Source organism: Salmo salar, chromosome 18 (genome assembly GCF_965601325.2).
Source record: "Salmo salar chromosome 18, fSalSal1, whole genome shotgun sequence".
NCBI classification, from domain to species: domain Eukaryota; kingdom Metazoa; phylum Chordata; class Actinopteri; order Salmoniformes; family Salmonidae; genus Salmo; species Salmo salar.
The window spans coordinates 99579889-99651977 of record NC_138308.1 but is presented as its reverse complement, the minus strand read 5'-3'; the positions used below and the strand labels follow the sequence as shown (position 1 = coordinate 99651977).

At 43.2% G+C, this 72089-nt stretch overlaps 1 protein-coding gene and 1 long non-coding RNA gene across 2 annotated transcripts; both read right to left on the bottom strand.

The window, feature by feature from the left end:
- Positions 1–38758: 38758 nt before the first annotated feature.
- Positions 38759–44607, bottom strand: LOC145861818 (uncharacterized). The gene is made up of 3 exons (XR_014381521.1): positions 44549–44607; positions 38930–39010; positions 38759–38818 (listed from the first exon to the last, which is right to left on the bottom strand). It is a non-coding gene; the product is annotated as an uncharacterized LOC145861818 (long non-coding RNA).
- A 1884-nt stretch (positions 44608–46491) lies between these two features.
- On the bottom strand, positions 46492–70521 carry LOC145861710 (low affinity immunoglobulin gamma Fc region receptor III-A-like). The gene is made up of 4 exons (XM_082964610.1): positions 70512–70521; positions 66507–66782; positions 65663–65905; positions 46492–46517 (listed from the first exon to the last, which is right to left on the bottom strand). The coding sequence occupies exons 1-4, from the start codon at positions 70519–70521 to the stop codon at positions 46492–46494; spliced, it is 555 nt and encodes a 184-aa protein (XP_082820736.1).
- Between the last annotated feature and the right edge of the window lie 1568 nt (positions 70522–72089).

The following is a 72089-nucleotide window of genomic DNA, read 5'->3' as shown; positions in this document are numbered from 1 at the left end:
TTGAACCCTGTGGCACCCCCCTAGAGACTGCTAGAGGACCGGACAACAGGCCCTCCGATTTGACACACTGAACTCTATCTGAGAAGTATCTGAGAAGTAGTTGGTGAACCAGGCGAGGCAGTCATTTGAGAAGCCAAGGCTATTGAGTCTGCCGATAAGAATGCAGTGATTGACAGAGTCGAAAGCCAACCCATACAAAGTTGTATAGCAGCAGAATAAGATACCGGGCAGGGAGTGGGCTGTTGAATTACTTTTTTCACTGACAACATTTATTTAGAAACATGTCTGTCCTCATTCTGGTCGCCTACAAGCAATTCTTGTTCGTTGGTTTAGTTATTACTTCTGGTGTGTCTGCATTTGCCGGTGAACTCTATTGCTTTGGTTAAAATGTAACTAAATGACTGCTAGCTCCAATATTTTATTAGCTAGGTGGCTTGTACACAACAGCCTACTGGTACTACAGAAACATACAATGTATTTTGCCAAGTTCTCTCTGTGTTAATCCTGTTGCCCAAATATAGCAGGTAACTTGTGTCTGTGTTGAAGATGTTGTTGACCCATTTCAGGTAACCTCAATATACTTCACTCACTACAGCTGCTTTTGAAGAACTTTCCAGGCGTTTGTGCTTTACATTCCAACTTTTGAAATGTCTCCTTGATTGGACATATTTAGCTAATAAAAAAGAACAATGTATATAAAGCATGCATCTGTTTTAAGGTTATTGTGTTTGTGTGTGTGGTGTAGTTCCTCTTGGTGTCCACTAGGTGTCATTACAGTTTCAATATTGTCACACCAGGTTATCATGTGTAACAATGTTCCTTTTAAGTCCAGTGATGTAAATTACTTAACTAAAAATACTTTAAAGTACTACTTAAGTAGTTTTTTTGTGTATTTATAATTATTTGTATTTATACACTGCTCAAAAAAAATAAAAGGGAACACTTAAACAACTCAATGTAACTCCAAGTCAATCTCACTTCTGTGAAATCAAACTGTCCACTTAGGAAGCAACACTGATTGCCAATAAATTTCACATGCTGTTGTGCAAATGGAATAAACAACAGGTGGAAATTATAGGCAATTAGCAAGACACCCCCAATAAAGGAGTAGTTCTGCAGGTGGTGCCAGAATAACAACCTATCCCTCAACGTAACCAAGACTAAGGAAATGATTGTGGACTACAGGAAAAGGAGGACCGAGCATGGCCCCATTCTCATCGACGGGGCTGTAGTGGAGCAGGTTGAGAGCTTCAAGTTCCATGGTGTCCACATCAACAACAAACTAGAATTGTCCAAACACACCAAGACAGTCTTGAAGAGGGCACGACAAAGCCTATTCCCCCTCAGGAAACTAAAAAGATTTGACATGGGTCCTGAGATCCTCAAAAAGTTCTACAGCTGCAACATTGAGAGCATCCTGACTGGTTGCATTACTGCCTTGTACGGCAATTGCTCGGCCTCTGACCGCAAGGCACTACAAAGGTAGTGCGTACGGCCCAGTACATCACTGGGGCTAAGCTGCCTGCCATCCAGGACCTCTACACCAGGCGGTGTCAGAGGAAGGCCCTAAAACTTGTCAAAGACCCCAGCCACCCCAGTCATAGACTGTTCTCTCTATTACCGCATGGCAAGCAGTACCGGAGTGCCAAGTCTAGGACAAAAAGGCTTCTCAACAGTTTTTACCCCCAAGCTTTAAGACTCCTGAACATGTAATCAAATGGCTTCCCGGACTATTTGCATTGTGAGCGTAATGTCAAAGAAAGGAAATTCACGTGAGCACCACAATGCCTTCTACACCCATGCTCTACCAAGGTTTTTCAGCACACAGATTTCACCTACTACGGTAGCTATGTTGCTCTATTGTACTTCAAACATTGTGTTGGCAGGTTGCTTAGGATTCAAACCTTCTCTGTTGGTGCTAATACCCACCAGACATTTCTAAACCCAGAGGCACAATATCGCCAGACTTCGGGGAATGCTTATGAAACAGACCAATGAGTCCAGGCCGGGGTTTGGGGTTAGAGACGTCACAAAGAGAAGTGAAACATTCTTCCTTAGTTGTTCATTTTCTAGAAATATAAAGGCACAACCTAGATTAGAGACAATGTCTTCAGTAGTGGAACATGTTATTACTCCACTAGATTAGAGACAATGTCTTCAGTAGTGGAACATGTTACTACTCCACTAGATTAGAGCCAATGTCTTCAGTAGTGGAACATGTTATTACTCCACTAGATTAGAGACAATGTCTTCAGTAGTGGAACATGTTACTCCTCCAACCACACAACAGTGTTTCTCAGTTGGTAACCATACAACGGTGTTGCTCAAGGTAAACACACACAAACACATTATAGAAAAATACAATTTCCAATTTCACATGAACAAACAGAATTTAACAGAGCAGCTCAATATAAAAACACATTGAAGTGTTTGCATCATTCATCATGGACATAACACTACAACTTTCCTTCTGTTAGTACATTTTACATTTAGTCATTTAGCAGACGCTCTTATCCAGAGCGACTTACAAATTGGTGCATTCACCTTATAATATCCAGTAGTAATGAAGCCTTTACATCATTCATCATGGACATAACACTACAACTTTCCTTCTGTTAGTAGTAATGAAGCCTTTACAACTGATACTGTCAGCTGGTTCCAGTCAGTGGTGTCTGTATGTTCTCATGATAAACTGACTCTAACTCTGTTGATGGAGGTCAAGGCTGCAGCGTCTAAAGAGAAGTGCATGATAAACTGACTCTAAGTCTGTTGTGGAAACTTCACACCTCTCTGTTGCTGATACTGTTGAGAGGTCAAGGCTGCAGCGTCTAAAGAGAAGTGTGTTGGTGTGAAAAGGGAAGGAGGGAGAGAGAAAATAAGAGAAATGAGAAGTAAAGAGATGGACTGACAGGGTTTTGGTTATTCACCGCAGCTGAAGAGAGCATCTTTTTCCACCCACCATGACGTTCTGATGAACAGGGTCACGAGGTAAAGAGAGAGGAGAGAGAGATGAGTGAGGGACTGAGGAGCTGATCCAGTCTACTACAGTGAAGACCTCCAACACCACAGGAACAGTTATACACCCCAACAGGTCTCAGTGTTTAATGTGTAGTTAGAGACATTTATACACCCCAACAGATCTCAGTGTTTAATGTGTAGTTAGATACATTTATACACCCCAACAGATCTCAGTGTTTAATGTGTAGCTAGATACATTGATACACCCCCAACAGGTCTCAGTGTTTAATGTGTAGTTATATACATTTAGACACCCCAACATAGAGTCCAATTATAATGACTGATTCAACCAGGTGTTTGACTGGTGTTTTAAGTGTTTAGAACTCTGAATGTACATCATACAGAATACGTAGGTTCCCATGGAGACTAAAATAGACCCTGCTGCAGCACTCTCTAGACCCTACTCTCTAGACCCTACTCCCTAGACCCTACTCCCTAGACCCTACTCCCTACACCCTACTCCCTAGACCCTACTCCCTAGACCCTACTCTCTACACCCTACTCTCTAGACCCTACTCCCTAGACCCTACTCCCTAGACCCTACTCCCTAGACCCTACTCTCTAGACCCTACTCCCTAGACCCTACTCTCGAGCATTTAGCTCCTCCTCCCTATAGTAGTGGCTGATAGTAGGGGTTAGAGGTCAATCCTCTCAGAACTACAGTAGTGACTGATAGTAGAGGTTAGGGGTCAATCCTCTCAGATCTACAGTAGTAACTGATAATAGAGGTTAGGGGTCAATTCTCTCAGATCTACAGTAGTGACTGATAGTAGGGGTTAGAGGTCAACCCTCTCAGATCTACAGTAGTGACTGATAGTAGGGGTTAGAGGTCAATCCTCTCAGATCTACAGTAGTGACTGATAGTAGCGGTTAGAGGTCAATCCTCTCAGATCTACAGTAGTGGCTGATAGTAGGGGTTAGAGGTCAATCCTCTCAGATCTACAGTAGTGACTGATAGTAGGGGTTAGAGGTCAATCCTCTCAGATCTACAGTAGTGACTGATAGTAGGGGTTAGAGGTCAATCCTCTCAAATCTACAGTAGTGACTGATAGTAGGGGTTAGAGGTCAATCCTCTCAGATCTACAGTAGTGACTGATAGTAGCGGTTAGAGGTCAATCCTCTCAGATCTACAGTAGTGGCTGATAGTAGGGGTTAGAGGTCAATCCTCTCAGATCTACAGTAGTGACTGATAGTAGGGGTTAGAGGTCAATCCTCTCAGATCTACAGTAGTGACTGATAGTAGGGGTTAGAGGTCAATCCTCTCAAATCTACAGTAGTGACTGATAGTAGGGGTTAGAGGTCAATCCTCTCAGATCTACAGTAGTGACTGATAGTAGGGGTTAGGGGTCAGTGTTCTCAGAATAACATAGTTTAACGGACATGACCCAGGGGTTGGAGGGTTGTAATGAAGAAGTTTCTCTCTTCTTTCTTTTGTTTCATGACGTCGTCAGCAGGGCTTTGTGAACAGGAACGATCTATAAGTCTATAACTGGAGATCACAGAGTCTCACTCAGCAGCAAGACAGGATGGAACTCACACCACTCTACTGGCTACTCTGTAAGTTCTCTCTCTCTCTCTCTCTCTCTCTCTCTCTCTCTCTCTCTCCTCTCTCTCCTCTCTCTCTCTCTCTCTCTCTCTCTCTCTCTCTCTCTCTGAAAATATTAGGAACACGTTTCTTCTACAATATTGTTGTTTTTCCAGATGAGAACTGTAGCACGATACACATCAAAATACAACAAACACATTCACATACACAACAATACACAAAGGAAAACACATTCACATACACAACAATACACAAAGGGAAACACATTCATATACACAACAATACACAAAGGAAAACACATGAATAAAAAATAGTTACAATCTTCAGTAAAAATGTCTTCTAACAGCTTTCTGAAATACCCTATATGCACAAATTTATCTAAATGTAAACTTTAATGTAGATAATTTCACAGCAAGGCACAAGGAAGCCAAAGGCGTCTCCACCTAACTCTCTAGACACTAAAGGCATCTCCACCTAACTCTCTAGACACTAAAGGAGTCTCCACCTAACTCTCTAGACACTAAAGGCGTCTCCACCTAACTCTCTAGACACTAAAGGCGTCTCCACCTAACTCTCTAGACACTAAAGGCGTCTCCACCTAACTCTCTAGACACTAAAGGAGTCTCCACCTAACTCTCTAGACACTAAAGGCGTCTCCACCTAACTCTCTAGACACTAACGGAGTCTCCACCTAACTCTCTAGACACTAAAGGCATCTCCACCTAACTCTCTAGACACTAAAGGAGTCTCCACCTAACTCTCTAGACACTAAAGGCATCTCCACCTAACTCTCTAGACACTAAAGGAGTCTCCACCTAACTCTCTAGACACTAAAGGCATCTCCACCTAACTCTCTAGACACTAAAGGAGTCTCCACCTAACTCTCTAGACACTAAAGGAGTCTCCACCTAACTCTCTAGACACTAGAGAGACACGTCTCCATAGTTAACCTGTTAGGGCTAGGGGGCAGTATTTACACCGCCGGATAAAAAACGTACCCGATTTAATCTGGTTACCACTCCTACCCAGTAACTAGAATATGCATATACTTATTAGATATGGATAGAAAACACCCTAAAGTTTCTAAAACTGTTTGAATGGTGTCTGTGAGTATAACAGAACTCATATGGCAGGCAAAAACCTGAGAGAATCCTTTACAGGAAGTGGCCTGTCTGACCATTTCTTGGCCTTCTTTGTCATCTCTATCCATTACAAAGGAACTCTGCTGTTACGTGACACTTCCTACGGCTCCAATGGGCTCTCAGAGCCCGGGAAAAAGCTGAATGACGTAATTCAAAGCCCTGGCTGAAACACACGAGCGCTTTTGCTAAGTGGTCTATCAGAGGACAAAGGGCTTATGCTCGTGCACTGGCCGCCCCCGTCGTTCTGTTTTTCCCTCTATTTACCGAAACGCAGATTCCCGGTCGGAATATTATCGCTTTTTTACGAGATAAATTGCATAAAAATTGATTTTAAACAGCGGTTGACATGCTTCGAAGTACGGTAATGGAATATTTAGACATTTTTTGTCACGAAATGCGCCATGCGCACGACCCTGATTTACCATTTCGGATAGTGTCTAGAACGCACAAACAAAACGGCGCTGTTTGGATATAACGATGGATTATTTGGGACCAAACCAACATTTGTTATTGAAGTAGAAGTCCTGGGAGTGCATTCTGACGAAGAACAGGAAAGGTAATAACATTTTTCTTATAGTAAATCTGATTTTGGTGAAGGCTAAACTTGCCGGGTGTCTAAATAGCTAGCCCGTGATGGCTGGGCTATGTACTTAGAATATTGCAAAATGTCCTTTCACCAAAAAGCTATTTTAAAATAGGACATATCGAGTACATAGAGGAGTTCTGTATCTATAATTCTTAAAATAATTGTTATGCTTTTTGTGAACGTTTATCGTGAGTAATTTAGTAAATTGTTATGCTAGTTCTGAACGTCACATGCTAATGTAAAAAGCTGTTTTTTGATATAAATATGAACTTGATTGAACAAAACATGCATGTATTGTATAACATAATGTCCTAGGTGTGTCATCTGATGAAGATCATCAAAGGTTAGTGCTGCATTTAGCTGTCTTCTGGGTTTTTGTGACATTATATGCTAGCTTGAAAAATGGGTGTCTGATTATTTCTGGCTGGGTACTCTGCTGACATAATCTAATGTTTTGCTTTCGTTGTAAAGCCTTTTTGGAATCGGACAGTGTGGTTAGATTAACGAGAGTCTTGTCTTTAAAATGCAGTAAAATAGTCATATGTTTGAGAAATTGAAGTAATAGCATTTCTAAGGAATTTGAAAATCGCGCCACAGGATTCAACTCAATCAAATCAATCAAATTTATTTTTATATAGCCCTTCGTACATCAGCTGATATCTCAAAGTGCTGTACAGAAACCCAGCCTAAAACCCCAAACAGCAAGCAATGCATGTGAAAGAAGCACGGTGGCTAGGAAAAACTCCCTAGGTAAAACTCCCTAGAAAGGCCAAAAACCTAGGAAGAAACCTAGAGAGGAACCAGGCTATGAGGGGTGGCCAGTCCTCTTCTGGCTGTGCAGGGTGGATATTATAACAGAACATGGTCAAGATGTTAAAATGTTAAAATGTTCATAAATGACCAGCATGGTCAAATAATAATAATCATAGTAGTTGTCGAGGGTGCAACAAGCACGTCCGGTGAACAGGTCAGGGTTCCATAGCCGCAGGCAGAACAGTTGAAACTGGAGCAGCAGCACGGCCAGGTGGACTGGGGACAGCAAGGAGTCATCATGCCAGGTAGTCCTGAGGCATGGTCCTAGGGCTCAGGTCCTCCGAGAGAAAGACAGAAAGAGAGAATTAGAGAGAGCATATTTAAATTCACACAGGACACCGGATAAGACACGAGAAATACTCCAGATGTAACAGACTGACCCTAGCCCCCCGACACATAAACTACTGCAGCATAAATACTGGAGGCTGAGACAGGAGGGATCAGAAGACACTGTGGCCCCATCCGATGATACCCCCGGACAGGGCCAAACAGGCAGGATATAACCCCACCCACTTTGCCAAAGCACAGCCCCCACACCACTAGAGGAATGTCTCCAACCACCAACTTACCGTCCTAAGACAAGGCCGAGTATAGCCCACAACGATCTCCGCCATGGCACAACCCAAGGGGGGGCGCCAACCCAGACAGGAAGACCACGTCAGTGACTCAACCCACTCAAGTGACGCACCCCTCCCATGGACGGCATGGAAGAACACCAGTAAGCCAGTGACTCAGCCCCTGTAAAAGGGTTAGAGGCAGAGAATCCCAGTGGAAAGAGGGGAACCGGCAAGGCAGAGACAGCAAGGGCGGTTCGTTGCTCCAGCCTTTCCGTTCACCTTCACACTCCTGGGCCAGACTATACTTAATCATAGGACCTACTGAAGAGATAAGTCTTCAGTAAAGACTTAAAGGTTGAGACTGAGTCTGCGTCTCTCACATTGGTAGGCAGACCATTCCATAAAAATGGAGCTCTATAGGAGAAAGCCCTACCTCCAGCCGTTTGCTTAGAAATTCTAGGGACAATTAGGAGGCCTGCGTCTTGTGACCGTAGCGTACGTGTAGGTATGTACGGCAGGACCAAATCGGAAAGATAGGTAGGAGCAAGCCCATGTAATGCTTTGTAGGCTAGCAGTAAAACCTTGAAATCAGCCCTTGCCTTAACCAGCCCGTCTGGTGTTCAACCTTCCCAAGTTCTCTCACGTCACCCCGCTCCTCCGCTCTCTCCACTGGCTTCCAGTTGAAGCTCGCATCCGCTACAAGACCATGGTGATTGCCTACGGAGCTGTGAAGGGAACGGCACCTCCATACCTTCAGGCTCTGATCAGGCCCTACACCCAAACAAGGGCACTGCGTTCATCCACCACTGGCCTGCTGGCCCCCCTACCTCTGAGGAAGCACAGTTCCCGCTCAGCCCAGTCAAAACTGTTCGCTGCTCTGGCACCCCAATGGTGGAACAAGCTCCCTCACGACGCCAGGACAGCGGAGTCAATCACCACCTTCCGGAGACACCTGAAACCCCACCTCTTTAAGGAATACCTAGGATAGGATAAAGTAATCCTTCTAACCCCCCCCCCCCCTTAAAAGATTTAGATGCACTATTGTAAAGTGGTTGTTCCACTGGATATCATAAGGTGAATGCACCATTTTGTAAGTCGCTCTGGATAAGAGCGTCTGCTAAATGACTTAAATGTAAATGTAAATGTAAACCTCTTACATCTAGACGTTCCGCTAGCGGAACACCTGCTCCAATATCCAATGATAGGCGTGGCGCGAATTACAAATTCCTCAAAAATACAAAAACTTCAATTTTTCAAACATATGACTATTTCACAGCATTTTAAAGACAAGACTCTCCTTTATCTAACCACACTGTCCGATTTCAAAAAGGCTTTACAGCGAAAGCAAAACATTAGATTATGTCAGCAGAGTACCAAGCCAGAAATAATCAGACACCCATTTTTCAAGCTAGCATATAATGTCACAAAAACCCAGAAGACAGCTAAATGCAGCACTAACCTTTGATGATCTTCATCAGATGACACACCTAGGACATTATGTTATACAATACGTGCATGTTTTGTTCAATCAAGTTCATATTTATATCAAAAAACAGCTTTTAACATTAGCATGTGACGTTCAGAACTAGCATACCCCCGCAAACTTCCGTGGAATTTGCTAACAATTTACTAAATTACTCACGATAAACGTTCACAAAAAGCATAACAATTATTTTAAGAATTATAGATACAGAACTCCTCTATGCACTCGATATGTCCGATTTTAAAATAGCTTTTTGGTGAAAGCACATTTTGCAATATTCTAAGTACATAGCCCAGGCATCACAGGGCTAGCTATTTAGACACCCGGCAAGTTTAGCACTCACCAATATCAGATTTACTATTATAAAAGTTTGATTACCTTTTGTTGTCTTCGTCAGAATGCACTCCCAAGACTGCTACTTCAATAACAAATGTTGGTTTGGTCCAAAATAATCCATCGTTATATCCGAATAGCGGCGTTTTGTTCGTGCGTCCCAGACACTATCTGAAATGGTAAATTAGGGTCGTGCGCATGGCGCAATTCGTGACAAAAAAAATCTAAATATTCCATTACCGTACTTCGAAGCATGTCAACCGCTGTTTAAAATCCATTTTTATGCAATATATCTCGTAATAAAGCGACAATATTCCGACCGGGAATCTCCTTTTCGGCAAACAGAGGGAAAATCACAAAGACGGGGGCAGCCAGGGCACGCGCCTAAGCCCACAGTCCCTTGATCGGCCACTTGAGAAAGGCGATAATGTGTTTCAGCCTGGGGCTGGGATGACGACATTCTGTTTTTTCCCGGGCTTTGAGCGCCCATGGAAGACGTAGGAAGTGTCACGTTAGAGCAGAGATCCTTTGTAAAAGATAGAGATGGCAAAGAAGTTCAAGAAATGGTCAGACAGGCCACTTCCTGTAAAGGAATCTCTCAGGTTTTGACCTGCCATTTGAGTTCTGTTATACTCACAGACACCATTCAAACAGTTTTAGAAACTTTGGAGTGTTTTCTATCCAAAGCCAATAATTATATGCATATTCTAGTTACTGGGCAGGAGTAGTAACCAGATTAAATCGGGTACGTTTTTTATCCAGCCGTGAAAATACTGCCCCCTAGCCATAACAGGTTAACAGGAAGCCAGTGTAGGGAGGCTAGCACTGGAGTAATATGATCCAATTTTTTGGTTCTAGTCAGGATTCTAGCAGCCGTATTTAGCACTAACTGAAGTTTCTTTAGTGCTTTATCCGGGTAGCCGGAAAGTAGAGCATTGCAGTTGTCCAGCCTAGAAGTAACAAAAGCATGGATTAATTTTTCTGCGTCATTTCTGGACAGAAAGTTTTTGATTTTTGCAATGTTACGTAGATGGAAAAAAGCTGTCCTTGAAACAGTCTTGATATGTTCTTCAAAAGAGAGATCAGGGTCCAGAGTAACGCCGAGGTCCTTCACAGTTTTATTTGAGACGACTGTACAACCATCCAGATTAATTGTCAGATTCAACAGAAGATCTCTTTGTTTCTTGGGACCTATCAACATTCAATCTAACCTATCAAGTGTCTGTGGCGGATGAATCAGAATTAGTTGGGTAACATAGATAATTAAGATGTCTTATCTGTATAATGTGCAGATGTGATATACTTGTTATTAGAATGTATCCCTTCGGACTCTGGTGTTGGCAGTTGCACTTCTTCCCTCAGCTGGGGCTCAGTCACACTGGGGCTTAGTCACACTGGGGCTCAGTAACACTGGGGCTTAGTCACACTGGGGCTCAGTCACACTGGGGCTCAGTCTCACTGGGGCTCAGTCACCTGGGGCTCAGTCACACTGGGGCTCAGTCACACTGGGGCTCAGTCACACTGGGGCTCAGTCACACTGGGGCTCAGTCACACGGGGCCCAGTCACCTGGGGCTCAATCACCTGGGGCCCAGACAGAGGAGAAGTCAGGCTTGTCTTTCACATATCCCTGCTGCTATGCAGAATATCAGGAAGGGAAGAGGACAGGATGGAACATTGTCTTCATATGTGAATGTATCTGTTAAACCATGTGAAGGGATGGTGTGATTAATGGGGAACCAATTACTTGTCTCCACAATGTCTGTGAGCAAGTCACTCCCTCCTTTGGCATTGGGGGAGGTGTATGGCAGTGTCTGGACCATTGGATGTCCTCTGATGTTGCACTTATCCTGGGATAGTGTATGACCTAGAGGCTCACTCTCCTCAGTGAGCTTGTCCAGGAGAGGGGTCAAGAAGGGGTTTTACTTGAGATGGGAGTATCTAGAGTTGACAATTGAGTTATGCCATTGGATGAGTTGGTGTTTTTGTGCTATGAAGTACCAGGAATGAGATTAGAACCTCGTTTTAGGGACCAAACTGAACGATCATTTATAGTGAATGCTATCTGGCTACGGGATACTCCTTTCTCATTATAAAGTCTTCCTTTGTGAACTGTTCATTATATCTGTGGTTTGTTATGTCGACTAGGGGGGGGGTGGATCTTTGCTATAAAATATCTCAGTAGCCGTTGTGTTGTCACTCGAAATGGTGAATCGTTGAAAGTCATTGCTATTGCAAAGCTCTTATTATTAAAGATGTAGTTATAAGTATAACTCTGACTGTGTGAAGTTTGTTTCTCCTCATTTGGTAATGCAGAAATGAACCACCACATGTCTCAGAGTAGAAGTGTTCCTCTCGGATCAGTTTTGCAGTTTACAACAAGAATGAGATTATAGACACATCCTAGATCAGCAATTACTGTGAGATGATTTGTGGATGAAGTCCCAGGTCCCCCTCTGTCCATGTTCTGATGTTCATTTGGATCTTAACATGCCTTTTGGGGGCCCTAACTGAGATTTTGTTGGGGTGCCCCCCACCTCACTGGCAAAACATTTTACCTCCCCCTCCCTCCTGACGGTGGAGTGAAATAGACATTTATAATACATTTCATGCAATTAGACTCATTTTGCCATGGAGCAGTATTGCAGGGAATTTCCTGCGATTCTACACATTTTGCCAAGACTTATGTTTGTTAACCATATCTGAGAGTGACTTAACAAAATTGGTATTGGGGCATTATTACCAGAAGTTTAGACAACTGGCTAGACTAACTTACCAATCTAAATGTTTGTAGCTGACATGTGACTCAGTGACTTACACAACTTGTTCTGATATTTATTATATACATTTTTAAGATTGTGTTTTCTATTGTTAGGTATTACTGTGTATGTGGGAGCTACAAACAAACCTTTTGTTGGGTATTACTGTGTATGTGGGAGCTACAAGCCTTTTTGAAATCGGACAATGTGTTTAGATTAACGAGAGTCTTATCTTTCAAATGGTGTAAAATAGTCGTATGTTTGAAATATTGAAATTATAGCATTTTTGAGGTTTTGAATTTCGCGCCACGCTCTACCACTGGCTGTTGAATAGAGTGGGACGCTCACGTCCCACCTAGCCCAGAGAAGTTAAAATGTAACTAAATGACTGCCAGCTCCAATATTTTATTAGCTAGGAGGCTTGTACACAACAGCCTACTCGTACTACAGAAACATACAATGTATTTTGCCAAGTTCTCTCTGTGTTAATCCTGTTGCCCAAATATAGCAGGTAACTTATGTCTGTGTTGAAGATGTTGTTGAGTTGTATTTAATATATGCTTTGACCTATTTCAGGTAACCTCAAGATACTTCACTCACTACAGCTGCTTTTGAAGAACTTTCCAGGCGTTTGTGCTTTACATTCCGTCTTTTGAAATGTCTCCTTGATTGGACATATTTAGCTAATAAAAAAGAACAATATATAAAGCATGCATCTGTTTTAAGGTTATTGTGTTTGTGTGTGTGAGGTGTAGTTCCTCTTGGTGTCCACTAGGTGGCATTACAGTTTCAATATTGTCACACCAGGTTTTCATGTGTAACAATGTTCCTTTTATGTCCAGTGGTGTAAATTACTGAAGTAAAAATACTTTAAAGTACTACTTAAGTCGTTTTTTGGTGTATCTGTATTTATGATTTATAAAATGTATATTTTGACAACTTTTACTTTTGCAAAAATTCTAGATCACCTTTACTCCACACAGAGACGCGTACAAAGCTCTCCCTCGCCCTCCATTTGGTAAATCCGACCACAACTCTATCCTCCTGATTCCTGCTAACAAGCAAAAATTATAGCAGGAAGCACCAGTGACTCTGTCTATAAAAAAAGTGGTCAGATGAAGCAGATGCTAAACTACAGGACTGTTTTGCTATCACAGACTGGAACATGTTCTGGGTTTCTTCCGATGGCATTGAGGAGTACACCACATCAGTCACTGGCTTTATCAATAAGTGCATCGAGGACGTCGTCCCCACAGTGACTGTACCTACATACCCCAACCAGAAGCCATGGATTACAGGCAACATTCGCACTGAGCTAAAGGGTAGAGCTGCCGCTTTCAAGGTGCGGGACTCTAACCCGGAAGCTTACAAGAAATCCTGGTATGCTCTGCGACGGACCATCAAACTGGCAAAGCGTCAATACAGGGCTAAGATTGAATCATACTACACCTGCTCTGACGCTCGTCTTATGTGGCAGGGCTTGCAAACTATTACAGACTACAAAGGGAAGCCCAGCCGCGAGCTGCCCAGTGACACGAGACTACCAGACGAGCTAAACCACTTCTATGCTCGCTTCAAGGCAAGCAACACTGAGGCATGCATGAGAACATCAGCTGTTCCGGAAGACTGTGTTCACGCTCTCCGTAGCCGACGTGAGAAAGACCTTGAAACAGGCCAACATGCACAAGGCTGCGGTGCCAGACGGATTACCAGGACGTGTGCTCCGGGCATGTGCTGACCAACTGGCAGGTGTCTTCACTGACATTTTCAACATGTCCCTGATTGAGTCTGTTATACCAACATGTTTCAAGCAGACCACCTTAGTCCCTGTTCCCAAGAACACCAAGACAACCTGCCTAAATCACTACAGACCCGTAGCACTCAGGTCCATAGCCATGAAGTGCTTTGAAAGGTTGGTAATGGCTCACATCAACACCATTATCCCAGAAACCCTAGACCCACTCCAATTTGCATACCGCCACAGATCCACAGATGATGCAATCTCCATTGCACTCCACACTGCCCTTTCCCACCTGGACAAAAGGAACACTTATGTGAGAATAATATTCATTAACTACAGCTCAGCGTTCAATACCATAGTACCCTCAAAGCTCATCGCTAAGGATCCTGGGACTAAACACCTTCCTCTGCAACTGGATCCTGGACTTCCTGACGGGCCGCCCTCAGGTGGTGAGGGTAGGTAGCACATCTGCCACGCTGATCCTCAACACCGGAGCTCCCCAGGGGTGCGTGCTCAGTCCCCTCCTGTACTCCTTGTTCACTCACAACTGCATGGCCAGGCACGACTCCAAATCCATCATTAAGTTTGCAGACGACACAACAGTGGTAGGCCTGATCACCGACAACGACGAGGCAGCCTATAGGGAGGAGGTCAGAGACCTGGCCGGGTGGTGTCAGAATAACAACCTATCCCTCAACGTAACCAAGACTAAGAAGATGATTGTGGACTACAGGAAAAGGAGGACCGAGCACGCCCCCATTCTCATCGACGGGGCTGTAGTGGAGCAGGTTGAGAGCTTCAAGTTCTTTGGTGTCCACATCAACAACAAACTAGAATTGTCCAAACACACCGAGACAGTCGTGAAGAGGGCACGACAAAGCCTATTCCCCCTCAGGAAACTAAAAAGATTTGGCATGGGTCCTGAGATCCTCAAAGGGTTCTACAGTTGCAACATCAAGAGCATCCTGACTGGTTGCATCACTGCCTTGTACGGCAATTGCTCGGCCTCTGACCGCAAGGCACTACAAAGGGTAGTGCGTATGGCCCAGAACATCACTGGGGCTAAGCTGCCTGCCATCCAGGACCTCTACACCAAGCGGTGTCAGAGGAAGGCCCTAAAAATTGTCAAAGACCCCAGCCACCACAGTCATAGACTGTTCTCTCTATTACCGCAATGCAAGCAGTACCGGAGTGCCAAGTCTAGGACAAAAAGGCTTCTCAACAGTTTTTACCCCCAAGCTTTAAGACTCCTGAACATGTAATCAAATGGCTTCCTGGACTATTTGCATTGTGAGCATAATGTCAAAGAAAGTAAATTCACGTGAGCACCACAATGCCTTCTACACCCATGCTCTACCAAGGTTTTCCAACACACAGATTTCACCTACTACGGTAGCTATGTTGGTCTATTTTACTTCAAACAATGTGTTGGCAGGTTGCTTAGGATTCAAACCTTCTCAGATCATGCTAATACCCACCAGACATTTCTAAACCAAGAGGCACAATATCGCCAGACTTTGGGGAATGCTTGTGAAACAGACCAATGAGACCAGGTTGGGGTTTGGGGTTAGAGAAGTCACAAAGAGAAGTGAAACATTCTTCCTGAGTTGTTCATTTTCTCTAAATATAAAGGCACAACCTAGATTAGAGCCAATGTCTTCAGTAGTGGAACATGTTATTACTCCAACCTAGATTAGAAACAATGTCTTCAGTAGTGGAACATGTTATTACTCTAAACTCATGAAAGTGACAAACTGACTGTAACGGCTGTCGTAGAGAGGGGACCAAAGTGCAGCGTGTTGATTGCTCATGATGAATATTTATTTTAACTCAGAACACTAAAGAAAAAATAACGACGCGAAAACAAAAGCACACAGTTCTGTCAGGTACAGAAAACTAAGCAGAAGACAACTACCCAAAAACACAGGTGTAAAAAAAACATACTTAAGTATGATCTCCAATTAGAGACAACGAGGACCAGCTGCCTCTAATTGGAGATCATCCCAAATAAACAACATAGAAATACAAAACATAGAAAAACACAACACCCCCTGTCACACCCTGCTCTAAAAATAACATCTTACTATGGTCAGGACGTGACATTAGTATAGTTGTGACACTGACACATTTTCTAACAAATTTTAGGAAGCTTAATTTGACAAGTTAGCAACCATACAATGGTGTTGCTCAAGGTAAACACACACAATGACATTACATCATGGACATAACACTACAACTTTCCTTCTGTTAGTAGTAATGAAGCCTTTTCATCATGGACATAACACTACAACTTTCCTTCTGTTAGTAGTAATGAAGCCTTTACAACTGATACTGTCAGCTGGTTCCAGTCAGTGGTGTCTGTATGTTCTCATGATAAACTAACTCTAACTCTGTTGATGGAGGTCAAGGCTGCAGCATCTAAAGAGAAGTACTTGATAAACTGACTCTAACTCTGTTGTGGAAACTTCACACCTCTCTGTTGCTGATACTGTTGATGGAGGTCAAGGCTGCTGCATCTAAAGATAAGTGTGCTGGTGTGAAAAGGGAAGGGGGAGAGAGAAAATAAGAGAAATGAGAAGTAAAGAGATGGACTGACAGGGTTGTGGTTATTCACCGCTGCTGAAGAGAGCATCTTTTTCCACCCACCATGACGTTCTGATGAACAGGGTCACTAGGTAAAGAGAGAGGAGAGAGAGATGAGTGAGGGACAGAGGAGCTGATCCAGTCTACTACAGTGAAGACCTCCAACACCACAGGAACATTGATACACCCCTACAGGTCTCAGTGTTTAATGTGTAGTTAGATACATTTATACACCCCAACATACAGTCCAATTATAATGACTGATTCAATCAGATGTTTGACTGGTGTTTTAAGTGTTTAGAACTCTGAATGTACATCATACAGAATACGTACAGTTGAAGTTGGAAGTTGACATACACCTTAGCAAACTACATTTAAACTTAGTTTTTCACAATTCCTGACATTTAATCCCAGTAAAACGTTCCTGTCTTAGATCAGTTAGGATCACCACTTTATTTTAAGAATGTGAAATGTCAGAATAATAGTTGAGAGAATGATTTCTTTCAGCTTTTATTTCTTTCATCACATTCCCAGTGTGTCAGAAGTTTACATCCACTCAATTATTATTTGGTTGTTTAAATGGTTTAACTTGGGTCAAACGTTTCAGGTAGCTTCCGACAATAAGTTGGGTGAATTTTGGCACATTCTTCCTGACAGAAATGGTGTAACTGAGTCAGGTTTGTAGGCCTCCTTGCTCGCACACACTTTTTCAGTTCTGCCTACACATTTTCTATAGGATTGATGGCAGGGCTTTGTGATGGCCACTCCAATACCTTGACTTTGTTGTCCTTAAGCCATTTTGCCACAACTTTGGACGTATGCTTGGGGTCATTGTCCATTTGGAAGACCCATTTGCGACCAAGCTTTAACTTCCTGACTGATGTCTTGATATGTTTCTTCAATATATCCACATAATTTTCCCACCTCATGATGCCATCTATTTTGTGAAGTGCACCAGTCACTCCTGCAGCAAAGCACCCTCATAACATGATGCTGCCACCCCCGTGCTTCACGGTTGGGATGGTGTTCGTTGGCTTGCAAGCCTCCCCCTTTTCCTCCAGACAAAACAATGGTCATTATGACCAAACAGTTCTATATTTGTTTCATCAGACCAGAGGACATTTCTCCAAAAAGTACGATATTTTTCCCCATGTGCAGTTGCAAACCGTAGTCTGGCTTTTTTATGGCGGTTTTGGAGCAGTGGCTTTTTCCTTGCTGAGCGGCCTTTCAGGTTATATCGATATAGGTGTAACGCCCTGGCCATAGAGAGGGTTTTTTTGTTCTCTATTTTGGTTAGGCCAGGGTGTTACATGGGTGGGCGTTCTATGTTTATTTTTCTATGTTGGTTTGTTTCTTTGGTTAGGCCGTGTGTGGCTCTCAATCAGGAATAGCTGTAGATCGTTGTTGCTGATTGAGAGTCATACATAGGCAGCCTGTTTTTCCTTTGGGGTTTGTGGGTGATTATTTTCTGTCTAGGTTTGTGTTAATCCTGACAGGACTGTTTGGCTGTCGTTTCTTTTCGTGTTTTGTTTGTAGTGTTCATTCGTTTATTAAAATCCTTTATGATGAACACATCCTCCGCTGCACCTTAGTCTCATTGCGACGACGGTTGTTACAGAATCACCCACCAGAAAAGGACCAAGCAGCGGAGGAAGGAGCTGCACCAGGAGAAGAGCATGGTCTCCAGTGCGCCGTTTCGGTCCAGGTTATCCTGCGCCGGCTCTGCGCACTGTGTCTCCGGGGTGCTGGGAGGGCTCAATTCGCCCTATGCCTGCGCTCCGCCCGTGCCGGCCAAGAGTGGGCATTCAGCCTGGAGTATGGGTGGCAAGCCTACGCACTAGAACTCCAGTGCTCCCCCACAGCCCGGTTTATCCTGTGCCTCCTCACAGGACCAGGCCTCCAGTGGGTCTCTCTAGCCTGGTCTATCCTGTGCCTCCTCCCAGGACCAGGCCTCCAGGGGGTCTCACCAGCCTGGTCTATTGTGTGCCTCCTCCCAGGACCAGGCCTCCTGTGGGTCTCCCCAGCCTGGTGAGTCCTGTGCCTGCGCCCAGAGCCAGGCCTCCTGCATGTCTCCCCAGCCTGGTGAATCCTAGTCCGGAGCCGCCAGAGCCGCCCGCCAGTCTGGAGCTGCCAGAGCCGCCCGCCAGTCCGGAGCCGCCAGAACCGCCCGCCAGTCCGGAGCCGCCAGAGCCGCCCGCCTGTCCGGAGCCGCCAGAGCCTCCCGCCAGCCGGGCACAGCCAGAGTCGCCCGCCAGCCGGGCGCGGCCAGAGTCGCCCGCCAGCCGGGCGCGGCCAGAGTCGCCCGCCAGCCGGGCGCGGCCAGAGTCGCCCGCCAGCCCGGAGCTGCCAGAGCCGCCCGCCAGCCGGGCGCGGACGAATTTGTCCCACCTACGCATCAGCCAGTGTAATCCAGTGGCGCGATTTTCAAATACCTTAGAAATGCTATTACTTAAATTTCTGAAACATATGACTATTTTACAGCATTTTAAAGACAAGACTCTCGTTAATCTAACCACACTGTCCAATTTCAAAAAGGCTTTACAACGAAAGCAAAACATTAGATTATGTCAGCAGAGTATCCAGCCCAGCCAGAAATAATCAGACACCCATTTTTCAAGCTAGCATATAATGTCACAAAAACCCAGAAGACAGCTAAATGCAGCACTCACCTTTGATGATCTTCATCAGATGACACACCTAGGACATTATGTTATACAATACATGCATGTTTTGTTCAATCAAGTTCATATTTATAGCAAAAAACAGCTTTTTACATTAGCATGTGACGTTCAGAACTAGCATACCCCCCGCAAACCTCCGGTGAATTTACTAAATTACTCACGATAAACGTTCACAAAAAACATAACAATTATTTTAAGAATTATAGATACAGAACTCCTTTGTGCAATCGAGGTGTCCGATTTTAAAATAGCTTTTCGGTGAAAGCACATTTTGCAATATTCTCAGTAGATAGCCCAGCCATCACGGCTAGCCATTTAGACACCGACCAAGTTTAGCCCTGACCAAACTCCGATTTACTATTACAAAAGTTTGATTACCTTTGTTGTCTTCGTCAGAATGCACTCCCAGGACTGCTACTTCAATAACAAATGTTGGTTTGGTCCAAAATAATCCATCGGTATATCCAAATAGCGGCGTTTTGTTCGTGCGTTCCAAGACACTATCCGAAGTGTAAATAAGGGTTACGAGCATGGCGCAAATCGTGACAAAAAAAATTCTAAATATTCCATTACCGTACTTCGAAGCATGTCAACCGCTGTTTAAAATCCATTTTTATGCCATTTTTCTCGTCAAAAAGCGATAATATTCCGACCGGGAATCTGCGTTTAGGTAAACAGAGGAAAGAAAACAAAGCATTCGGTCGACGCGGGCACGCGCCTGAGTCTCACAGTACTGTAACCAGCTACTACCCAAACGTGCTACTTTTTTTCAGCCAGAGCCTGCAAAGCCACGATTCAGCTTTTTTCCTCCTTCTGAGAGGCAATTGGAGCCGTAGGAAGTGTCACGTAACAGCAGAGATCCTTTGTTTTGGATAGAGATGACAAAGAAGGCCAAGAAATGGTCAGACAGGGTACTTCCTGTACAGAATCTTCTCAGGTTTTGACCTGCCATTTGAGTTCTGTTATACTCACAGACACCATTCAAACAGTTTTAGAAACTTTGGAGTGTTTTCTATCCAAAGCCAATAATTATATGCATATTCTATTTACTGGGCAGGAGTAGTAACCAGATTAAATCGGGTACGTTTTTTATCCAGCCGTGTCAATACTGCCCCCTAGCCTTAACAGGTTAATCTCTAGGAAACAGAATGTGTCTCCATCCTGAGCGGTATGATGGCTTCGTGGTCCCATTGTGTTTATACTTGCGTACTATAGTTTGTAGAGATGAACGTGGTACGTTCAGGCATTTGGAAATTGCTCCCAAGGATGAACTAGACTTGTGGAGGTCTTAAATTTTGTTTCTGAGGTCTTGGCTGATTTATTTTTATTTTCTCATGATGTCAAGCAAGGAGGCACTGGGTTTGAAGGTAGGCCTTGAAATACATCCACAGGTAATCCTCCAATAGTGTATGTAAACTTCTGACCCACTGGAATTGTGATACAAGTAATTATAAGTGAAATAATCTGTCTGTAAACAATTGTTGGAAAAATTACTTGTGTCATGCACAAAGTAGATGTCCTAACGGACTTGCCAAAACTATAGTTTGTTAACAAGAAATGTGTGGCGTGGTTAAAAAATGAGTTTTAATGACTCCAACCTAAGTGTATGTAAACTTCCGACTTCAACTGTACGTTCCCATTCAGACTAAACTAGACCTGCTGCAACAGTCAGCAAAGGCAAGAAGAGGGAGGTACATGTCTGGGCCTGTGCGTGTGCGTGTGTGTGTGTGTGTGTGTGTTTTTGTTTCTCTGCATGTGTGTCCTGTGTGGCTCAGTTGGTAGAGACTGGTGCTTAGAAAAGTACAAAAATGTATCCGCTCACTTCTGTAAGTCTCTCTGGACAAGAGCGTCTGCTAAATGACTCACTACTGTAAGTCGCTAAATGACAAAAACATATAAAAATACATGTAAAATGTGTGACAGAGGGACAGAGGTGTTTAACAATGGGTGATGTTGTTCACATACAGCTATAACCTCAAACAGACACAGATCTCCTGCTCTGATAAGTATCTATATGTGGTGGGGTGGAGACAGCCTCTATTTTTACTAATGCTTTCAGTTGTTCGCCTAGTTTCCTGAAACAGGTCACATCTGTGTGTGACAAAGGGACATTGGTGTTTAACTATGGGTGATGTTGTTCACATAAAGCTACTACTAATGCTCTCAGCTGTAAGCATCATGTTATACTGTTTAAATGTCAGCCACCAGACCAGAGCATCATGTTATACTGTTTAAATGTCAGCCACCAGACCAGAGCATCATGTTATACTGTTTACATGTCAGCCACCAGACCAGAGCATCATGTTATACTGTTTAAATGTCAGTCACCAGACCAGAGCATCATGTTATACTGTTTAAATGTCAGCCACCAGACCAGAGCATCATGTTATACTGTTTAAATGTCAGCCACCAGACCAGAGCATCATGTTATACTGTTTACATGTCAGCCACCAGACCAGAGCATCATGTTATACTGTTTAAATGTCAGTCACCAGACCAGAGCATCATGTTATACTGTTTAAATGTCAGCCACCGGACCAGAGCATCATGTTATATTGTTTAAATGGAACCAGTTATTACCATTTGGCTCTACTGGCTTTCTACTGAACCCACCCATAACCACAGCCATACTCTGGACCTGGTTATTACCAAGGGGCTTTCTACTGGGCCCACCCATAACCACAGCCATACTCTGGACCTGGTTATTACCAAGGGGCTTTCTACTGGGCCCACCCATAACCACAGGCATAAAATAGACCTGGTTATTACCAAGGGGCTTTCTACTGGGCCCACCCATAACCACAGCCATAAAATAGACCTGTTTATTACCAAGGGGCTTTCTACTGGACCCACCCATAACCACAGCCATACTCTGGACCTGGTTATTACCAAGGGGCTTTCTACTGGGCCCACCCATAACCACAGCCATACTCTGGACCTGGTTATTACCAAGGGGCTTTCTACTGGGCCCACCCATAACCACAGCCATACTCTGGACCTGGTTATTACCAAGGGGCTTTCTACTGGGCCCACCCATAACCACAGCCATACTCTGGACCTGGTTATTACCAAGGGGCTTTCTACTGAACCCACCCATAACCACAGCCATACTCTGGACCTGGTTATAACCAAGGGGCTTTCTACTGGGCCCACCCATAACCACAGCCATACTCTGGACCTGGTTATTACCAAGGGGCTTTCTACTGGGCCCACCCATAACCACAGCCATACTCTGGACCTGGTTATTACCAAGGGGCTTTCTACTGGGCCCACCCATAACCACAGCCATACTCTGGACCTGGTTATTACCAAGGGGCTTTCTACTGGGCCCACCCATAACCACAGCCATACTCTGGACCTGGTTATTACCAAGGGGCTTTCTACTGGAACCACCCATAACCACAGCCATACTCTGGACCTGGTTATTACCAAGGGGCTTTCTACTGGGCCCACCCATAACCACAGCCATACTCTGGACCTGGTTATTACCAAGGGGCTTTCTACTGGGCCCACCCATAACCACAGCCATACTCTGGACCTGGTTATAACCAAGGGGCTTTCTACTGGGCCCACCCATAACCACAGCCATACTCTGGACCTGGTTATTACCAAGGGGCTTTCTACTGGGCCCACCCATAACCACAGCCATACTCTGGACCAGGTTATTACCAAGGGGCTTTCTACTGGGCCCACCCATAACCACAGCCATACTATAGACCTGGTTATTACCAAGGGGCTTTCTATTGACATATCCTCTATTGTTGATGTTGCTTTCTCTGATCACCACTGGGGATTTTTTCCTAGTTGCTTGCCAGTCCAAACGTTAATTAAATAAAAACATTGTAAATTTCGGGCAAACATTGGTGCCAGTAAAGGTGAGAAAGGACACATCCAAACAGATAATGAGTGAGGAAACTAATACATTAAAGAGAAATTGCAGAAAGGCAGAGCGGAAGTGGATGAAGTCAAAGTTGCAGGTCCATTATGATATTCTGAGAGAGCATCATATAACAAGGCCATTAGAAATGAGAGAGCATCATATATAACAAGGCCATTAGAAATGAGAGAGCATCATATATTACAAGGCCATTAGAAATGAGAGAGCATCATATATAACAAGGCCATTAGAAATGAGAGAGCATCATATATAACAAGGCCATTAGAAATGAGAGAGCATCATATATTACAAGGCCATTAGAAATGAGAGAGCATCATATATAACAAGGCCATTAGAAATGAGAGAGCATCATATATAACAAGGCCATTAGAAATGAGAGAGCATCATATATAACAAGGCCATTAGAAATGAGAGAGCATCATATATAACAAGGCCATTAGAAATGAGAGAGCATCATATATAACAAGGCCATTAGAAATGCCAGATGGGCTCATTTTACCAACTTGATCACTATTAATCAGAATAATTAGAGAGTGCTCTTCTCCACCATTGATGGCCTGATAAATCCCACCTCCGCAAACCTGTGTGGACTTTCCTTCATCTAAATGTGATGAGTTTACAGCATATTTCAGGTATTAAACTCAACATTGGACTGGACCTGTTTGGCAGGAGAGTGACATCACAACTTAACCTTCTACCTGCCTTCTCCATCCTATCCCCACCACCTTCTTCATAACAGTTTTTAGTTAAAATTTCATTTAAATTATCCAACATTACATTCTGATGCACAATTCTTGAGAAATGTAACAGCTACATGATTTTTTAAGTGACAACTAAAAGTGGTAAATTATCTTAGAGCCAACACAGAGACAGTCTTAGTTAAAGTGGTAAATTATCTTAGACACAGAGACAGTCTTAGTTAAAGTAGTACATTATCTTAGAGCCAACACAGAGACAGTCTTAGTTAAAGTGGTAAATTATCTTAGACACAGAGACAGTCTTAGTTAAAGTAGTACATTATCTTAGAGCCGACACAGAGACATTCTTAGTTAAAGTGGTAAATTATATTAGAGCCAACACAGATGCCAAACAGTTCTCTGTTCTTGTATTATTGGATTTAAGTGCTGCATTCTGCATAGTTAATATATGTCACCCCTTGGCAGGGTTATCAGTCCTGTCTAGTTAATATATGTTACCCCTTGGCAGGGTAATCAGTCCTGTACTGTCTAGTTAATATATGTTACCCCTTGGCAGGGTTATCAGTCCTGTCTAGTTAATATATGTTACCCTTGGCAGGGTTATCAGTCCTGTACTGTCCAGTTAATATATGTTACCCCTTGGCAGCGTTATCAGAAAGCACAGCATTGATTTTCACTGCTACGCAGACGATACACAACTTTACATTTCATTGGATTTTATCTCCACGGATAAATTATGTATTAGTGACTGTATTAGTGATTTAAATACTTGGATGGTTCACAACTTCCTCCAGCTAAAGCAAGACAAGACCAAGGTACTTATTGTTGGAGCCAAAGCACAGAGAGAATCTGGCCGCACATTTTAATTCACAGGCAATAAAGATGAAAGACCAGGTAAAAAACGAGGTGTTATTTAGATTCTCAACAAAATTTCCAAGTAATAATAATAGTAAGAATTTCGACCTTTGCAGGGTACTGACCAAGACCAAACAGAGAACACACATTACACTGGTTTTAAGGTCTCTGTACTGTAAAACATACAGAATGCTGCAGGGTACTGACCAAGACCAGACAGAGAACACATTACACTGGTTTTAAGGTCTCTGCACTGTAAAACATACAGAATGCTGCAGGGTACTGACCAAGACCAGACAGAGAACACATTACACTGGTTTTAAGGTCTCTGTACTGGCTGCCTGTGAGTTTTAGAATTCATTATAATATTCTTCTATTGGTTTTTAAATCAATCCATGATTGTGCAGCCCAATACATGTCAGACATGCTTTAACTTATGTCCCCAGTAGGTCCCTCAGGGCCTCTGGCCTTTTAACTATCCCAAAGCCTAGGACCAAGAGGCATGGAGAGGCAGTCTTTTCTTATTATGCCCCCAGCCTCTGGAATAACTTGCTAGAGAATCTGAGGGGAGCTGAAACTGTGGACATACTTAAAAGAGATCTTAAAACACATATTGTTAGCTTTGATTTTCCTTAGGGTGCTTTTTAGTCGTTCAGTTTTTGTTGTTATTCTTTTGAAGCACATTGTGTTGCATTCCATGTCTGAAATGTGCTGTATAAATATAAATGACACTTGATTTAAATTGATTTGATCTCTGTCTCTCTCTCTCTCACACAGACATGTAACACACAACACAACCTCACAATGCTAAATGCTACCAGCCTCTGGGTGTAGTGTGTTTGACTCATGCTACATCATTGTTAACAAACACAACATGCTACATCATTATTAACAAACACAACACTTCATTTTGAAGTTGGGGTTAGAGTTGAAGTTGGGGTTAGAGTTGAAGTTGGGGTTAGAGTTGAAGTTAGGGACCTACCTCAGTCTGTACATTAGGGTTAGTGATACAGTGATATGGACCTACCTCAGTCTGTACATTAGGGTTAGTGATACAGTGATATGGACCTACCTCAGTCTGTACATTAGGGTTAGTGATGCAGTGATAGGGACCTACCTCAGTCTGTACATTAGGGTTAGTGATACAGTGATATGGACCTACAGTTTTTATTGTTATTCTTTTGTTTTTTATCTTATGTAGTCAATATTTCAGCTTTTATTTGAATTGTTTTTATTCATTTTTTCATGTGAAGCACATTGTGTTGCATTCCATGTCTGAAATGTGCTGTATCAATGACACTTGATTTAAATTGATTTGATCTCTCTCTCTCACACACAGACATGTAACACACAACACAACCTCACAATACTAAATGCTACCAGCCTCTGGGTGTAGTGGCTTGTGTGTTTGACTCTCAGATACAAAGCCTCTGGGTGTGAAAGTGAGACAGACAGACTAGTTCAGAAGAGATGGTACAGCATGCTACATCATTAATAACAAACACAACATGCTACATCATTCATATCAAACACAACATGCTACATCATTCATAACAAACACAACATGCTACATCATTCATATCAAACACAACATGCTACATCATTCATATCAAACACAACATGCTACATCATTCATATCAAACACAACATGCTACATCATTATTAACAAACACAACATGCTACATCATTCATAACAAACACAACATGCTGCATCATTATTAACAAACACAAAATGCTACATCATTCATAACACAACATGCTACATCATTCATAACACAACATGCTACATCATTCATAACAAACACAACATGCTACATCATTCATAACACAACATGCTACATCATTCATATCAAACACAACATGCTACATCAATCATAACAAACACAACAAGCTACATCATTCATAACAAACACAACACACTAGATCATTATTAACAAACACAACATGCTACATCAATCATAACAAACACAACAAGCTACATCATTCATAACAAACACAACACACTAGATCATTATTAACAAACACAACATGCTACATCATTATTAACAAACACAACATGCTACATCATTCATAACACAACACACATCATTCATAACACAACACGCTACATCATTCATAACACAACACGCTACATCATTCATAACACCACATGCTACATCATTCATAACACCACATGCTACATCATTCATAACACCACATGCTACATCATTCATAACACCACATCCTACATCATTCATAACACAACATGCTACATCATTCATAACACAACATGCTACATCATTCATAACAAACACAACAAGCTACATCATTCATAGCAAACACAACATGCTACATCATTCATAACAAACACAACATGCTACATCATTCATAACACAACAAGCTACATCATTCATAGCAAACACAACATACTACATCATTCATAACAAACACAACATGCTACATCATTCATAACACAACATGCTACATCATTCATAACAAACACAACATGCTACATCATTCATAACAAACACAACACGCTACATCATTCATAACACAACATGCTACATCATTCATAACAAACACAACATTTTACATCATTCATAACACAACATGCTACATCATTCATAACAAACACAACATGCTACATCATTCATAACACAAAACGCTACATCATTCATAACACAACATGCTACATCATTCATAACAAACACAACATGCTACATCATTCATAACAAACACAACATGCTACAGCATTCATAACAAAGACAACATGCTACATCATTCATAACAAACACAACATGCTACATCATTCATAAAACAACATGCTACATCATTCATAACACAACATGCTACATCATTCATAACAAACACAACACACTAGAACATTATTAACAAACACAACATGCTACATCATTATTAACAAACACAACATGCTACATCATTCATAACACAACACACATCATTCATAACACAACATGCTACATCATTCATAACACAACACGCTACATCATTCATAACATCACATGCTACATCATTCATAACACAACACGCTACATCATTCATAACACCACATGCTACATCATTCATAACACCACATGCTACATCATTCATAACACCACATGCTACATCATTCATAACACCACATGCTACATCATTCATAACACAACATGCTACATCATTCATAACACAACATGCTACATCATTCATAACAAACACAACAAGCTACATCATTCATAGCAAACACAACATGCTACATCATTCATAACAAACACAACATGCTACATCATTCATAACACAACATGCTACATCATTCATAACAAACACAACATGCTACATCATTCATAACAAACACAACACGCTACATCATTCATAACACAACATGCTACATCATTCATAACAAACACAACATTTTACATCATTCATAACACAACATGCTACATCATTCATAACAAACACAACATGCTACATCATTCATAACACAAAACGCTACATCATTCATAACACAACATGCTACATCATTCATAACACAACATGCTACATCATTCATAACAAACACAACATGCTACATCATTCATAACAAACACAACATGCTACATCATTCAAAACAAACACAACATGCTACATCATTCATAACAAACACAACATGCTACATCATTCATAAAACAACATGCTACATCATTCATAACACAACATGCTTCATCATTCATAACAAACACAACATGCTACATCATTCATAACAAAATGCTACATCATTCATAACACAACATGCTACATCATTCATAACACAACATGCTACATCATTCATAACACAACATGCTACATCATTCATAACACAACACGCTACATCATTCATAACACCACATGCTACATCATTCATAACACCACATGCTACATCATTCATAACACCACATGCTACATCATTCATAACACCACATGCTACATCATTCATAACACCACATGCTACATCATTCATAACACAACATGCTACATCATTCATAACACAACATGCTACATCATTCATAACAAACACAACAAGCTACATCATTCATAGCAAACACAACATGCTACATCATTCATAACAAACACAACATGCTACATCATTCATAACACAACATGCTACATCATTCATAACAAACACAACATGCTACATCATTCATAACAAACACAACACGCTACATCATTCATAACACAACATGCTACATCATTCATAACAAACACAACATTTTACATCATTCGTAACACAACATGCTACATCATTCATAACAAACACAACATGCTACATCATTCATAACACAAAACGCTACATCATTCATAACACAACATGCTACATCATTCATAACACAACATGCTACATCATTCATAACAAACACAACATGCTACATCATTCATAACAAACACAACATGCTACATCATTCAAAACAAACACAACATGCTACATCATTCATAACAAACACAACATGCTACATCATTCATAAAACAACATGCTACATCATTCATAACACAACATGCTTCATCATTCATAACAAACACAACATGCTACATCATTCATAACAAAACGCTACATCATTCATAACACAACATGCTACATCATTCATAACACAACATGCTACATCATTCATAACACAACATGCTACATCATTCATAAGAAACACAACATGCTACATCATTCATAACAAACATGCTACATCATTCATAACACAACATGCTACATCATTCAAAACACAACATGCTACATCATACATAACACAACATGCTACATCATTCATAACACAACATGTTACATCATTCATAACACAGCACGTTACATCATTCATAACACAACATGCTACATCATTCATAACAAACACAACATGTTACATCATTCATAACAAACAGAACATGCTACATCATTCATAAAACAACATGCTACATCATTCATAACACAACATGCTACATCATTCATAACACAACATGTTACATCATTCATAACACAACATGCTACATCATTCATAACACAACATGCTACATCATTCATAACTTAGTAGGCTAATAATAATAATAATAATAGGCTTTTGAAAAATAACTATTTTTCATAAAATTGTAGTTATCTTAGCAAGCTGAATTGTTTACCAGTTGCTAAGCAGTTGCTAGGGACTCTTTTGGAAGAAGCTAGCTAGCTAACGAAGAACAACAAAGAATATCTAGTTAACAGAAGAAAAGAAAGAGAAAATCAGGACAGAAGAAAAAGGATATCAAAGTGAAACAGTTCTCTAAAGACACAGGAGACAATAATACAAGAAACAACACTTCTGTAGCTTGTCAACTATGTGTCTGTCTATCCCTGTTCTCTCCTCTCTGCACAGGCCATACAAACGCTTCACACCGCGTGGCCGCTGCCACTCTAACCTGGTGGTCCCAGCGCGCACGACCCACGTGGAGTTCCAGGTCTCTGGCAGCCTCTGGAACTGCCGGTCTGCAGCCAACAAGGCTGAGTTCATCTCAGCCTATGCTACCCTCCAGTCCCTAGACTTCCTGGCGCTGACGGAAACATGGATTACCACAGATAACACTCCTACTGCTCTCTCTTCGTCTGCCCACGTGTTCTCGCATACCCCTAGAGCATCGAGCCAGCGGGGTGGTGGCACTGGAATCCTCATCTCTCCCAAGTGGACATTCTCTCTTTCTCCCCTGACCCATCTGTCTATCTCCTCATTTGAATTCCATGCTGTCACAGTTACCAGCCCTTTCAAGCTTAACATCCTTATCATTTATCGCCCTCCAGGTTCCCTTGGAGAGTTCATCAATGAGCTTGACGCCTTGATAAGTTCCTTTCCTGAGGATGGCTCACCTCTCACAGTTCTGGGTGACTTTAACCTCCCCACGTCTACCTTTGACTCATTCCTCTCTGCCTCCTTCTTTCCACTCCTCTCCTCTTTTGACCTCACCCTCTCACCTTCCCCCCCTACTCACAAGGCAGGCAATACGCTTGACCTCATCTTTACTAGATGCTGTTTTTCCACTAATCTCATTGCAACTCCCCTCCAAATCTCCGACCACTACCTTGTATCCTTTTCCCTCTTGCTCTCATCCAACACTTCTCACTCTGCCCCTACTCGGATGGTATTGCGCCGTCCCAACCTTCGCTCTCTCTCTCCCGCTACTCTCTCCTCTTCCATCCTATCATCTCTTCCCTCTGCTCAAACCTTCTCCAACCTATCTCCTGATTCTGCCTCCTCAACCCTCCTCTCCTCCCTTTCTGCATCCTTTGATTTTCTCTGTCCCCTATCCTCCAGGCCGGCTCGGTCCTCCCCTCCTGCTCCGTGGCTCGACGACTCACTACGAGCTCACAGAACAAGGCTCCGGGCAGCCGAGCGGAAATGGAGGAAAACTCGCCTCCCTGCGGACCTGGCATCCTTTCACTCACTCCTCTCTACATTCTCCTCTTCTGTCTCTGCTGCTAAAGCCACTTTCTACCACTCTAAATTCCAAGCATCTGCCTCTAACCCTAGGAAGCTCTTTGCTACCTTCTCCTCCCTCCTGAATCCTCCTCCCCCTCCCCCCCCCCCCTCCTCCCTCTCTGCGGATGACTTCGTCAACCATTTTGAAAAGAAGGTTGACGATATCCGATCCTCGTTTGCTAAGTCAAACGACACCGCTGGTCCTGCTCACACTGCCCTACCCTGTGCTTTGACCTCTTTCTCCCCTCTCTCTCCAGATGAAATCTCGCGTCTTGTGACGGCCGGCCGCCCAACAACCTGCCCAATTGACCCTATCCCCTCCTCTCTTCTCCAGACCATTTCCGGAGACCTTCTCCCCTTCCTCACCTCGCTCATCAACTCATCCTTGACCGCTGGCTACGTCCCTTCCGTCTTCAAGAGAGCGAGAGTTACACCCCTTCTGAAAAAACCTACACTCGATCCCTCCGATGTCAACAACTACAGACCAGTATCCCTTCTTTCTTTTCTCTCCAAAACTCTTGAACGTGCCGTCCTTGGCCAGCTCTCCTGCTATCTCTCTCAGAATGACCTTCTTGATCCTAATCAGTCAGGTTTCAAGACTGGGCATTCAACTGAGACTGCTCTTCTCTGTGTCACGGAGGCTCTCCGCACTGCTAAAGCTAACTCTCTCTCTCTCTCCTCTCCTCTCCACCCTCTCCGAGTTGGGCATCTCTGGCGCGGCCCACGCTTGGATTGCGTCCTACCTGACAGGTCGCTCCTACCAGGTGGCGTGGCGAGAATCTGTCTCCGCACCATGCGCTCTCACCACTGGTGTCCCCCAGGGCTCTGTTCTAGGCCCTCTCCTATTCTCGCTATACACCAAGTCACTTGGCTCTGTCATATCCTCACATGGTCTCTCCTATCATTGCTATGCAGACGACACACAATTAATCTTCTCCTTTCCCCCTTCTGATAACCAGGCGGCGAATCGCATCTCTGCATGTCTGTCAGACATATCAGTGTGGATGACGGATCACCAGCTCAAGCTGAACCTCGGCAAGACGGAGCTGCTCTTCCTCCCGGGGAAGGACTGCCCGTTCCATGATCTCGCCATCACGGTTGACAACTCCCTTGTGTCCTCCTCCCAGAGTGCTAAGAACCTTGGCGTGATCCTGGACAACACCCTGTCGTTCTCCACTAACATCAAGGCGGTAAACCGATCCTGTAGGTTCATGCTCTACAACATTCGCAGAGTACGACCCTGCCTCACACAGGAAGCGGTGCAGGTCCTAATCCAGGCACTTGTCATCTCCCGTCTGGATTACTGCAACTCGCTGTTGGCTGGGCTCCTTGCCTGTGCCATTAAACCCCTACAACTCATCCAGAACGCCGCAGCCCGTCTGGTGTTCAACCTTCCCAAGTTCTCTCACGTCACCCCGCTCCTCCGCTCTCTCCACTGGCTTCCAGTTGAAGCTCGCATCCGCTACAAGACCATGGTGATTGCCTACGGAGCTGTGAAGGGAACGGCACCTCCATACCTTCAGGCTCTGATCAGGCCCTACACCCAAACAAGGGCACTGCGTTCATCCACCACTGGCCTGCTGGCCCTCCTACCTCTGAGGAAGCACAGTTCCCGCTCAGCCCAGTCAAAACTGTTCGCTGCTCTGGCACCCCAATGGTGGAACAAGCTCCCTCACGACGCCAGGACAGCGGAGTCAATCACCACCTTCCGGAGACACCTGAAACCCCACCTCTTTAAGGAATACCTAGGATAGGATAAAGTAATCTTTCTAACCCCCCCCCCCCCCCCTTAAAAGATTTAGATGCACTATTGTAAAGTGGTTGTTCCACTGGATATCATAAGGTGAATGCACCATTTTGTAAGTCGCTCTGGATAAGAGCGTCTGCTAAATGACTTAAATGTAATGTAATGTAAATGTAAATAACACAACATGCTACATCATTCATAACACAACATGCTACATCATTCATAACAAACACAACATGCTACTTCATTCATAACCCAACATGCTACATCATTCATAACAAACACAACATGTTACATCATTCATAACACAACATGTTACATCATTCATAACACAACATGTTACATCATTCATAACACAACATGTTACATCATTCATAACACAACATGCTACATCATCCATAACACAACATGCTACATCATTCATAACACAACATGCTACTTAATTCATAACACAACATGCTACATCATTCATAACACAACATCCTACTTAATTCATAACACAACATGCTACATCATTCATAACACAACATGCTACATCATTCATAACACAACATGCTACATCATTCATAAAACAACATGCTACTTAATTCATAACACAACATGCTACATCATTCATAACAAACACAACATGCTACATCATTCATAACAAACACAACATGCTACATCATTCATAACACAACATGCTACTTAATTCATAACACAACATGCTACATCATTCATAACAAACACAACATGCTACATCATTCATAACACAACATGCTACATCATTCATAACAAACACAACATGCTACATCATTCATAACAAACACAACATGCTACATCATTCATAACAAACACAACATGCTACATCATTCATAACAAACACAACATGCTACATCATTCATAACACAACACTTCATTTTGAAGTTAGGGTTGAAGTTAGGGATAGGGTTGAAGTTAGGGTTGGAGTTGAAGTTAGGGACCTACCTCAGTCTGTACATTAGGGTTAGTGATTCAGTGATCTGGACCTACCTCAGTCTGTACATTACGTCCCTGGATCTAGATACAGCTCTACCTAAAGGACACACAGATTACATTTATTAAAATGGCAATATGTAACTTTTTGAGCAACCCAACAAAATCCATATAGAAATGTGTTATAGATCTGTCATACTACTTTAAAGCCAATCTAAGTAGCGGTAGATCTGTTTTTTGTGAGATATTTCTATGCTTCCCGTTCTTAAGTTTTGTTGTTGCGTCTTTTGCAAAGAGCTGAAACGACAGTATTTTTGGTTATAGAAAACACAGCGGTTTAGATGGTACTATGTTTATCTACACTATACACAGTGCTTCATTTGTAAATCAGAACAAAAAGTGAGTTAATTATTTTTCATGCCAGAACGAAACATTCTAAAACAGAGAGGTGCCGGGTCCTGTTCCAGCAGGTATCTGAGTATAGAGAGGTGCCGGGTCCTGTTCCAGCAGGTATCTGAGTATAGAGAGGTGCCGGGTCCTGTTCCAGCAGGTATCTGAGTATAGAGAGGTGCCGGGTCCTTTTCCAGCAGGTATCTGAGTATAGAGAGGTGCCGGGTCCTGTTCCAGCAGGTATCTGAGTATAGAGAGGTGCCGGGTCCTGTTCCAGCAGGTATCTGAGTATAGAGAGGTGTCGGGTCCTGTTCCAGCAGGTATCTGAGTATAGAGAGGTGTCGGGTCCTGTTCCAGCAGGTATCTGAGTATAGAGAGGTGCCGGGTCCTGTTCCAGCAGGTATCTGAGTATAGAAAGGTGCCGGGTCCTGTTCCAGCAGGTATCTGAGTATAGAGAGGTGCCGGGTCCTGTTCCAGCAGGTATCTGAGTATAGAGAGGTGCCGGGTCCTGTTCCAGCAGGTATCTGAGTATAGAGAGGTGCCGGGTCCTGTTCCAGCTGGTATCTGAGTATAGAGAGGTGCCGGGTCCTGTTCCAGCAGGTATCTGAGTATAGAGAGGTGCTGGGTCCTGTTTCAGCAGGTATCTGAGTATAGAGAGGTGCCGGGTCCTGTTCCAGCAGGTATCTGAGTATAGAGAGGTGCTGGGTCCTGTTCCAGCAGGTATCTGAGTATAGAGAGGTGCCGGGTCCTGTTCCAGCAGGTATCTGAGTATAGAGAGGTGCCGGGTCCTGTTCCAGCAGGTATCTGAGTATAGAGAGGTGCCGGGTCCTGTTCCAGCAGGTATCTGAGTATAGAGAGGTGGCGGGTCCTGTTCCAGCAGGTATCTGAGTATAGAGAGGTGTCGGGTCCTGTTCCAGCAGGTATCTGAGTATAGAGAGGTGTCGGGTCCTGTTCCAGCAGGTATCTGAGTATAGAGAGGTGCCGGGTCCTGTTCCAGCAGGTATCTGAGTATAGAGAGGTGCCGGGTCCTGTTCCAGCAGGTATCTGAGTATAGAGAGGTGCTGGTTCCTGTTCCAGCAGGTATCTGAGTATAGAGAGGTGCCGGGTCCTGTTCCAGCAGGTATCTGAGTATAGAGAGGTGCTGGTTCCTGTTCCAGCAGGTATCTGAGTATCTACACTAGACTATCTTACTTTGTCACAGAAACTGAAATTAGATGAACTACTAGAGTTTTAGCAACCAGGAAATGGAGGAGCAATTTCTGCATAGTGCAACTTAAACTCTAAATGACTACCGATACAATAGGACACAGTGGCACAGATGTAGGAAGAAATCCTCTTATCACTGCAGAAACTGATGGGTGGTGCTGAGCCCTCTGGCACAAAATGGATGCCATGATCTCTACATTTCATCATCATCATTAAGCCTGTCCGTCCGTCTGTCCGTCCGTCCGTCCGTCTGTCTGTCTGTATAATGGCCGTCGAAGGGAGTAGACCAAGGCGCAGCGTGTTGAGTGCTCATCATATAATTGTAATAGAACACTTTAAACAAACCAAGAAAACGTACGACAGTCAAACAGTTCTGTCAGGAACATCAACTAAACAGAAAGTAACCACCCTAGTCACACCCTGGCCTAACCAAAATAGAGAACAAAACCCTCTCTATGGCCAGGGTGTGACAGTACCCCCCCCCCCTCAAAGGTGCGGACTCCGGCCGCAAAACCTGACTCTAAAGGGGAGGGTCCGGGTGGGCCTTCCTTACTGGGGACCCCCAGACAGGCGGGCGACTCTGGCGGCTCAGGACTGGAGGGCGACTCTGGCGGCTCCTGACAGGTGTCAGGCACAGGACTCACCAGGCTGGGGAGACATGCAGGAGGCCTGGCTCTGGGAGCAGGCACAGGACTCATCAGGCTGAGGAGACTTGCAGGAGGCCTGGCTCTGGGCGCAGGCACAGGACTCACCAGGCTGGGGAGACTTACTGGAGGCCTGGCTCTGGGCGCAGGCACAGGACTCACCAGGCTGGGGAGACTTGCTGGAGGCCTGGCTCTGGGCGCAGGCACAGGACTCACCAGGCTGGGGAGACTTGCAGGAGGCCTGGCTTTGGAGATGCCAGACTGGTAACATGCACCACAGGGCTAGTGCGAGGAGCAGGAACAGGACATACCGGACTAGGCAGGCGCACTGGAGGCCTGATGCGTGGGACTGGCTTTGGAGGCGCCAGACTAGTAACACGCACCTCAGGGCTAGTGCGAGGAGCAGGAACAGGACGTACTGGGCTATGGAGGCGTACTGGAGATCTGGAGCTCAGGGCTGGCACACACCGTCCTGGCTGGATGGTCAGGGCGAACTGGGCTGTGCTGGGGAATGATGGCTGCCGTGCGTAGAGCAGGCGCAGGGTAGGCTGGACCTAGGATATGCACTGGTGGCCAGATGTGCTGCGCCGGCGCACTTCTCCCTGGCTGAGTGCCAACTCTAGCACAGCAACGCTGAGGAGCCCATATCGACCGCACCGGGCTATAGCTGCGCACTGGTGACACAGTGCGAAACTCACCATAACAGGGTGCCTGCTTGATCCTTCGCTCCCCATAATAAGCACGGGGAGTTGGCTCAGGTCTCCAACCTGACTTACCCCAACTCCCCGTGTGCCCCCCCCCCATTTATTGGGGGGGGCTGCCTCTCAGGCTCCTGTAGCTTGTAACTTGCCTGTTCTCCCAGTATCGCCATTCCGCCTTCGCTGCCTCGATCTCCCACTGCGGGTGGCGATACTTCCAGGCGTTGTCCAGGGTCCCTTTCCGTCCAAAATCATCTCCCCAGTCCAGGAGTCCATAAGCCTCTGTTCCTCCATACCATGCTGCTTGGTCTTCTTGTGGTGGGTGGTTCTGTAACGGCCGTCGAAGGGAGTAGACCAAGGCGCAGCGTGTTGAGTGCTCATCATATAATTGTAATAGAACACTTTAACCTGTTAGGGCTAGGGGGCAGTATTTGCACGTCTGGATAAATTTTTTTTACCCGATTTAATCTGGTTACTAATCCTACCCAGTAACTACAATATGCATATACTTATTATATATGGATAGAAAACACTCTAAAGTTTCTAAAACTGTTTGAATGGTGTCTGTGAGTATAACAGAACTCATTTGGCAGGCAAAACCCTGAGACATTTTCTGACAGGAAGTGGATACCTGATGTGTTGTATTACCTTTAAACCTATCCCATTGAAAAACACAGGGGCTGAGGAATATTTTGGCACTTCCTATTGCTTCCACTAGATGTCACCAGCCTTTACAAAGTGTTTTGAGTCTTCTGGAGGGAGATCTGACCGAACAAGAGCCATGGAACGATGATGGCCCATTAGACACCTGGCGCGCGAGTTCATGTTGGGTACCCTCGTTCCAATACGTTATAAAAGAGTATGCATTCGTCCACCTTGAATATTATTCATGTTCTGGTTAAAAAAGGCCCTAATGATTTATGCTATACAACGTTTGACATGTTTGAACGAACGTAAATATATTTTTTCCCCTCGTTCATGACGAGAAGTCCGGCTGGCTTAGATCATGTGCTAACAAGACGGAGATTTTTGGACATAAATGATGAGCTTTTTTGAACAAAACTACATTCGTTATGGACCTGTGATACCTGGAAGTGACATCTGATGAAGAGAATCAAAGGTAATGGATTATTTACATAGTATTTTCGATTTTAGATCTCCCCAACATGACGTCTAGTCTGTATCGCAACGCGTATTTTTCTGGGCGCAGTGCTCAGATTATTGCAAAGTGTGATTTCCCAGTAAGGTTATTTTTAAATCTGGCAAGTTGATTGCGTTCAAGAGATGTAAATCTATAATTCTTTAAATGACAATATAATATTTTACCAATGTTTTCTAATTTTAATTATTTAATTTGTGGTGCTGACTTGACTGCCGGTTATTGGAGGGAAACGATTTCCTCAACATCAATGCCATAGTAAAACGCTGTTTTTGGATATAAATATGAACTTGATAGAACTAAAAATGCATGCATTGTCTAACATAATGTCCTAGGAGTGTCATCTGATGGAGATTGTAAAAGGTTAGTACATCATTTTAGCTGGTTTTATGGTTTTGGTGACCCTGTCTTTGAATTGACAAAACATTACACACAACTCTTGTAAATGTACTGTCCTAACATACTCTAAATTTATGCTTTCGCCGTAAAACCTTTTTGAAATCGTAAAACGTGGTTAGATTAAGGAGATGTTTATCTTTCACAGGGTGTAAAATAGTTGTATGTTTGAAAAATTTGAATTTTGACATTTATTTGGATTCAAATTTGCCGCTCTTGAAATGCACCTGCTGTTGATGGAGTGCACCACGGGGGGGACGCTAGCGTCCCACCTAGCCCATAGAGGTTAAACAAACCAAGAAAACGAACGACAGTCAAACAGTTCTGTCAGGAACATCATCTAAACAGAAAGTAACCACCCTAGTCACACCCTGGCCTAACCAAAATAGAGAACAAAAACCTCTCTATGGCCAGGGCGTGTCTGTGTGTCTGTCTGTCTGTCTGGAGCAACCTTCTGACCTGTATCTCTGTCTGTCTGTCTTCATTGCTGAGAAGACAGGGTCTGGAACGACGTTCTCTGAAAGAAACACATAAGCAGGTCACAACTAGTGACGTTAAAAACACGAAAAAAACATTATTTACTTCAGAAAGATGAGGGGAGTGTTGTTGGCCTCTCCCTTCTTCCTACCTCTCCTCCTGTTGTGTTGTCTCTTCTCTGTGTGGTTGATGTCAGCATAGGTCACATCACCTGGACCAGATCCACCTGGAACTAAACACAGGAGAGAGAGAGGATATTAACACAGACTGGACCAGATCCACCTGGAACTAAACACAGGAGAGAGAGAGGATATTAACACAGACTGGACCAGATCCACCTGGAACTAAACACAGGAGAGAGAGGACATTAACACAGACTGGACCAGATCCACCTGGAACTAAACACAGGAGAGAGAGAGAGGATATTAACACAGACTGGACCAGATCCACCTGGAACTAAACACAGGAGAGAGAGAGAGGATATTAACACAGATTGGACCAGCTGACAGAGGATAGCCTGAGTGTTGTACAGTATTACAGTACCTGTGGTGTTACAGTGTTATACAATATTACAGTACCTGTGGTGTTATAGTGTTATACAGTATTATAGTACCTGTGGTGTTATAGTGTTATCCTGTTTAGGATAGGGGGCAGTATTGACACGGCTGGATAAAAAACATACCCGATTTAATCTGGTTACCACTCCTACCCAGTAACTAGAATATGCATATACTTATTACATATGGATAGAAAACACCGTAAATTTTCTAAAACTGTTTGAATGGTGTCTGTGAGTATAACAGAACTCAAATGGCAGCCCAAAACCTGAGAGATTCCTTTACAGGAAGTGGCCTGTCTGACCATTTCTTGAACTTCTTTTCCATCTCTATCATTTACTAAGGATCTCTGCTCTAACGTGACGCTTCCCACGTCGTCCATAGGCGCTCAGAGCCCGGGAAAAAACAGAATGTCGTCATTCCAGCCCCAGGCTGAAACACATTATCGCCTTTCTCAAGTGGCCGATCAAGGGACACTGGGCTTATGCTCGTGACCCCGACCGCCCCCGCCTTTGGGATTTTTTCCTCTGTTTGCCGAAAAGGAGATTCCCTGTCGGAATATTATCGCTTTTCTACGAGAAAAATGTCGTAAAAATTGATTTTAAACAGCGGTTGACATGCTTCGAAGTACGGTAATGGAATACTTAGAATTTTATTGTCACGAATTGCGCCATGCGCGTGACACTTCTTTACTATTTCGGATAGTGTCTGGAACGCACTAACAAAACGCCGCTATTCGGATATAACGATGGATTATTTTGGACCAAACCAACATTTGTTATTGAAGTAGCAGTTCTGGGTGTGCATTCTGACGAAGACAACAAAAGGTAATCAAACTTTTATAATAGTAAATATGATTATGGTGAGTGCTAAACTTGCCGGGTGTCTAAATAGCGAGCCCGTGATGCCTGGGCTATGTACTTAGAATATTGCAAAATGTGCTTTCACCAAAAAGCTATTTTAAAATCGGACATATCGAGTGCATAGAGGAGGTCTGTATCTATAATTCTTAAAATAATTGTTATGCTTTTTGTGAACGTTTATCGTGAGTAATTTAGTAAAATGTTAGCGAATTCCCCGGAAGTTTGCGGGGGGTATGCTAGTTCTGAACGTCACATGCTAATGTAAAAAGCTGGTTTTTTATATAAATATGAACTTGATTGAACAAAACATGCATGTATTGTATAACATAATGTCCTAGGGTTGTCATCTGATGAAGATCATCAAAGGTGAGTGCTGCATTTAGCTGTCTTCTGGGTTTTGGTGACATTATATGCTGGCTTGAAAAATGGGTTTCTGATTATTTCTGGCTTGGTACTCTGCTGACATAATCTAATGTTTTGTTTTCGTTGTAAAGCCTTTTTGAAATCGGACAGTGTGGTTAGATTAACGAGAGTCGTGTCTTTAAAATGCTGTAAAATAGTCATATGTTTGAGAAATTGAAGTAATAGGATTTTTAACGTTTTGAAAATCGCGCCACAGGCTTGCAGTGGCTGTTACGTAGGTGGGACAAATTCGTCCCGCCTAGCCTAGAGAGGTTATACAGCATTACAGTACCTGTGGTGTTATAGTGTTATACAGTATTACAGTACCTGTGGTGTTACAGTGTTATACAGTATTGCAGTACCTGTGGTGTTACAGTGTTATACAGTATTACAGTACCTGTGGTGTTATAGTGTTATACAGTATTACAGTACCTGTGGTGTTATAGTGTTATACAGTATTACAGTACCTGTGCTGTTATAGTGTTATACAGTATTACAGTACCTGTGGTGTTATAGTGTTATACAGTATTACTGTCACGTCCTGACCAGTAAAAGGGGTTATTTGTTATTGTAGTTTGGTCAGGGCGTGGCAGGGGGTGTTTGTTTTGTGTGTTTCGGGGTTTTTGGTTTATGTTCTATGTTTTCTATTTCTATGTGGGTTTTCTAGTTTTTCAATTTCTATGTTAGTTTTGGGAACGACCGCCAATTAGAAGCAGCTGGTTGTCGTTGCTTCTAATTAGAGGCCATATTTAACCTCTCTCTCGAATTCGTCCCACCTACATAACAGCCAGTCGAATCCTGTGGCGCGTTATTCAAAAACCTTAGAAATCCTATTACTTCAATTTCTCAAACATATGACTATTTTACAGCATTTTAAAGACACGACTCTCGTTAATCTAACCACACTGTCCGATTTCAAAAAGGCTTTACAACGAAAGCAAAACATTAGATTATGTCAGCAGAATACCCAGACAGAAATAATCAGACACCCATTTTTCAAGCTAGCATATAATGTCACAAAAACCCAGAAGACAGCTAAATGCAGCACTCACCTTTGATGATCTTCATCAGATGACAACCCTAGGACATTATGTTATACAATACATGCATGTTTTGTTCAATCAAGTTCATATTTATATCAAAAACCAGCTTTTTACATTGGCGTGTGACGTTCAGAACTAGCATACCCCCCGCAAACTTCCGGGGAATTTACTAACAATTTACTAAATTACTCACGATAAACGTTCACAAAAAGCATAAGAATTATTTTAAGAATTATAGATACAGAACTCCTCTATGCACTCGATATGTCCGATTTTAAAATAGCTTTTCGGTGAAAGCACATTTTGCAATATTCTAAGTACATAGCCCAGCCATCACGGGCTAGCTATTTAGACACCCGGCAAGTTTAGCCTTCACCAAAATCAGATTTACTATAACAAAAATGTTATTACCTTTGCTGTCTTCGTCAGAATGCACTCCCAGGACTTCTACTTCAATAACAAATGTTGGTTTAGTCCCAAATAATCCATCGTTATGTCCAAACATCCTCTGTTTTGTTCGTGCGTTCTAGACACTATCCGAATGGTAAATCACGGTCGCACGCATGGCGCATTTCGTGACAAAAAAATTCTAAATATTCCATTACCGTACTTCGAAGCATGTCGACCGCTGTTTAAAATCAATTTTTATGCAATTTTTCTCGTAAAAAAGCGATAATATTCCGACCGGGAATCTACGTTTCGGCAAACAGAGGGAAAAACACAAAGACGGGGGCGGCCAGTGCACGCGCCTAAAGCCCACTGTCCCCTGATCGGCCACTTGAGAAAGGCGATAATGTGTTTCAGCCTGGGGCTGCAATGACGACATTCTGTTTTTTCCCAGGCTCTGAGAGCCTATTGGAGCCGTGGGAAGTGTCACGTTACCGCAGAGATCCTTTGTTTTTGGAAGAGATGTCAAAGAAAGCCAATTAATGGTCAATAAAGGAATTTCTCAGGTTTTGCCTGCCATATGAGTTCTGTTATACTCACAGACACAATTCAAACAGTTTTAGAAACTTTAGGGTGTTTTCTATCCATATATAATAAGTATATGCATATTGTAGTTACTGGGTAGGATTAGTAACCAGATTAAATCGGGTATGTTTTTTATCCGGCCGTGTAAATACTGCCCCCTAACCGTAACAGGTTAAGTGGGTTTATTTTCTCTTGTGTTTGTGGGTGGTTGTTCCATGTATAGTCTATGTACCTTACAGGACTGTTTTTCGTCATACTTTTGTTCAGTGTACATTTCTTTAATAAATCAAGAAGATGATTCACATCCCCGCTGCAGTTTGGTCCGATCATTACGACGCATATGACAGAACCACCCACCATAAGAGGACCAAGCAGCGGAGGAAGGAGCAGCAGGAGGAGTATAAGGAGTCATGGACCTGGGAGGAGATACTGGCTGGAGAAGGACCATGGAGGAAGGCTGGAGAGGACCGGGAACGTTATGCGGGAACACGGCTGGCAAGGAAGCCTGAGAGGCAGCCCCCCCCAAAAAATTGGGGGGGGACAAGGGAAGATTGGCTAGGTCAGGCAATAGTGCAAGGTCTCGCACACAGTCCGGTGCGAGCGATACCAGCCCACCGCAGGTGCAGTGCTAGAGTGGGCATCCAGCCAGGGAGAAGTATGCCTGCATAATACATCTGGCCACCAGTGCATCTCCTGGGCCCAGGCTACCCTGCGCCTGCTCTACGCACGGCAGCCATCTTGCCTCAGCACAGCCCAGTTCGCCCTGTGCCAGTACTCCGCCCGTGGCGGGCTACAGAAAAAATCCAGCCAGGACAGGTTGTGCAGGTTGTGCGCTCCAGACCTCCAGTGCGTAGTCAAGGCCCCGTGTATCCAGTTCCTGCTCCTCGCACTAGCCCTGTGGTGCGCGTCCCTAGTCTGGCGCCTCCAAAGTCAGCCCCACGCACCAGGCCTTTAGTGCGCCTGCCCAGTCCAGTACGTCCTGTTCCTGCTCTTCGCACTAGCCCTGTGGTGCGTGTCACTAGTCTGGCGCCTCCAAAGCCAGTCCCACACATCAGGCCTTCAGTGCGCAGTCCCCGTCTAGAGCTTCCGGCAACAGTTTCCCGTCTAGAGCTTCCGGCGACAGTGCCCCATCTAGAGCTTCCGGCGACAGTGCCCCGTCTAGAGCTTCCGGCGACAGTGCCCCGTCTAGAGCTTCCGGCGACAGTGCCCCGTCTAGAGCTTCTGGCGACAGTTCCCCGTCCAGTGCTTCCGGCGACGGCCCACAGTCCGGAACCGACAGAGACGGCCGCCAGTCCAGCGCAGCCAGAGTCGCCCTCCAGTCCGGCGCAGCCAGAGTCGCCCTCCAGTCCGGCGCAGCCAGAGTCGCCCTCCAGTCCGGCGCAGCCAGAGTCGCCCTCCAGTCCGGCGCAGCCAGAGTCGCCCTCCAGTCCGGCGCAGCCAGAGTCGCCCTCCAGTCCGGCGCAGCCAGAGTCGCCCTCCAGTCCGGCGCAGCCAGAGTCGCCCTCCAGTCCGGCGCAGCCAGAGTCGCCCTCCAGTCCGGCGCAGCCAGAGTCGCCCTCCAGTCCGGCGCAGCCAGAGTCGCCCGCCAGTCCGGCGCAGCCAGAGTCCCCTGCCAGTCCGGCGCAGCCAGAGTCGCCCCTCAGCCCAGAGCCTTCAGCGTTGGGCTACAGCCCTGAGCCTTCAGCAGGGGTGGACAGGTTAGAGTGGGGATTTAGGCCGGAGCCAGAGCCACCTCCATGGGGGGAGGTTGCAGTTTGGTCCAATCATTACGACGCATATGACAATTACAGTACCTGTGGTGTTGGAGTGTTATACAGTATTACAGTACCTGTGGTGTTGGAGTGTTATACAGTATTACAGTACCTGTGGTGTTATAGTGTTATACAGTACTACAGTACCTGTGGTGTTATAGTGTTATACAGTACTACAGTACCTGTGGTGTTGGAGGTCTTCACTGCAGAGTAGACTGGATCAGCTCCTGGAGACTTCTCTGGAGGAGACGAGACAATGTGTTAAAGAAATAAAGACACTGTACTGTGTGTGTGTGTGTGTGTGTGTGTGTGTGTGTGTGTGTGTGTGTGTGTGTGTGTGTGTGTGTGTGTGTGTGTGTGTGTGTGTACCATTGTCTCAGCTTCCGGGTTTGGAGCGAGTAGTCGTGCTGCACCCCGCTCCGCAGGTAATATTACATCTCTTTACATTACAACGGTTTGATTTGTTTGATTTGAGCAATTCTTTGTCTTTGTATCAAAGATAATTGTGTAGTTTAGAGTAATTATCGAGGTTAGTGTGGGAGAAAGGTAGACTTGCTGACGGAAGGAAGAAATAGAAATACATTAGCTAGCGAAAGAGGAGACTGGCAGCAGGCCCTGAGTGGAAATAACAGATGGCTATACATCCCCAAGCAGGAACCACGCAAAGGCCAGGCAAGCTGAATGTATGGCCATGACTAAATATATGCCAAGCGTAAGCATGCAATGCAGGCATTATTTTCACATCCATATGAGGAGAGTCTAGCCATCAATATTCTAGAGCTAAAAGCAGATATAGGCGTTATCCATTGGGTTGAAAGAAAAAGGTGGCAGAATGCATAGGGGGTTTTACTTCATTTACATAAAGGATGGACCTATGTATTGCATATGCATAAAAGCAGAGCCGGGGCCTAAGGAAGGCAGTTGTTGTCTGCGGACCGGCTCAGCTTTTTTACTCTGTATTAAAGTCTATGTTGAATTTACAAGTTCTTGTAAGAAGTGTTATTCTTAAGACAATTTTCCACGACATAATTTGGCGAGCTTGCCAGGAGGCTGCAGGGATCTCAGATAATGGCGTTTTTGGTTGGTGACGGTTTCTCTGGACAGTCTCGCAAACAGGTGGCTACCCAACTATAAGGTAAGCTTGTTCTTACAGTAGTTGAAAAGTTTGTGTAGATTGCTTCAGAGATTCAGCCTCAACGAAGGAGACGTAGGTCTCTCTATTTAAGAACCCCTAAAAATCTAGCAGTACTGGAAGAACTTGTGAATTCAATAAAACTGCATGCATGCATAAATTGGGGATTGTTAAATATAATATATGTACATTTTGTTAGGATTACATGCGTAGTAAATTCTGAACCTGCTGGAGTAGGATGTTTAGCGGGGAGGGCTTGTGCTTGCATTAATCGGACTGTTCTAACGAACCCACGTGTGTGGTTTGGTTGGGTGGGGTCTGATTCTACTTGGCCGAGTTCGACTGTTTCAGGACCTGTTTTGGGATGTGCGTTAACACAGCCCAATCAACCTGATCAGGCGATTCGTGTTGGGTGTGTGATTCGGGTTGCTCCTCTCGCGAGACCACTCATCTGGGGACCTTGTGTGGTCCGGGAAGTGTGTGCGCTTGCTCTCTTTTGGCTGAACTGCCTGACCTAGTGTGGGGCTACTGCTACTGCGCGCGTGTGGTCAGAACAAATAAATAAATAGATAGAAATCCTACACAATCGCGCCTAGGAGAAAAGTAGAAGGCTTGATTAGGTGGGCTGCTCACGATATCGCTCGAGGAACGAGGATCTGTATGCAGTAAATAATTAGGACGCAGGAGAGATTGACTTGACAAGTTTAATGGTAACTGCAAAACATTAGTTAGGACGCAGGAGAGATTGACTTGACAAGTTTAATGGTAACTGCAAAACATTAGTTAGGACGCAGGAGAGATTGACTTGACAAGTTTAATGGTATCTGCAAAACATTAGTTAGGACGCAGGAGAGATTGACTTGATAGTTCAATGGTAACTGCAAAACATTAGTTAGGACGCAGGAGGAATTCGACCCAAAATAGACGAATGATAACTGCAAAAATCTAGTCCTACAGATAATAACGCTCCGCTTAGCTAACGGCGTCAGAAGATCAGTAGGGCGCACCGCGTAGCTGCTCTAAGGGATAGAGGATAGTACGGGTGGGCGAACGGAGTGTGAAAGGAAGCTGACTCGATTAAGCAGAGGTTTATAGGTCGCTTTAGGTAAAGCGAGGTGTGAATGAACGAATGTGAATAAAGATTGTATGAATGCAAATAAAGAAGTTTGAATGAGTGAAAGTTTCTCTAGGTTGAGGAAGTATATCAGAGCAGGCCAGAAGCGTGGAGCAAGGAGGAGAAATATTGGGTGTGTGTGTGTGCGCTATTTTGGGACATAGAAGGAACTGTGAGGCTCCGCTGTGACAGCCGCTTGATATATGATATAGGAGGGAGAGTCGGGGTAAACTCTCGTTGGGGAAAAGAGGACAAAACCAATAGATAACGAATAAGGAAAGCTATATATAAAAGTAGAAAATTGATATAATAAAGTATGTTAAACTGATAAAACTGGAAAATACATAGGATACAATAAAAAGCAGTAAACGCATACACATACTATCCTGTGTAGGCAGGATAGGAAAAACATACGAATAAAATATAAACTACAGAGAAATAAAATAAAGTCAGCTAGAATAAAATAAGATAAAATACCGAACCGCGATATAAAGTTATAGTATTCACGAATCGGACAGCATAGCGCAGTAGAAACACTAGTAAAGAATAAAATGCCATAGAGCTGCTGGATCCCTAGGAGGCCGCAGCTTAGGGAAAAAGGATCAGATTACGATAACTAGATGAGACAGAGAGGGTCTGGGGAAACCCTGAAAAATAGGAACCAGGACTAAAATAGACAGAATAAAATAGGAACGAAGCAATAAGAAGCAATCGGATAAAATAGCGAGCAAATAAATATAAATAGAAAAGAATAGACATTATATAGAATGAAATAAAAATTAAAAAAATAATAAAAGGAGGATTTAATAAAGTAAAGCTGAGGTATACATAGCCCTCAAAATGAATAGGACGCCAGTAGAGACCTTGGGGGCCAGACACCCCTTAAGTAAAGATGAAATAAAGGAAACGTCTGAAAAATGGGAAAAACGCACCAGAAAATTGAACACTAAGTGGCCTGCAGTAGGGACATTGGATGTCTCTGTGTGTGTGAGGAAATGGAGATTTTAATAAAGAACTATAAACCAAATGATAAATTTGAATAAACCCCCACCTTACTCCCATGGACAGATTCCCATGAGGAATAGGGAGAATAAACCCCCACCTTACTCCCATGGACAGATTCCCATGAGGAAGAGGGAGAATAAACCCCCACCTTACTCCCATGGACAGATTCCCATGAGGAAGAGGGAGAATAAACCCCCACCTTACTCCCATGGACAGATTCCCATGAGGAAGAGGGAGAATAAACCCCCACCTTACTCCCATGGACAGATTCCCATGAGGAAGAGGGAGAACGAACCCCCACCTTACTCCCATGGACAGATTCCCATGAGGAATAGGGAAAATAAACCCCCACCTTACTCCCATGGACAGATTCCCATGAGGAAGAGGGAGAACGAACCCCCACCTTACTCCCATGGACAGATTCCCATGAGGAAGAGGGAGAATAAACCCCCACCTTACTCCCATGGACAGATTCCCATGAGGAATAGGGAGAATAAACCCCCACCTTACTCCCATGGACAGATTCCCATGAGGAAGAGGGAGAATAAACCCCCACCTTACTCCCATGGACAGATTCCCATGAGGAAGAGGGAGAATAAACCCCCACCTTACTCCCATGGACAGATTCCCATGAGGAATAGGGAGAATAAACCCCCACCTTACTCCCATGGACAGATTCCCATGAGGAATAGGGAGAATAAACCCCCACCTTACTCCCATGGACAGTTTCCCATGAGGAAGAGGGAGAATAAACCCCCACCTTACTCCCATGGACAGATTCCCATGAGGAATAGGGAGAATAAACCCCCACCTTACTCCCATGGACAGATTCCCATGAGGAATAGGGAGAATAAACCCCCACCTTACTCCCATGGACAGTTTCCCATGATAACCGGACACATGGATAATAAGAGGCACGGTAGAAGTGACGGAGGAAGAGGAGGGGGCCTGCACACCTGGAGCAGTATGCGCTCCCTCTCACGCAACAGGAAGAGGCCCGACAAAAACAAAGAGACACACAAGAATTGAAGAAGAAGGTTTCAATTGCTATGGTGGATTGATGAAAACCCTGAAAGCAATGGAACCAGAGATGGGGAAAAAGGAAACATTGAAACAAACAACAAAAGACAGAAAAGACAAGGACCAGAAGAAAGAGCGACCGAGGAAGCTCATAAAAACACCAGAGGAATCCCAAATAGGGGACAGTCTTAGTGAGTACTAGGAAGAAGAAGTGATAAATCAATAGGTATTGATTCAAAGGAACTATGTAAAGATAACACATTAACATAATACATGTGTTAAATAACTATTCTAGAATGCATAGAACTTGTTGAATAAAGTATCAAACGAGACACATATAGTATATACTGGTGTGTGAAGTAGAGAGATAAAACATACAGATAGGCAACAGATATACTATATGGTTAAAATAAACTCAGGCTATTTAGAATAAATAGTAACAACAAATACATTTACCATGGTATAGTCTGTAGTATATACTAGAGATATTACAGCACCGTGTAGGACGGTAGGAGGAAAACGGGGGGTAACACTGTAGTTGCAGGACCCCTAAGAAGTTACACCATCGAGGAGAGAGAGTGGGTCTGGAGAGACTCTACAAGTATAGAGAATAGGTAGGATAAATTAGGAATATAAGTAACAGTAGGATAGAATATCATAAGTGAATAAATATAAAGAGATAAGAAAGTGTAGATATAAACAACAGCTGAATTAGACGGGAAAGTGTGATAAATAGGATGTAATAAAGTTAAAGTAATGGAATTTAGTAAAGCCATGGAGTCGCTGAGAGAAGCGCACAATAATTCCACCAATTCGGTTTGAATGTGAAAGAGCAAACTGGATAATGAAGGGCAACATTACCCGGTAAACTGGATAAATAGAATCAAATAAACCCAGAATAAGAAGCTCAATTTACCAGTGTTTTGAAATCAGCATTCTATCATCAGAAAATACATTACGATGGGGGCCAGATGTGACTCTGCTCGCCTCGCAGACGTGCGAGGGGTGAGTAGAGCCATAAAAACCATAAAATATCAAAACGTAAGAAGATAGCTCCGTGTTTTAGATATGGGACTCTGGGAAGAATGTGGGAAGAATGTGAGTAGGGAGACACTGGAGCCTGGTGCAGTGGCAGGAAATGCAGCTGTACGAGAGTTTGCATCCTTTTTCAATAGAGCAACAACTAATCGTTTTGAGGTTAGTAAGAATGGAACTTTCACATAGCGGTGTGAAAGGTGATCTCTGTTCGATCAATGAGTAATTCATAGAGATTACGGTTTCTATGTGATGGAAGACGTATTAGATCACGTTTTACCTAACTGTTATTAGAGCACCGATGGGATTTACAAATAGTCCCACTTGGTATCATTTTGCATTGAAACAATGGTTTCGGTGGTGATAAAATACGTGGATGATTTGTTATTAGCGTCAAACAACGGAAAATAAACTTATATGAGAGATCACCACCGTAGTAAATTAGTTGGAGGAACAGGAAAAGCAGAATGTAGTATATTTGAGGTTTTCAATTTTTTGAAGGCAAGACTTAACCCGGGATCGATAGAAACTATGCGTACTGAGGCATGGCTAAACTCTCTGCGCATGGTCAGGAAAACGTAAGGGGTTTTCAATATTGTTAGACATTTTATGCCGACATTCTCTGAAACTGCTAAAACACTAGTAGAATGGAATCAAGAGCGTGAGGAAATGTTTGTCGAGTTGAAGAAATAATTGGGTTAAACGCCAGCATTGGGATTGCCAAATTTAAATTAAACTTTTACTATTAGTAGGAAGTAATGATTCAGAAAGTTTGGTTGAACTCTGTTCATTACAACATATTTGGGGTTTTGAGAACCATGTGACGTATTGACTAACAAGATGATAAGACAACATCAACTTGTTGAAGGTTCTACAGTGGTTAACCAATGGTTTTGTATTATACTGAACTAATGACACAGGTTAAAATGATAAGATTACTGGAAAGGGCCTCTGGGATTTAATTTGGATGGACCTTTTTCAATTCAGTTTTAAACTGGGTATACAGGAAGATGGAAATGTTTTAAAATATATCCAAATGGGTTCTGAAGGACAGGGACAGAGAAGGGAGAGGAAACAATTAATGGTGTCAAATGCCCTGAATCCTAACAATTTCCCGTGAAGACTGATCAACTTCACTAGAAATTATTGGAACAGGTGGGATTTAAATATAAAATGACTAAGAAACACCAGTCTCTATTCAGAGTGTACAATTACTTTGAAATTCTATTATTTCCATATGAAAATGATGAAGAGTTGTAATCTTAAATTGACTAGTTACTCAAATAATTGTATTTTTTTTATTTAACATGTTGTTGTTGAATCATGTGTTCAGAGGGAAACTGAGCAGTTCCATGGGGTTATTGTCTTTGGGTAAATATACACATGTGCTTTGTTCAGCCTGCATATAGAAAGGAACCATCTGTTAACAAGGGATGACAGTCACTCCAAATGGATTATGATATAGGTAAAGATGATTTCATTGTGTGTTTTTGTTTCAATACAAAATTTGCAACATTGGGATATTGAAGTTTGCAAGAGGTTATGTTAAATTATCTGTAACTCGTCTGAGGGATCACCAGCATGGAAGGTGATGTCAGAATGCTTTAATACATGGGAGAAATATTTTTACAACAAGTGTGTGTGAAGCTCTAACTCTCCCTAACCAGCGGAAGAGTGAGGGACAACTGCGTCAGATGACCTGTGAACTGTATCTGAAATAGACATGCTGGAATGATGTGCTGGAGGAGGAAGACTAAAAGGGGAATAGGCTACTGACCTTTCATTACCAGGCCGCTCATGACAGAAAAACAGAGGCAAATGGGGGATGTAATATGAATAGATAGTACTGGTATTACAAGTTTAGTATAAATGTACATTTTTAAGGGCATGAAGCACTAAGGACTGAATTCTGATTTGGGTTGGACAATTTATAAAACGTTTTAGTTATGATTTGGACATAGAACTGTTTAAATTTACTAGGCCTGGGGAAGCTCTGGAAACTAAATCCTGAGACAGGGAGGTTGACAGAACTTACAGAAGATTAAAGGTTTTTGTTTATTTTGTTTTATTATGTCATTAGAAATGTAATGTTAAATTGTATTGATATAATTGATTGCATAAAATGTTTATAGTCTGTTTTGCGATACACACAAGGATGAAGGAGGAGACCAACATTATGAGTATTATCTAGTATTATATAGTATTATCATAGAACGTAACGGATGGACGTTTTCCCCAGGTTTAGTTACATTATGAGTAGTGGTCACTTATTGCAAATATGCAGTTATTGTAATTTATTTTGCTCTTTTCTTGTCAATTTATTTTTGTTTTAAGGAACATAAGTGTGTTTATTGTTCCTGAGGAGGGAATGATATAAATTGACTAAAATTGATTTGAGAATGTTTAAGTATGTATCAAACTGTGGAAGGAAATTAGTAGTAAATGATGTGTTATGGGTTAGAAGAACTATGACTGCATTGGGGATCTGAGGGGGCTCATAAATGAAGGTTATGGTAGTAGAGGGGTGTTATTTCTAGAGACTATGTATATTAATAGAAGAGAGAACTCACAAAAGAGAAAGGACAGCTGGCTGTGTAAAATATAGGGATGCACAACATAGGGACAATTCTGAGTAAATTGAACATTACACATACCTAGATTATGGTAAGAGTAAAAGTGATAGTGGTGACATTTAACACTATGTTAAAAGTTTAAGAGAGTTAAGAGAGTTATGACTTGGAGTTTTAAGAGGTTGGATAGTCTTCCAACTGGAAGACACTTGACTGATTACATGTTATTCTAACAGCAGTTGCTGTAGGAACCATAATTTGGCTATCATTATGTATAAGAATATCTGTGGTAGGAAGCGAGGTATTTGAGACAATGTTTAAATAGGGCTGTTATTTAAATATTACAAAGTAGTGATCTTGACATGAGAAGAAAGTCTGTTGTCAGGAAATAACCCATGTGTTAGTGTATATGTCCTCAGGAGAAAAGCAGCACATAAGAAGCCAGAAATAACCAAGGGCATGGGCTGACTTCTAGAGATTGAGTGTACATCAAGATACACCAGGCTGGGGGTATACTTCTTACAGCACCTGCAGTGGTAAAGATCATCATGTCTCTCTTCGGTGGGCGCATAATTCTCACAAGAAGTAAGGTCCAGCTGAATAATGGGTGAGCTTGAAAGCACCATGACAGAGGAAGTGGAGAGAGAGAGACTAGATTCCACTGTAGACATACAGTTGTTGGGTTTGAGAGCTACTTATTTTATTGGTTAATGCATCATATGAAAAAGGACAGATGGTAGGGTAATTGTGCTCTAAACAACATGTTGAAGGCATTAATGTGAAAGCATATACAGTATTGAATTACTTCAAGAAGATATAATGTTTATTAGGGATATGCCTATCAGTTGAAATGGAGCAGATGGGAAACAAAGTGAAAATGACATGATTTGGGAACACCTCTCAGAACCTGGGGCCGAAAGGGGAAGACTGGGTGGAAGCATGAGGAAGCTTTTTGTGCTTTTATTTTTGTGGATTCCAGCAGAAAAGTATCCTGGAGGCATAGAGTCAGGTGAAGAGACAGTGGGAATTGTCATGGTCTCAGATTTCGGTTTCCATGAATATATTTATGCATGACATATCACATTGTCAATACTGTTGTGTTTTTGTTTTTCACTTTCCAAGTCTTATGCTTAGGAACCAGAAGGAGAGGGGTCGCCAGCTTCAGCTGGAATGTTAGTTGGTGTATGATGAGTGATGGAAATAAGTGGATGTATGGTGTGATCATAAAACAGAGGCCATAAGTCTCTAAGTTTGAATGCCTCACAGAAAGAAGGCAGAAACCTGAACCAGGACCAGAGGTTCCACGTCTGGTGATCCAAGAGACCAGGTCTGAGTGTTCCAGAAGAAAGGAATGAGCCAAGGAGGGAGGGTCCCTACAAGGTGGCTCGAACAATGTTAACTGCTGTCCAGGTGAAAGGAAGCAACACGTGGTACAATCTAAACCACTGTACCAAAGTCCCGTCGGAAAGGAGGGGACAACCACCAAGCCAGGCAGGAGCCAGGCAGGAGACAGGCAGGAGACGAAGAGGAGGTGGATCGAGGAGCAACTTTCAACAGCCAACAGACACTCTCTCCTGAATATCCAGAGAGTCCAGGGATGGGGAGGAGTGACATGCCTGTTGCTCCTGATGACATACCTACTCTGGCAGATACCCCTGATAGAGGTGTTGTTCAAGGGGACGGAGAAACAACGACAGGAGAATGGAAAGGAGACTTTCTTATCAACTTCTCTGTCCTCACATGGTCTTTTTAACAGACAGTGAAACAGGATAGATGAAGAATGGTAGAATGGTCTTGACAGCAACAGCAACAAACCTAGAAGAAATTGTAAAATTACCTCCCACTAGAGACTAGTACACCAACTAAGACAATAGAAAAACCATAAGAAAGTGGGTTGATGCAGAAAATCTGGACATCTGTTACCAACTGGGGTAGCTACAATGAAGAAACTACCAAAGAATCAAACATTGATCAAAAATTTAGAAAAGCAATAACAAATGTCTTGTATAGGTGGGCTCAGTAAGAAGCAACTAAACATAGGATGGACAATTGCATTTTGTCTAGCAAATCACATTTGTCTGATATTTTAATAATACCTGAACTTGCATCTGTTGAAGAATGTGTTAACCTGTTAGGGCTAGGGGGCAGTATTTGCACGGCTGGATAAAAAAAATGTACCCGATTTAATCTGGTTACTAATCCTACCCAGTAACTAGAATATGCATATACTTATTATATATGGATAGAAAACACTCTAAAGTTTCTAAAACTGTTTGAATGGTGTCTGTGAGTATAACAGAACTCATTTGGCAGGCAAAACCCTGAGACATTTTCTGACAGGAAGTGGATACCTGATGTGTTGTATTACCTTTAAACCTATCCCATTGAAAAACACAGGGGCTGAGGAATATTTTGGCACTTCCTATTGCTTCCACTAGATGTCACCAGCCTTTACAAAGTGTTTTGAGTCTTCTGGAGGGAGATCTGACCGAACAAGAGCCATGGAACGATGATGGCCCATTAGACACCTGGCGCGCGAGTTCATGTTGGGTACCCTCGTTCCAATACGTTATAAAAGAGTATGCATTCGTCCACCTTGAATATTATTCATGTTCTGGTTAAAAAAGGCCCTAATGATTTATGCTATACAACGTTTGACATGTTTGAACGAACGTAAATATATTTTTTCCCCTCGTTCATGAAGTGAAGTCCGGCGGGCTTAGATCATGTGCTAACAAGACGGAGATTTTTGGACATAAATGATGAGCTTTTTTGAACAAAACTACATTCGTTATGGACCTGTGATACCTGGAAGTGACATCTGATGAAGAGAATCAAAGGTAATGGATTATTTACATAGTATTTTCGATTTTAGATCTCCCCAACATGACGACTAGTCTGTATCGCAACGCGTATTTTTCTGGGCGCAGTGCTCAGATTATTGCAAAGTGTGATTTCCCAGTAAGGTTATTTTTAAATCTGGCAAGTTGATTGCGTTCAAGAGATGTAAATCTATAATTCTTTAAATGACAATATAATATTTTACCAATGTTTTCTAATTTTAATTATTTAATTTGTGGTGTTGACTTGACTGCCGGTTATTGGAGGGAAACGATTTCCTCAACATCAATGCCATAGTAAAACGCTGTTTTTGGATATAAATATGAACTTGATAGAACTAAAAATGCATGCATTGTCTAACATAATGTCCTAGGAGTGTCATCTGATGGAGATTGTAAAAGGATAGTGCATCATTTTAGCTGGTTTTATGGTTTTGGTGACCCTGTCTTTGAATTGACAAAACATTACACACAACTCTTGTAAATGTACTGTCCTAACATACTCTAAATTTATGCTTTCGCCGTAAAACCTTTTTGAAATCGTAAAACGTGGTTAGATTAAGGAGATGTTTATCTTTCAAAGGGTGTAAAATAGTTGTATGTTTGAAAAATTTGAATTTTGACATTTATTTGGATTCAAATTTGCCGCTCTTGAAATGCACCTGCTGTTGATGGAGTGCACCACGGGGGGGGGGGGGACGCCTGCGTCCCACCTAGCCCATAGAGGTTAAATGGAAAATGTTCAATGTATTCAGAGTCAATACTACATACCTTTGTGTAACATAGAATGCAGATTGGCATTAGGTAGCACTAAAGGTAGAAGTGAATTAAACCAAAATATGTTGGGAGAACATGAATGTGCAACATATGACATGAGAACTGAATTAAATGGTCCTCATAATGATAGGTTTACTATGGTAAAAAGTAGATATGAATGTTTCTACAGCTATGGGGATAATGGGATAGATGTGAGAAACACTACAGTTAATTGTTAAACTATTTGGGTGTTAGAAACTGCAGGAGTTAGTAAATTTGATGATAAAGGAATGATTATGGATTACAAAGGTACATGTGGTAATATAACTCAAGTAACACTATCTCTTGCAATATTAAAGAATCAGGACAGAAGTATAGCTGATAGTTTTGGGATGTGTGGGATGAACAAACTCTTGAATGTTTTACCAGAAGGCTGGACTGTGCCTTGATTAGAGCAACACAACAGGTGTCTATCATTAAATCACAGCAGGATGAGTCTGTAAAGCATTGAGTAAGGGAAGCCTATGAATCAGATCCCATAGTATATCTAGATGCGATTGGACAGGTGAGAGGAGTTCCTGATGAATACAAACCAAGAGATGAGGTTAAATCAGGTTTTGAATCAATATTTCTTTGGATAACACCTAATAATAACAATGTACTAGATGGAACTTTTCCTGTAGCTATGACCAAACTGAAGGGATTGTGACAAGAGGTTAAGGACAATGAACCCATGGTTGGGACTGGTTGGATTTAGCTTTAAGTAAATGGGGTTACTCCAGGAGGACGACATGATAGCAATGATTATGGTGTTCAAGGGCTTCCTGTTTTAGTAAAGCTCCTGATTATTATGTGATTGATTGAAAACTGGACTGATGCAATATGTATAACCTGGTAATCATTTACTATGGAGTGTATTGTCTATTTCCTTTCTACCTTTGACAAGGGATAAATTAAGTTAGAACTTCTGTATTTTGTATACTTACACTTGTGGGTAAAATGGGGAAATTCCGGTTACAAGTGTCCATGGACCATGTCCTTAGTCCTTTAGCAGGTGTTTTCATTTGTGATTTCACTGTTGTTACAGAGGTGTCTGTAAGGAAGGATCTTGTTTAAGTGTCGAATTTAGAATGACATTATAAGGGTTTTCTTATTTTCTTTATGTTTTAAATAACTGAGATAAACTCAGGCAAAGCTATGTACTACATGCTCATACTTCTTCATACTATACTGATTTGTTATATGTATCCTCGTTTACTATTTTAAGTTTGACTGGATCTTTTACTCCTATCTATGTTATCGGATTGGAGATGTTTGGTCCAGTATATGATTATGTTCTATATTTTCACATTTCGTTCAACACACATTATTCTATGTATTCTTATTTTGCTTCCATCCTTATTGTCTCTAGTTTAATCATGTTTGATGTGGAGGGATTATGTGGGAGAAAGGTAGACTTGCTGACGGAAGGAAGAAATAGAAATACATTAGCTAGCGAAAGAGGAGACTGGCAGCAGGCCCTGAGTGGAAATAACAGATGGCTATACATCCCCAAGCAGGAACCACGCAAAGGCCAGGCAAGCTGAATGTATGGCCATGACTAAATATATGCCAAGCGTAAGCATGCAATGCAGGCATTATTTTCATATCCATATGAGGAGAGTCTAGCCATCAATATTCTAGAGCTAAAAGCAGATATAGGCGTTATCCATTGGGTTGAAAGAAAAAGGTGGCAGAATGCATAGGGGGTTTTACTTCATTTACATAAAGGATGGACCTATGTATTGCATATGCATAAAAGCAGAGCCGGGGCCTAAGGAAGGCAGTTGTTGTCTGCGGACCGGCTCAGCTTTTTTACTCTGTATTAAAGTCTATGTTGAATTTACAAGTTCTTGTAAGAAGTGTTATTCTTAAGACAATTTTCCACGACATTAGCTAGCCAGCTATTTTCGTCCGCCGCGCCGCGCCACCGTTCTTCTACTTAGTCAACAACTGCTAGCTAGCTAGTCAACTTCTACCGACTAGCAGCACTGTAGAAACTAATAATACATTACAACGGAACGATTTGATTAGTGTAGTGTTAGCTAGCTACATAGTTGTCTTTGCTGTCTTTGTATCAAAGATAATTGTGTAGTTTAGAGTAATTATCGAGGTTAGCTAGCCAGCTATTTTCGTCGCCGCGCCACCGTTCTCCTACCTAGTCAACAACTGCTAGCTAGCTAGCTAGTCAACTTCTACCGACTAGCAGCACTGTAGAAACTAATACATTACAACGGAATGATTTGATTAGTGTAGTGTTAGCTAGCTACATAGTTGTCTTTGCTGTCTTTGTATCTAAGATAATTGTGTAGTTTAGAGTAATTATCGAGGTTAGCTAGCCAGCTATTTTCGTCGCCGCGCCGTGCCACCGTTCTCCTACCTAGTCAACAACTGCTAGCTAGATAGTCAACTTCTACCGACTAGCAGCACTGTAGAAACGAATAATACATTACAACGGAACGATTTGATTAGTGTAGTGTTAGCTCGCTACATAGTTGTCTTTGCTGTCTTTGTATCTAAGATAATTGTGTAGTTTAGAGTAATTATCGAGGTTACCTAGCCAGCTACACTTTCAAACAAAGTCAACAACGCAGCCACTGCTAGCTAGCCTACTTCACCAGCCAGCAGTACTGTATCATTTTAATCATTTTAGTCAATAAGATTTTTGCAACGTAAGCTTAACTTTCTGAACATTCGAGACGTGTAGTCCTCTTGTCATTCCAATCTCCTTTGCATTAGCGTAGCCTGTTCTGTAGCCTGTCAACTATGTGTCTGTCTATCCCTGTTCTCTCCTCTCTGCACAGGCGATACAAACGCTTCACACAGCGTGGCCGCTGCCACTCTAACCTGGTGGTCCCAGCGCGCACGACCCACGTGGAGTTCCAGGTCTCCGGCAGCCTCTGGAACTGCCGATCTGCGGCCAACAAGGCAGAGTTCATCTCAGCCTATGCTTCCCTCCAGTCCCTCGACTTCTTGGCACTGACGGAAACATGGATTACCACAGATAACGTGTTCTCGCACACCCCGAGAGCTTCTGGTCAGCGGGGTGGTGGCACTGGGATCCTCATCTCTCCCAAGTGGACATTCTCTCTTTCTCCCCTGACCCATCTGTCTATCGCCTCCTTTGAATTCCATGCTGTCACAGTTACGAGCCCTTTCAAGCTTAACATCCTTATCATTTATCGCCCTCCAGGTTCCCTTGGAGAGTTCATCAATGAGCTTGACGCCTTGATAAGTTCCTTTCCTGAGGATGGCTCACCTCTCACAGTTCTGGGTGACTTTAACCTCCCCACGTCTACCTTTGACTCATTCCTCTCTGCCTCCATCTTTCCACCGCTCTCCTCTTTTGACCTCACCCTCTCACCTTCCCCCCCTACTCACAAGGCAGGCAATACGCTTGACCTCATCTTTACTAGATGCTGTTCTTCCACTAATCTCATTGCAACTCCCCTCCAAGTCTCCGACCACTACCTTGTATCCTTTTCCCTCTCGCTCTCATCCAACACTTCTCACTCTGCCCCTACTCGGATGGTATCGCGCCGACCCAACCTTCGCTCTCTCTCCCCCGCTACTCTCTCCTCTTCCATCCTATCATCTCTTCCCTCTGCTCAAACCTTCTCCAACCTATCTCCTGATTCTGCCTCCTCAACCCTCCTCTCCTCCCTTTCTGCATCCTTTGACTCTCTATGTCACCTATCCTCCAGGCCGGCTCGGTCCTCCCCTCCTGCTCCGTGGCTCGACGACTCATTGCGAGCTCACAGAACAGGGCTCCGGGCAGTCGAGTGGAAATAGAGGAAAACTCGCCTCCCTGCGGACCTGGCATCCTTTCACTCCCTCCTCTCTACATTTTCCTCTTCTTTCTCTGCTGCTAAAGCCAATTTCTACCACTCTAAATTCCAAGCATCTGCCTCTAACCCTAGGAAGCTCTTTGCCACCTTCTCCTCCCTCCTGAATCCTCCTCCCCCTCCCCCCCCTCCTCCCTCTCTGCGGATGACTTCGTCAACCATTTTGAAAAGAAGGTCGACGACATCCGATCCTCGTTTGCTAAGTCAAACGACACCGCTGGTCCTGCTCACACTGCCCTACCCTGTGCTTTGACCTCTTTCTCCCCTCTCTCTCCAGATGAAATCTCGCGTCTTGTGACGGCCGGCCGCCCAACAACCTGCCGCTTGACCCTATCCCCTCCTCTCTTCTCCAGACCATTTCCGGAGACCTTCTCCCTTACCTCACCTCGCTCATCAACTCATCCTTGACCGCTGGCTACGTCCCTTCCGTCCTCAAGAGAGCGAGAGTTGCACCCCTTCTGAAAAAACCTACACTCGATCCCTCCGATGTCAACAACTACAGACCAGTATCCCTTCTTTCTTTTCTCTCCAAAACTCTTGAACGTGCCATCCTTGGCCAGCTCTCCTGCTATCTCTCTCAGAATTACCTTCTTGATCCAAATCAGTCAGGTTTCAAGACTAGTCATTCAACTGAGACTGCTCTTCTCTCTGTCACGGAGGTGCTCCGCACTGCTAAAGCTAACTCTCTCTCCTCTGCTCTCATCCTTCTAGACCTATCTGCTGCCTTTGATACTGTGAACCATCAGATCCTCCTCTCCACCCTCTCCGTGTTGGGCATCTCCGGCGCGGCCCACGCTTGGATTGCGTCCTACCTGACAGGTCGCTCCTACCAGGTGACGTGGCGAGAATCTGTCTCCGCACCACGTGCTCTCACCACTGGTGTCCCCCAGGGCTCTGTTCTAGGCCCTCTCCTATTCTCGCTATACACCAAGTCACTGTCACGAATTATGTCGTGGTGTTGCAGAGAGGAGGACCAAAATGCAGCAGAGTTGTGTATACTTATTCTTTTAATGGGAAAAAACAAAAGCATCCACACGGAAAACATTACAATAAACTCACGACTCACAACAGTGTAGCAGGCTCAATAACGCAGTGCTCACAAATAATCTCCCACAAAAGACAAACACAAACACACCCTACTATATGGGACTCTCAATCAAAGGCAAATAGACAACACCTGCCTTCAATTGAGAGTCCCAACCCCAATTAACCAAACATAGACATACAACCAGCTAGATCAACATAGAAATACATAAACAAGGAACAGTGCCCAAAAAACCCCGGAATACATAAATCAAATCCCCTACAACAAACACACCACCCCGAACCACATAAACCAAATACCCTCTGCCACGTCCTGACCAAACTACAATAACAATTAACCCTTATTCTGGCCAGGACGTGACAGTACCCCCCCTAAAGGTGCTAACCCCGGAAGCACCTCAAAAACAACAAAAACCCCAAACAACAACAAAAAATCCCCCTAAACTAAAGGGAGGGAAGGGAGGGTGGCTGCCGTCAACGACGGCACTGTGCTACACCCCCCCTCCCCAACCCACCTATATCTGGAGGTGGCTCCGGTTCTGGCAGTTCCGGGCAGACGGGCCACTTGGACTGGGCCGGAGGACAGTCGGGCCACTCTGGCAGACCCGGAGGACAGCCGGGCCCCTCGGGCTGGGCCAGAGGACAGGAGGGACCCTCGAGCTGGGCCGGAGGACAAGAGGGCCCCTCGGGCTGGGCCGGAGGACAGGAGGGCCCCTCGGGCTGGGCCGGAGGACAGGAGGGCCCCTCGGGCTGGGCCGGAGGACAGGAGGGCCCCTCGGGCTGGGCCGGAGGACAGGAGGGCCACTCGGGCTGGGCCGGGCAGTCGGGCCACTCTGGCAGCTCCGGGCAGTCGGGCCACTCTGGCAGCTCCGGGCAGTCGGGCCACTCTGGCAGCTCCGGGCAGACGGGCCACTCTGGCATCTCCTGACTAGCGGGCGGCTCTGGCGGCTCCTGACTGGCGGGCGGCTCTGGCGGCTCCTGACTGGCGGGTGGCTCTGGCGACTTTCGACTGGCGGGCAGCTCTGGTGACTTTCGACTGGCGGGCAGCTCTGGTGACTTTCGACTGGCGGGCAGCTCTGGTGACTTTCGACTGGCGGGCAGCTCTGGTGACTTTCGACTGGCGGGCAGCTCTGGCGACTCTTGACTGGTGGGGCTGAACTGACGCACTAGAAGCCTTGTGCGTGGAGCTGGTACTGGACGTGCCAGCCTGGAGACACGCACCTTCGGGCTAGTGCGGGGAGCTGGCCTGGGGCTCCATTCTTGCCCCGCAAAACTGCCCTTGTGCCCCCCCCAAAAAAAATCTGGGGGTTGCCTCTCGAGTTTCCTAAACTCCTCCATAGCACTGGAAACGCTCAACCTTATTTCTGTCCATGTCCATCCTTCCTCCTCATTCCTCTGCTGCTTGGTCCAAGTTTGGTGGGAGATTCTGTCACGAATTATGTAGTGGTGTTGCAGAGAGGAGGACCAAAATGCAGCAGAGTTGTGTATACTCATTCTTTTAATGGGAAAAAACGAAAAGCATCCAAAGGAAAAACAAAACAATAAGTGATACTCACGACTCACAACAGTGTAGCAGGCTCAATAACGCAGTGCTCACAAATAATCTCCCACAAAAGACAAACACAAACACACCCTACTATTTGGGACTCTCAATCAAAGGCAAATAGACAACACCTGCCTTCAATTGAGAGTCCCAACCCCAATTAACCAAACATAGACATACAACCAGCTAGATCAACATAGAAATACATAAACAAGAAACTGCCCCAAAAACCCCGGAATACATAAATCAAATCCCCTACAACAAACACACCACCCCGAACCACATAAACCAAATACCCTCTGCCACGTCCTGACCAAACTACAATAACAATTAACCCTTATTCTGGCCAGGACGTGACAGTCACTTGGCTCTGTCATATCCTCACATGGTCTCTCCTATCATGGCTATGCAGACGACACACAATTCATCTTCTCCTTTCCCCCTTCTGATAACCAGGTGGCGAATCGCATCTCTGCATGTCTGGCAGACATATCAGTGTGGATGACGGATCACCACCTCAAGCTGAACCTCGGCAACACGGAGCTGCTCTTCCTCCCGGGGAAGGACTGCCCGTTCCATGATCTCGCCATCACGGTTGACAACTCCATTGTGTCCTCCTCCCAGAGTGCTAAGAACCTTGGCGTGATCCTGGACAACACCCTGTCGTTCTCAACTATTATCAAAGCGGTGACCCGTTCCTGTAAGTTCATGCTCTACAACATTCGCACAGTACGACCCTGCCTCACACAGGAAGCGGCGCAGGTCCTAATCCAGGCACTTGTCATCTCCCGTCTGGACTACTGCAACTCGCTGTTGGCTGGGCTCCCTGCCTGTGCCATTAAACCCCTACAACTCATCCAGAACGCCGCAGCCCGTCTGGTGTTCAACCTTCCCAAGTTCTCTCACGTCACCCTGCTCCTCCGCTCTCTCCACTGGCTTCCAGTTGAAGCTCGCATCCGCTACAAGACCATGGTGCTTGCCTACGGAGCTGTGAGTGGAACGGCACCTCCGTACCTTCAGGCTCTGATCAGGCCCTACACCCAAACAAGGGCACTGCGTTCATCCACCTCTGGCCTGCTCGCCTCCCTACCTCTGAGGAAGTACAGTTCCCGCTCAGCCCAGTCAAAACGGTTCGCTGCTCTGGCACCCCAATGGTGGAACAAACTCCCTCACGACGCCAGGACAGCGGAGTCAATCACCACCTTCCGGAGACACCTGAAACCCCACCTCTTCAAGGAATACCTGGGATAGGATAAAGTAATCCTTCTACCCCCCCCCCCCCCCTTAACCTGTTGGGGCTAGGGGGCAGTATTTTCACGGCTGGATAAAAAAACGTACCCGATTTCATCTGGTTACTAATCCTACCCAGTAACTAGAATATGCATATACTTATTATATATGGATAGAAAACACCCTAAAGTTTCTAAAACTGTTTGAATGGTGTCTGTGAGTATAACAGAACTCATTTGGCAGGCAAAACCCTGAGACATTTTCTGACAGGAAGTGGATACCTGATGTGTTGAATTACCTTTAAGCCTATGCCATTGAAACACACAGGGGTTGATTAATGTTTTGGCACTTCCTATTGCTTCCACTAGTTGTCACCAGCCTTTACAAAGTGTTTTGAGTCTTTTACTGTGAGATCTGACCGAACAAGAGCCATGGAACGGTGATGGCCGATTAGACTCTGGCGCGCGAGTTCATGTTGGGTACCCTCGTTCCAATACGTTATAAAAGAGAATGCATTCGTCCACCTTGAATATTATTCATGTTCTGGTTAAAAAAGGCACTAATGATTTATGCTATACAACGTTTGACATGTTTGAACGAACGTAAATATATTTTTTCCCCTCGTTCATGACGAGAAGTCCGGCTGGCTTAGATCATGTGCTAACAACACGGAGCTTTTTGGATATAAATGATGAGCTTTTTTGAACAAAACTACATTCGTTATGGACCTGGGATTCCTGGAAGTGACATCTGATGAAGAGAATCAAAGGTAATGGATTATTTACATAGTATTTTCGATTTTAGATCTCTCCAACATGGCCGTTTGTCTGTATAGCGAAGCATATTTTTCTGGGCGCAGTGCTCAGATTATTGCAAAGTGTGATTTCCTAGTAAGGTTATTTTTAAATCTGGCAAGTTGATTGCGTTCAAGAGATGTAAATCTATAATTCTTTAAATGACAATATAATATTTTACCAATGTTTTCTAATTTTAATTATTTAATTTGTGACGCTGACTTGACTGCCGGTTATTGGAGGGAAACGATTTCCTCAACATCAATGCCATAGTAAAACGCTGTTTTTGGATATAAATATGAACTTGATAGAACTAAAAATGCATGCATTGTCTAACATAATGTCCTAGGAGTGTCATCTGATGGAGATTGTAAAAGGTTAGTGCATCATTTTAGCTGGTTTTATGGTTTGGTGACGCCCGTCTTTGAATTGACAAAACATTACACACAGCTATTGTCAATGTACTCTCCTAACATAATCTAACTTTATGCTTTCGCCGTAAAACCTTTTTGAAATCGTAAAACGTGGTTAGATTAAGGAGATGTTTATCTTTCAAAGGGTGTAAGATAGTTGTATGTTTGAAAAATTTGAATTTTGACATTTATTTGGTTTCAAATTTGCCGCTCTTGAAATGCACCTGCTGTTGATAGGGTGCACCACGGGTGGCACGCTAGCGTCCCACATAGCCCCAAGAAGTTAAAAGATTTAGATGCACTATTGTAAAGTGGTTGTTCCACTGGATATCATAAGGTGAATGCACCAATTTGTAAGTCGCTCTGGATAAGAGCGTCTGCTAAATGACTTAAATGTAAATATACCTCTCCTTCTCCTGGGTTCTGGGTCCTGTATGATTCTAACGTCAGGATAGGTAACATCTCTGGGTTCAGCTGCTACATCTTTGCTCGTCTTGCAGAACAGGACCAGTAGAATGATCAGAGAGATGGAGAGAGCATCCACCAACCCAGAGACAGACAGAGGGAGGAGGAGAGAGGTGGGGAGGGTGGAGGGAGGAGAGGAGGATGAGGGGGACGGGGGGATGATGAGATAGATCCCCTATCTTGAAAAACACAAGAAGAAACACAGTAAATAGTTAGAAACAAACTGATTAAAACACAATAGCATCTAATTGATTAATATTATCTTAGACATACATTATCTAGTATGAATTACTTCTATTGATCAAGCAGAGATTATAAGAACTATTATGAATGTAACGTCTCACTCATGATGAACCTGGATCCACCCAGTTTATAATGCAGGTTTTAGCACCACTTAACAGTGTAAAGAAGAACCAGATAATCTGAATGTCAAGGCTTCTCATATTCTCACCTGTCACAGTCATCCAGCTCTCTGGTGATTCTCCTTCAGAGTTGGTACACTTGTAGAGTCCTTCATCTGACTTGGATACTGCAGGGATGGTCATCTCTCCTGTAGTCTCAGTCCTGATGAGGGATCCATCTTTGTAGAAATCAGCTGTGAGGTTAGAGGGAGTTCCCTGATATCTGCAGCGCAGAGTCACAGAATCTCCCTCAGTCACAGGAAGGGCAGGGCTCTCCAGGATCACAGCACCAGCTGTATATAATATATAAACATCATATATAAACAGGTCTCTCCAGGATCACAGCTCCAGCTGTATATAATATATAAACATCATATATAAACAGGTCTCTCCAGGATCACAGATCCAGCTGTATATAATATATAAACATCATATATAAACAGGTCTCTCCAGGATCACAGCACCTGCTGTATATAATATATAAACAGGTCTCTCCAGGACCACAGCACCAGCTGTATATAATATATAAACATCATATATAAACAGGTCTCTCCAGGATCACAGCACCAGCTGTATATAATATATAAACAGGTCTCTCCAGGATCACAGCACCAGCTGTATATAATATATAAACATCATATATAAACAGGTCTCTCCAGGATCACAGCACCAGCTGTATATAATATATAAACATCATATATAAACAGGTCTCTCCAGGATCACAGCTCCAGCTGTATATAATATATAAACATCATATATAAACAGGTCTCTCCAGAATCACAGCTCCAGCTGTATATAATATATAAACATCATATATAAACATAACATCAGCTCTCTGAAACCAGATGAACCACTAAACACTATAATGTCAGTAGATGGTGTTTGTGGACATACCGTGTACTGTGATGTTGACAGCATTGCTGTGTTCTCCAGAACCAGACTCACACCAGTACACTCCACTGTCTGATGGTTTTAGTGACACGGTGCATGAAGACCCTTGTTGTTTTCCCCAGTCAGTATCACAATCTGAAAGGATTCCTCTCGATGTGTTCCTCACCACTCTCCATCTAGCAGAGTTCCCCTGAACCTCACAGCTCAGAGAGACAGACTCATATTCAAAGAACTGAGATCTGTCAGGACTGACACTCAGAGATGCTGGATTAGAGAGAACTGAGAGACAGAGAGAGAGAGAGAGAGAGAGAGAGAGAGACAGAGGGATAGAGAGAGAGAGAGAGAGAGAGAGAGAGCGAGAGAGGAGGGTCAGTCTGATATCTGTAATATTGTAATATATTCCAGAGCTGAGTCTGTATCACATCCGAGTTAAACATGTATTTGTTCTACTAGTCAACACCAGATTCAATGAGACCCTTTCTACACTGTCAGGTCTCTCCACGATCACAGCTCCAGCTGTATATAATATATAAACATCATATATAAACAGGTCTCTCCAGGATCACAGCACCAGCTGTATATAATATATAAACATCATATATAAACAGGGCTCTCCAGGATCACAGCTCCAGCTGTATATAATATATAAACATCATATATAAACAGGTCTCTCCAGGATCACAGCTCCAGCTGTATATAATATATAAACATCATATATAAACAGGTCTCTCCAGGATCACAGCTCCAGCTGTATATAATATATAAACATCATATATAAACAGGTCTCTCCAGGATCACAGCTCCAGCTGTATATAATATATAAACATCATATATAAACAGGTCTCTCCAGGATCACAGCACCATCTGTATATAATATATAAACATCATATATAAACAGGTCTCTCCAGGATCACAGCACCAGCTGTATATTACATTACTCATCTCATATGTATATACTGTATGCTATACCATCTACTGCATCTTGCCATCTTGATGTAATGTATCACTCGCCACTTTACAATGCCATTTCATATAATGTTTTCATACCCTACATTACTCATCTCATATGTATATACTGTACTCTATACCATCTATTACATCTTGCCAATGCCGTTCGTTCACTCACTTATATATTTTTATGTACATATTCGTATTTATTCCTTTACACTTGTGTGTATAAAGTAGTTGTTGTGAATTGTTAGGTTATATTACTTGTTAGATATTACTGCACGGTCGGAACTAGAAGCCCAAGCATTTCGCTACACTTGCATTAACTTATCTGGGCTAGGGGGCAGTATTTTCACGGCCGGATGAAAAACGTACCCGATTTAATCTGGTTATTACTCTGGCCCAGAAACTAGAATGTGCATATTATTAGTAGATTTGGATAGAAAACACTCTGAAGTTTCTAAAACTGTTTGAATGGTGTCTGTGAGTATAACAGAACTCATATGGCAGGCCAAAACCTGAGAAAAATCCAAGCAGGAAGTGAAAAGTCTGAGAATTGTAGTTCTTCTTTTGATTCTCTATCGAAGCTACAGTGTCTGTGGGGTGACGTTGCACTTCCTAAGGCTTCCATTGGCTGTCTAAAGCCTTCAGAAAGTGGTTTGAGCCCTCTCCTGTCACTGGGCAGATAATAGGAGCTCAGTTACTGAGTGGTCTGCCTGGCAACAAAGGGATTGGATATGCACGGTCATGCAAGCACGCCGTTCCTTCTTTTTCTTCTTGAATGAATATGCTATTGTCCGGTTGGAATATTATCGCAATTTTACATTAAAAATACCATAAGGATGATTTTTAACAGCGTTTGACATGCTTCTAAGTACGGTAATGGAACATTTTGACTTTTCGTCACTCATTCCGCGCTCGCGCGTTATACTTTTGGATAAGTGATCTGTACGCACGAACAAAACGGAGGTGTTTGTACATAAATATGGATTATTTCGAACAAAAACAACATTTCTTGTGGAAGTAGCAGTCCTGGGAGTGCATTCTGACGAAGATCAGCAAAGGTAAGAGAATATTTCTAATACTAATTCTGAGTTTAGGTTGCCCTGAACTTGGCGGGTGTCTGAATAGCTCACCGTGATGGCTGAGCTATGTACTCAGAATATTGAAAAATGTGCTTTCTCCGTAAAGCTATTTTAAAATCTGACACAGCGGTTGCATCCAGGTGTAGTCTATCTATAATTCTTAAAATAATTGTTATATATTTTGTCAACGTTTATGATGAGTATTTTTGTAAATTGATGTGCACATTCACCGGAAGTTTTGGTGGGAATATATTTTCTGAACATCACGCGCCAATGTAAAATGCTGTTTTTGGGATATAAATATGAACTTTATCGAACAAAACATACATGTATTGTGTAACATAATGTCCTAGGAGTGTCATCTGATGAAGATTGTCAAAGGTTAGTGCTTCATTTAGCTGTGTTTTGGGTTTTATAGATACATGTCCTTGCTTGGAAAATGGCTGTGTGATTATGTTTGTCTATGTACTCTCCTAACATAATCTTATGTTTTGCTTTCGCTGTAAAGCCTTTTTGAAATCGGACAATGTAGTTAGATTAACGAGAAGTTTATCTTTAAAATGGTGTAAAATAGTTGTATGTTTGAGAAAGTTGAATTATGACATTTTGTTGTTTTTGAATTTTCCGCCCTGATATTTCACTGGCTGCTTCCCAGCTAGCGTCCCACCTAGCCCATAGAAGTTAACACCTGCTAACCATGTGTATGTGACAAATAAAATTTGATTTGATTTGATATAATATATAAACAGGACTCTCCAGGATCACCGCACCAGCTGTATATAATATATAAACATCATATATAAACAGGTTTCTCCAGGATCACAGCACCAGCTGTATATAATATATAAACAGGTATCTCCAGGGCTCCAGCTGTATATAATATATAAACAGGTCTCTCCAGGATCACAGCTCCAGCTGTATATAATATATAAACATCATATATATACAGGTCTCTCCAGGATCACAGCTCCAGCTGTATATAATATATAAACATCATATATAAACAGGTCTCTCCAGGATCACAGCTCCATCTGTATATAATATATAAACAGGTCTCTCCAGGATCACAGCTCCAGCTGTATATAATATACACACATCATATATAAACAGGTCTCTCCAGGATCATAGCACCAGCTGTATATAATATATAAACATCATATATAAACAGGTCTCTCCAGGATCACAGCTCCATCTGTATATAATATATAAACATCATATATAAACAGGTCTCTCCAGGATCACAGCACCAGCTGTATATAATATATAAACATCATATATAAACAGGTCTCTCCAGGATCACAGCTCCATCTGTATATAATATATAAACAGGTCTCTCCAGGATCACAGCTCCAGCTGTATATAATATATAAACATCATATATAAACATAACATCAGCTATCTGAAACCAGATGAACCACTAAACACTATAATGTTAGTAGATGGTGTTTGTGGACATACCAGGTACTGTGATGTTGTGTCACACCCTGATCTGTCTCACCTGTCTTTGTGATTGTCTCCAACCGCCTCCAGGTGTTGCCCATCTTCCCCATTACCCTCAGCGTATGTATATACCTGTGTTCTCTGTTTGTTAGTTTCCAGTTCGTCTTGTTTGTCAAAGCGTTTTGTTTCTCAGCTCCTGCTTTTTTCCTTTTTTCTTTTTTCCTCTCTTTTCTCGCCCACCTGGTTTTGACTCTGAGCCTGCCTGCCGACCTGTACTGCCTCCTCCTTCTGGTTTACTGACCCCTGCCTGCCTTGACCTGTCTATTGCCCTATTAAACTATTGTTTATTCAACGTGGTCTGCATCTGGGTCTTCATACCTGATATGTTGACAGCATTGCTGTGTTCTCCAGACCCAGACACACACCAGTACACTCCACTGTGTGATGGTATTAGTGACACGATGCATGTAGACCCTTGTTGTTTTCCCCAGTCAGTATTACACTCTGAAAGGATTCCTCTCAATGTGTTCCTCACCACTCTCCATCCAGCAGAGTTCCCCTGAACCTCACAGCTCAGAGAGACAGACTCATATTTAAAGAACTGAGATCTGTCAGGACTGACGCTCAGAGAGGCTGGAGGAAAGAGATCTGAGAGAGAGAGATCTAAGAGAGAGAGAGAGAGAGAGAGAAAGAAAGGGAGAGAGAGAAAAAGAGAGATAGAGTTGCATTGTCTAATGTACACTTTAAAATATAGGCCCTTAAGAGCGATGAAGCCTGTGAGCTGCATTGGAACAGAGATGCTGAAACACAGCAGAGAGAGGCTATTCTCTAGCTATTTAACCTAATGATGAGGGTAGGATACTATCCTGAGATCTGGAGACAAGGCTTTATATTCTAACAGAGATGCTGAAACACAGCAGAGAGAGGCTATTCTCTAGCTGTTTAACCTGGTGATGAGGGAAGGATACTATCCTGAGATCTGGAGACAAGGCTTTATATTCTAACAGAGATGCTGAAACACAGCAGAGAGAGGCTATTCTCTAGCTGTTTAACCTGGTGATGTGGGTAGGATACTATCCTGAGATCTAGAGACAAGGCTTTATATTCTAACAGAGATAATGAAACAGAGACACTAGATCTATCTCCAGATTATGTCCTGGTCTGTCATAATATGATAGAGACAGTAGGTCTAGCTGGTCTGTCATAATATAATAGCGACAGTAGATATAGCTGGTCTGCCATAATATAATAGAGACAGTAGATCTAGCTGTTCTGTCATAATATAATAGAGACAGTAGATCTAGCTGGTCTGTCATAATATAATAGAGACAGTAGATCTAGATGGTCTGTCATAATATAATAGAGACAGTAGATCTAGATGGTCTGTCATAATATAATAGAGGCAGTAGATCTAGCTGGTCTGTCATAATATAGTAGAGACAGTAGATCTAGCTGGTCTGTCATAATATAATAGAGACAGTAGATCTAGCTGGTCTGTCATAATATAATAGAGACAGTAGATCTAGATGGTCTGTCATAATATAATAGAGACAGTAGATCTATCTGGTCAGACCATAATATAATAGAGACAGTAGATCTTTCTCCAGATTATGTCCTGGTCTCCAGACAGAAGGGAGGGAGAGATCCAGTTGGTGTCTGAATTTTTTAAATATTTACCCTCTATTTAATTAGGCACGTCAGTTTAGAACAACATGTAATTTACAATGACATCCTAGGAACATTTGTTCAGTGGCAGAACAACAGACTTTTACCTTGTCAGCTCGGTGATTCAATCCACCAACTTTTGGTTGCTAGTCCAACGCTCTAACCACTAGGCTACCTGCAACCCCAGACTTTCTGTAACGGTTGTCGTCGGATAAAGTGGACCAAAACGCAGCAGGAATATGTGCACTCATCTTCTTTTATTTGGTGAAGAAGGAGAACCAAAATAAACACGTACACAAAGAAAACACAACGACTATTCACAGGCTGGTAAGGCACAAGGCTATACACAGAACAATCTCCCACCCTGAACCACATAAAACAAATACCCTCTGCCACGTCCTGACCAAACTACAATAACAAATAACCCCTATTACTGGTCAGGACGTGA

Coding starts and splice junctions, on each gene's coding strand:
- LOC145861710 (XM_082964610.1), bottom strand. Junction 65,906..66,506: donor TGTCAACATCACAGTACACG/GTATGTCCACAA, acceptor TATTATATACAG/CTGGTGCTGTGATCCTGGAG. Junction 46,518..65,662: donor GAGCTGGATGACTGTGACAG/GTGAGAATATGA, acceptor TCTATCCCTTAG/AGCAGCTACGCGGTGCGCCC.